This window comes from Bacillus rossius, chromosome 7 (assembly GCF_032445375.1).
Source record: "Bacillus rossius redtenbacheri isolate Brsri chromosome 7, Brsri_v3, whole genome shotgun sequence".
Classification (NCBI taxonomy): Eukaryota; Metazoa; Arthropoda; class Insecta; order Phasmatodea; family Bacillidae; genus Bacillus; species Bacillus rossius.
Window position 1 is genome coordinate 34,053,447 of NC_086335.1, and position 72,089 is coordinate 34,125,535.

The following is a 72,089-nucleotide window of genomic DNA, read 5'->3' on the forward strand; positions in this document are numbered from 1 at the left end:
ATACACTTTAAAGAACGTGCCACTTTAAATTAACAACACCGTGCAACACAAGTGCGACGTAGGAGTGCCCGGGTCACTCACGTGTAGTTTTTTAATAAAACAGCTGTGAGTGCTCCCCTTGCGGCCTTCAGCCTGATTTCAATAGTGTAATATGTGACTTAATTAAAACCGCCCCAAATTAGCATTTATCATTCGCCACTGGATCAGTCATCAAGCGACGAACAGTCTCCAGTGTGACTCTGATAATTCAAACTTATTTTATATAAACATGTTACATCTAACTTCCAAAACATATATCTATATTGAGTTAATTACTAAGTTTTACTGTGTGAACTTAGAGCCACTTACATTTTGTTACTAATATAATTTTTTACTAATAACGGAACTTTAGAAACTCTGGCGCGACAGGATGCTCACCCCTCCCCTCGCGCCAGGGCCATACGCCAGTACAGCGCGACTCGCGGACCAGAATGGACGCACGTCCCACGGGGAGACATCATCCTTGGTCTTCACTGAACTTCCATCTGCTAACTATAGTCAAACTTCGAAACCTTTTTTAAATACTCCCCGTGTGCGCCCGGTCCTTTTCCGGTGTAGGGCCTATCCCAGCCGCGTAAACATAACACGCCCCGCACAACGCATTACGCGGGGCAGTGCGGCACGGGCCGACTCCCGCCACACCAGACTTTCAATTAACTGCCGAGTGCACAGGCACTGGCTACATCTAATCGAAGACTTTACTTAATTTATGCCGTCACCCGACCTCTGTGAAAGGCCCGGGGGGTACCTGATGGACGCTACGGGCGTCGCGATGCTCTTGTTGTCCGGAGGGGCGCCAGGCTAGCGGGCTGCTAGGCTGTTGGTGTTGGGTCGTGGGTACTCTGCCCCCGCGTGCCCCGCCAGGTACACGGCTTGACTCTACCCTGAATGGCTCTCCCTTTACTGTGAAGGCAGCTCGGCTGTGTGGAGGACGGGAGACTACGGAAAATTAGTGTACACGAGTTGGTGAGAATTACCTTTAATTTAGTCCCGCTACAAAACACTCTCACCAACACTTGGCGACGTCTAGCCGTTACACAATTAACACAAAAAAAAAAACATAACACTACGCGACACTTATGGTTACCGCGGCTGTCTCGCGGGGCGTGGGTCGATGCTCGCTGGAGACGGCCAGCGCCGAAAGTTAATGGGTGCAGGGGGGGCTCTATGAGCGGGCTCCTAAATTCGGCGAAACACTTACGTGTGTGCAGCCGGCAGGCATATGCACGGCGTCCTTAAGTAAAAACACTTTCGCTGGAGTCGGCCAGTACCGTACGTTCTGTGATACGATAGGTAGCGCGGTATCACACTGAAGACGGTCGGGATAGGCCCGGTTCCGCAAAATACGCGCCGAGTCGACGTGGGCAGCAGTGAATTAACAAAAGGTTTTAAATTTAAAGATTTAGTACAGAATAAAAATAATCAATGAAAGAAACTTGGATGCTGCCCACGGACACACGTCTGTTCCCGGCGCGGAGTGGTTGGAGACTGCCGAACATGGCCGCCTTGCAAGGAAGAGAATCTTTCTCTTCTTTGTGAGTCGGCATCAAAAAACTTATATTAATTGAATTTACTCTATTACCAGTTAAAACATGTTCAGGTGCCCAATTAAAATGTAGCACCTGGTAATTGGGTGCTTAAGGCTTAACAATGGTGTTAATGTATTTAATTATTTAAATTGTGACATCAAGTTGGCGACTGTAAATTTACTAACCTATTGTCCCACTGCGAATTATTTTAGAGGGATTTCTCCTATTCTGACTTGATCATAGTCACGGGCATTTTAATTAAGGCCAGTGGCCGCGGTGACTGTTAATGAGGTTTGTTGTCTGCTCCGTGCGTGGTGTACTCCCCCGGAGTGGCTACGACGCACTTATTACATGTCGGGTAATTAGTAATTTCGTACTAATGGCTTTTCCCTTAATTGAATTATGGGTTCGAGCCTCCGGGGTTCCGTACCTTTAAATTTCATTATGTCTATTGGGGTCACGCCCGAGGCGCTCGCCTGACTTAATCCGGCTGGGCAAGGGGCGCGCTCCGAAAACGGGATACGGTACCGGCGGTGCGGAGCACGGGCTTAACGGCCATGGTCGGTACGACGTCATTTAATAGTGAGCCGCGGTCCACACAGGTGGGCCCGCGCGTCGCCGTTCACAAGTCACGGGATTGGCCGACTCCAATCAAACTCTCTCCCTCAACCTCGACTGGCGTGAGGACGTAATTTTAGTGATGGTGCGTCAGAGCGCCCAGTGTATAATGATAGTGTACTTTATGTAGGGAAATCGTGTGACTGTATTTGCAAGTGTAATTTGCCAGCGTAATTAAACGTCCTGTGCTGTGCTTTTCCCCACCCAGCTACTTTCTAATATTATTATGCTAGATAGGTTTGACTGTTGGTTACTATTACTTTCTGCCGATATTGATATCTATATACATATATAATTTGTAATAGTGTATAAGGGTAGGTCAAACAACACAGATATTATTCAGGTTCTGGTAATTATGTGTAATATTTAATTACATGTGTGGCAATTTATTACATCGGCGCCTAATGCTGCACAAGGGCCTAACCCACTTAACACAAATGAGAATTAGACACAACACAAAACATAGGTTAATATGACAGGTTCATTCATATCTCGGTAAATTGGTAAGGAAAATTAACATACTTTGAAACTTTATTAATTGCAAAAATTTTAAATAAAATAATTAAATAAAATTTATTATCAATAAATTACTGAACTGGGTTGTGGAATGACTATCATGTTCGTTATTCATCTGGATATTTACGTCGCACACATGATTACGATACAACAGTTCATTTAGGTCCATTCAAAAATACGTAATATTATGTTGCACTTTTGCGTGATCAACGAGTTAGCAATCCACAAAATCAAGTATTTAAATAACAATTTCAGTTCGTTGTAGAGTTCGTGTACCTAGGCTTTAGCTCAGTTTTACGATCGGTAGAACACAAGACTATCTCTCTCGTTTCACCTCTGGGTTAAAATTGATAAATTAGATAGTTTACAATTACAATAATCTTTACTGTTTTTGGTTATTTAAAGTCTTTTAAAATGTTGATAATATAATTTAAACTCAATGTTCTTTCAATTAGTACGTCGCTATAACAACTTTAGTATGGCGCTGTTTCACATGGTATGGAGGGTTTTTACTTACATAAACTAATCACTCCTGGGTACATATTCGTCAGAATATGCCCTAACAAACTAGTAAACATTTAACAACACGACGAAAAAAACTCATCCTTTGTTGCGGATGGTCTGAAACAGTGGCGTAGCCAGGATTTGTGTATGGGGGGTGTTAAGAAGCATGCCCCCCCCCCCCATCTCCACCGTATTGAAGCGGGGGGTCCGGGGGTCCTCCCCCGGGGAAATTTGGATTTTAAGGTGTAAAATAGTGCTATTTTAGCAGTTTTCGGTACTTAAATTTAAATATTGTAATGGTAAAAATTTTATTAATTTGAATATGAAATTTGTTTGAGTGATGAATAAGAAATTAATTAAAGGTTTGGTGCTAAGGGGGGGGTTTGAACCCCTAAAACCCCCCCCTGGCTACGCCACTGGTCTGAAATAGCTAATATCTTTTTTTCTTTTGAATTTTTGACAGACTCCGCGCCCTTGCATCTCACTGGGACGCCATCTCTTACATAACTCTCTCTCAAATAGAAACGTTCCAGACGCCTTCTACTTGAAACATGGCCTCTGATTGGCCGGGGCGGAATGCTGTTAACGAAATTTACAAAATCACATCTTGTAAACAAAAGGTATTAACAAAGTTGCAAACACAAAACTGAATTAAATTTAAAAACAGAATTTCCAACAATGCCACATCCTTCGTATATGACACGTATAATAACACAGTTTATACGTTTTGTTCAATTGGTCCTTAGAGGGGTATATCTAATTGCCGGTCCATATATGTCTTCCCCACTACATAGATATACCTAATTAATAGGAATATATATTTAATAACTTTTGCGGGCGAACAATATACAAATTAAATAATAAAATTTCATAATAATAATAACAGTTAATATAATAAGTTTTTATAAATAATAGTATCATTAAAAATAAGTCATAACTTTCTGTGCATTCTGAAAATAGTAACAGCACAGTCCACTCCGCACACTCCGTGCGCGACGTGTAAACTACAGTGCAAAACCGTGTACGTTATTTCTGAACCTCACCAATCCAGTTAGGGATCAGCATCCTATGCTGTGAAGGGCCAGTGGTACAGCAGGCATTAGGGACCCCTACCATCATCACCACCGCCACCGTTCCTAGTGGGCCACTCAGGGGCCTTCGTACCTCACGACCCACCTCGTGGCTAACCACCGAGTTAGCCTGGCGCCCTCCCGGACACGTCTCTTCTCAAGAAAACAGGTTTCCGCTAGGAACCCCGCCGAGTCTCGAACACGAGAACCCGGGCGACGGCACATTTACAAACTATTTACTACGAACGCAAAAAATTTAAAGGTAGGAATGACATCTAGCGGAAATTTTTAAATTCAGTAATTTGGAATTGTTTTAATCCTACGCACATGAGTGTATATAAATAATTTTTTTCTCCTTTAGGAATAAATTAAATTCCATAGAACTATAAACTTTGACTTTGCGGAAGGGCTACCTAAAGTTTCATGTTGCATATTTTTATTTGATTATAAACAATATAATATACCGAACGATGTGAACAATGTAATGCTTGCTTTAAATGTAGCTACCCAGAACTTCAATTCACACAATTTTAGAAAATTATAATATAGCTAACCTAACTTCGCCAACTATTCACAGGAATTTAAAGTATTTCAGAACCCAATGAAGGACCCATTTTCTACAAATAGAAGTACCGAAAAATATACAAATTCTTTAATTTCTAGAGGATTTTCGATTTTACCGGCAAAGGAGGTGGTAGAAGAGTTCCGACAATTCTTGAGGGGTTTCAGGGCGCGGTTACACGGGACCCTGAACTACTTCAGGTGAACATGTTTAAGTAAACACGTTTACAAACGCGAAAGTGTGCGGTTACACGGTAGTTGCTGAAAAGTGTGTTTAGCTCTAAAACCGATTGTCTACTGTCAACGAATGACTGTGTTGTTGATCTCTATTTTTTAATTGCATCCAGAAAACGCGGGATTTTCTCACTTGTTTATACAGCATTATCAGCAGAAATGAAATGTGTTTACATATTGCTCAATATTTTTTTACGAATCGGGAATTCAAACATGCACAGTAAAATTTGTAAACTTATTTTTTATTATTTTTTGAGCGAGAGTACCTATCTCAGTTTTAAGAAAATTAAGGTCAGGATAAATTAAAAAATATGTATAATTATCTGTTGGTTTTTTTGTTGCATTCGGTAAAATATTACTCGAACTTGTGCCAGAAACACTTTCCATCTAGAATTTCTGCAAAAGACTGTTTATATTCTAACCAGCCAATCAGAGGCTAATGTAGAAGATATGTCGATCTGAACTACTTTGCCAACCTGTTTAAGTTAAATGAGAAATGGCCTCGAACGAAACATGTTCAGACTGTGTGTAACCGCACTCAACAGCTGAACATGTTCACCTGAAGTAGTTCAGACTCCCGTGTAACCGCGCCCTTAGATACCTAATTACTATAGTAAGTGTTCAAGAATCATGAGACATAAAAAAAATTAAATGTAATGACATATAAAAGACACAAAAGTGAAAATTCAAATATATTAGATTTAAATACCTTTGATTTTTTTCAGATATCCTACGAAATGTATTAGGATTTGCATATCCTATTCAAAATATAATGCATGGAATCCTAAACAGTCTGTTACCCTGCCATAATAGATGATTAATTATTATGGCTTTTTGATACATTGAAGGCCAGGTGACTGTGAAATAAAAATTTTATTATATTGTTTATATGGAGTTTTTTATGGGACTGGTTTCGTGAGACATTGTTTAGTTTGTATGTAAATAAACATAAAGGACTTTTGAGTAGTAGCTATTTATCTTTGTGGGTATTCCTACAATGGATGCATCAGAGACTAATTATCCTCCAGGTGATCCGAGGTTAATAGATAAAATAGTATATCAACTGAAGTCTCAAGGCATTTTTGATCAGTTCCGAAAAGAATGCATGGCCGATGTGGATACAAAGGTAAATTATGCATTTATATTATTTTTATTAAATACTTTGCAGTAAACTGTTTTGAATAATTCAATACAATATTTATATATACTTATTTAGAGAGTATACAGGTTCATTGTCATTGTTTCAAGTCCAGGCATCTTAGCAGCACAGTACATCACCTACAAGCAACATCGCCTGTTGTATTTGGGCTTTATGTGTGTGTTATTTTAGTGCAGTGTTTCGTTTGTATAATATAAATTTTATAAATTCCAAAATATTATTTTCATACTTTTTGAGAGGTTTTAATATTTTTTAAGGGTACGTTACTATATTTACAGTAGTTTACTGTTTTGACGGTTTGTTCGATAGGTTATGTATATTACATGAGGTGTATAATTTTTGAGAATGGTCGGTTAAGTTGGTTATCACATAAAAATGTAGTGTGAAATTGTGTTAATGGTTGGTTAGGCTAGGAACATTAAAAACACTTTAAAATTTGAGTGGACTATTGGTTTGGCTTAGTTATAGTACATGTAATTTCTAACCAACTGTTCATAAACATCTTGTATTAAAAAAAAGCATTGCATTACTCCAAGTAGTTTAGCATAATTGAATTGAATTGACTATTAGGCTTACAATTGGGCTTTCACCTAGTGGGAAGGAGCCCTATATCTTCACTCACTTCCCTCCTCCCCTTAGCATGCTCCTCAGATCCTTTGCATCTTTCAATCTTACCATCTCTTCATCCAACCCATTCCACTCCCTTCCTGTCCTGTCGAGAATAGCGTTCCTACCCCTTTCTGTTCCCCTCCAGTTTGGTAAATATGTAGTTAAACTGTATTTGCGAAAAAAAATGTTAAAAATCTGAAAAGACTTTTATTATATGCTCTTTAAATTCCTCTTTTCATTAAAGCCGGCGGAGACAAGAAATTCCAAATACTTTAGGAGATATCACATTTTTTAATTTTCATAGTTGGGCGAGATTTGTTAAATAAAATTTAAAAATTCCGAAAATACCTTTATTCTATGCTCTTTAACTTCCTCTTTTCATTTAACCTGGCGGAGATAAGAAATTCCAAATACTTTAGGAGATATCAAATTTTTTAAATTTCATCACAATACCTGTGCATTCATGCGGCTTTTACCATTGTTTCTTGTTTACGAGTATGAATTTTTTTTTATTTTTCGCGATGTAGGTGAACCACTACATCATTTTCTACTATTGCCAAAGGAATTGTAGCCTCTAACTTTGGTGACTTTTTAACGTTTCAAATTTTGATGTTTTCTTTGTTATTTGAATATTGTTCCGCAAGTAATAATTAAAAAAAATTATGTGAGTTCCTACTGTCCATCCTTTGTCCCGGTTGGTTAGGTCAGGTCAGTTACATTATAAATAATTTAAAACTAAAGAATAATTAAAATTAATTCACATTATTTTTAATGTCACCTTAGTTTCAAAGTATTTATAATGTAACTGACCTCACCTAATCGACCATTTAAATTAATTAGGCATTCACGAACACACGGCAAAATAACAAAAATGGGGGTGGTCGAATGATTACACACACCTATAGCAAAATTAAGAACGGCGATATCTCCTAAAGTATTTGGAATTTCTTATCTCCGCCGGCTTTAATGAAAAGAGGAATTTAAAGAGCATATAATAAAAGTACTTTCAGATTTTTAACATTTTTTCTCGCAAATACCGCTCAACTACATATTTACCTCCAGTTCCTCTGGAGCTTTCATCCGTGATCTCTCTGCCCTTTGTACCCACCTCTGTATACTTGCATGTTCATGCAGTCGCTGACATTCATTGTTTACCCGTATGGGTTTTTTAAAAAATTTTTTTGGAGACTTTTAGTCAAGGTAGCTGTTGTAATAATGAAATTTGTTAAAATATCAACTGTATTGCAATTGTAAGGAATTTTTAATGCTTTTATTTCATGTTTGTTGTTTAATTGGAATAAGTAGTTATATTACAAAGTGTTTGTTTTGTTACATTGCATTTAAAGTACATGAGTCACGTAATAGATGAGTCTAATGGGAGGCAAACATTTGAATAGAATTGTTAACGTCGTTCATTTTCTGTGAGGAATGCGTACTGTGCACTGAAGTAGCTGACACATTGTATTTTGCAATATTTCCAAGGAATTCTTTGATTACAGGCATCATATATTTTGTGTTTGGCATGGCTGGTGTTTAATGTATCCCAGTTTATTCCTGTATCCTGAAAGCTTGATCTTGATTTCATGATCCTGTTGGTTTGTTACTGTTGGCTTGATCCTGTGGTACATGATGCTTGCTGTTTTAATTCAGTACGTCGAAAAATCAGATGACATAATCCTGTTGGCTTGTCGGAGGATCCTGCACATAAAAGAAATTGCGAAATAAAGAATTATGATTGTAGGTTAAAAAAAAAAATCATTTTTATTTGACTTATAATTATAATTCACTATTATATGACAATTATTTTTGTAAGTACAGTATCTTCAAACGCACTGAATTAAAACTGCAAGCATCATGTACTGCAGGATCAAGCCATTCAGGATCATGGCATCAGTATGAAACCTTCAGGATCTAGGTATAAATTTCAATATATGAAATGGAAAAATTAGTGTATTTTTAATTCTTCATAGTTGACCACAGTTGTGCTAAACAAAAAAGAGATACACACAATAGCAGGTAAACAATGAATGGCGGCGACAGTGTGAAAACATGGGTATTGTACTGTAACCTTGAAACTGGTATTTTTCACGAACCAATAGGAATTAAGAAACCATCCCTCAGGGTAAATTAAGGGACATGTGTAGTGTGTGAAAACCATGTTTTCCGATTTTTTTCTTTCTTTTATAAAAATCCCCTATATTTGAGTATTACCAACATTATTTATTAAGTTAGCAGCTTGATAGTTATTTACAGTTTTTCCTTTTATGTCTATAAAGATTTTGTCTGTTAGTTTTTTTTTATTTTCCCATTTGCATTGTTATTGGTGCTATAACTAATTTTGTAATACATAAATTTCAATTTTAAAGTGTAATGAGATAGTTTGTACCATGTGATCAGACAATCCTAGATTTATATTTTTAGCATCTTCCAGAATGATTGGAAAACAGGTCAGGGAGCAAATAAATGCATTTTGGAATTTTTTAAATTCTAACACAATTATTGTCAAATATCAAATAACTTTCTGTGAAGGAGTTGGGGTTCCACCAAAAGAAAAGTCAATCATAGGGTTCATTGGCCGAAAAAAATTGGGAACCGCTGACAAAAAGTCTATACAGAGTCAGTGACCACCGAATTTGTGTCGACAGTCACCACAATGACTGGTTTAGAGTAAAGTGAGTCTACGTACAATATTGGTCATTCAACTGACAATAGCATGTGCCAAGCACAATTTTTTTTTTTTTTTGGTTCAACATATTAAGTTATTTTAAATGTGCATTTATATAATTGGTTAAAATTATACACTTTCTCTTTATGGTGCATTATTGAAGCATGGTTTTGAGTTTGAAATGTTTAAAGAAAATAGCAATTAGCCTTGTATCTAATTTGCTATTACCAATTATGCATTATGTGAACTTTTGTGTTCCTAGTGGTTGCATTAAATCATATGTGTGATTTCAGCCAGCCTACCAGAATCTTCATCAGAGAGTGGAGGCATCCGTATCCACTTTCTTGGCTGGCGTAGAATGGAAGCCAGATCTCAGCAAAAATCAGCTGAGAGAAAACCTCCGTAAACATATCAATGAGTGAGTGTTTTCAATAATATTGAGCTGTAAATCCTTTAGCTAATTACTGCATGACTGGTAATGTTCAAAAAAAAAATTCTAGGTTCTTTAAATCTCCATATCTTATATTCTTGTAAAAGTAAAAATGTGCTTCTTTTTCTGACATTGTGATGTTATAGGCCTACATACATTATTTCTTTTTGAAATTATTTAGTGTTTGTTATTAATTGTGTTCCCTTATTCATGCAGTCAGTAACCAGGTATTTCCATACACAACTTTATTTTCAAGAATGATACAAAGACTTTCTGAATGTGGAAGACAGGGTAGATGTAGCAGTTAGTATGTACAGTTGTCAATTATCATTGCTTGAGAGGCTTGATGGTTAAACAACCCTATGTTTGTCTCAAGTTGTAGGCAGAACCCAAGTAGTTTTGGGTTGTCAGTAAACTCTCGGGTTTAATCACCTTGCACCTCTGCGTGAGAGTGTGATGTAAAATTGTATTTTTACCTCTTGGTCTTATGTTCACGGTCTGGGAAATGTGTGGGATGCTTCTGTGAGCTGATGGGTTTTCTTGAGCCGCTCCCATTATCCACTGCTGCTCCGACTTGCAGTTTGACCCCTTGTCCACATCCAATGACCTAAATGTTGATGAGCAGTAACTGTAATTCATTCAACTATTCATTTCTTCATTCTTTCCTTCCTTTCAAGGCAGTTTTGGATATGAGGTTGTCGTTTATTTGAGCTCGTCGGGTATCCAGGATTGTTGTTTCAGAATTCCCAGGAAGGAATTCGGGGAGCACCCAGATATTTGATAATATGTCTTCAAGAAACTGTTTCTTTTTTTTTTAAAAAAAAAAAAAGGGGGGGAAATGTTTATCCTGAAACAATGTTGTAATTTAACTTGAATTTTGAATTTAAATTAATTCCTCTTTTTAACTTTAAACTTTATAAAAACTAATGTAACATTTCTTAAGAAATTTTTATTTATTATTTGTCAATTGTTACATTTTTTAAAGTTTTTACATTAATCAAAATACCGCACGTAGATTTAAAGTGACTAGATGCACTCACACTCAAGCATGCTTTTGTGAGTGCTAAATTTTCATGTTTAATTTAGTGAAAAAGTGTTTAAAAAAAAGGAAATCAATATTATTATTATTAAATTGACAATATCTTAGTAAACAACAGTATCACTTATTACTAATTATTCGTTCTATGTTGTATCTTAATGTCTTAAAACCACCATGAATTTATTTCAGTCATAAATTTGTATGCTGGTAATAATCTATAATCAATTTCTGATTTTTTACTACCATTAATTGAATGTAAGGGATTCAAACCCCTGTGTATTAATTTGAAGCATAATCAAATATCTACAGTCTCTAGCCTGACCTTAGTCAATAATGTATTGCTTTAAAGTTTGGTTGTTTTGGTTTTTTGTAGTCTTGGAAGGAAATGGTAACAATGCAAACTGTAAATTGTGCACAAAACAATATGTAGTCAATTCTGTATGTAATATTGGTCACACGAGTTACAAAACAATATGTAGTCAATTCTGTATGTAATATTGGTGACACGAGTTACAAAACACATAAATGGTTACTAAAGTCTTGAAAAAGTTATAAAATTCACAAACATGGATTTTTTGGTTGGGGTCACAAAAATGTTTTTTTTTGACGTTTTGATATCCTGTATGTGCATTTTTCTCATATACATATTATGATATTGATATTTTAACTTGTTCAATGTAAAATGGGTTATTATATGCTTTTGTATTGTATGAGAATTATGTATGATGAATGCAATCACCTTTAGGTTTGCTAGTTTCAGTCAAACTCTTAATTTTGTGGTTTCAAAGTGATTTTGCTGCAAGTAGGAACTAGTGTGTAGGTTTTGGTGGTGTTCTTTAACAACTGTGTTTTCTACTTTTAAATACCAAATGCTCTGTTTTGTGATACATGTTGTTTGTGATTACGAATATTTGAAAGTGTAGAAAATGGTGAGTTCTTCATTAGCAATTCTAAGAATAATCAGTTAACCAGTTTAGCAAAACCATAAATTTTCCAAACAGATTCTGGTGTCTGGAAACTTACATTATATAAATAGAATGTATTTCTCTTCCAATAGATTAATTGCCTTAGGTGAAATAAATATGTGGAATGCTCTCCGTAAATTTACTACACTACTCATTTTAATTCTTGTACAGCATGGTTTAACAGTTATTTTATAGACACCCACATTGTCTAAGTGCTTTTTAGGTACAGTAGAACCCCTCATATCCGACCTTCCCACAACCGACTCCTCCGGATATCCGACCTAGTCTCCGTGGTTGGCGAGCCTGTTCAGACTTGAAAAATTGACGCAACTACATGTTTTCATGTCGCAAACTGTCAGTTCAGCCGTGAATGTTGGTTTAGAATGTGCTCGTACTACAATCTTGTACTGTTCTATGTTTTTTAACGTAACGTAATGTATCGTGGGCAAAAAAAGTGGAGTGACACTTCCGCAAAATCAAGATTGGCAAAACTGAAACAAAAATCCATTACTGAATTCTTTAAATAAGGTATGCTTACATTGTATTCATCTTCTCATTTATAATTTAACAAAAGTAAATGTTTTAAATGTATACAGCAACATTTTTACAAATAAAGTTGTATTACTGTACATAATGTATAGCTGGGAAAGACGTTTTTTTGCTCCTACGGATATCCAACCTTTTGGCCGTTCCGACCATGACCCGGTCCCGTCATGGTCGGATATGAGAGGCTCTACGGTATTTAATTTCTTTGCAAAGGACCGAAAAAAAATTTCAATTCATTTATAAATTTTAAGTAAACTGATTTGGACTTAACCACCAAAAGGTTGGTCTTTGAGCTATAAATTGTGCAGTTTTAAATCACATGCATGGGCAGAAATACTGCCAAGGCCGTCGAGAGAAACTGAGGGTTGACCTGCATGTATATTCCATGTCTTATAAGGTTTTCAATGGTTCTTATTAGCAATAAACTTTTAGTTTTTCCCCCCCCCCCTCTTATTAGGGTAAACACATGCGTGTAATTAATATTTTGAAACTGAATTGGGCTCCCCGTATTGCTCGGGCCTCCGAGAAATAGGCCCTCCCTACCCACCCTTTTCTCGACGGCCTTGCGTTCGGCGCAGTAAAATACATGAGCTGGAAAAGAAGAAAAATTGTTTTTGCGTTAGCTAAAGAGTTTTTGGGTTGCGTGCTACCGTGCACTCGACTGGCCTGCGCGCAGGTCCGGATTCCTGGAGATTGGCGTGGAGAGGATCGTGGACCAGGTGGTGAACCCCAAGATCAGGACGGTGTTCCTGCCGCACGTGGAGGAAGTGGTGTACAGCTTCCTGGGCTTGGAGCGGCCGAGGCAGACCAAGCCCGTCACCAACACCAGCATGTTCAAGTCTCAAAGTGAGTGGTCGGGTTTACCATTTTTAATTCCTGTTCTGATCCTTTACAGAATCCCTTGAATTGTGTGATGCGAGCCAAACTCAACAAATGATTGGAACGTGATACTTAATATGGAGAACGTGAAACTCAAGATGAAGAACCTGGCTGGACATAGAATTTAAAAGGGATAACTTTTAACTTTTCACACATAGAAGGAATTTCGAAGCCAACATGAAAAAAAATATATTAAATAAATTCTGTACTCAAATTTTTTTTATTGTAAATGAAATATCAGTTATTTACAAAAAATAACAAAAAAATTGATTGTTATTTTGAAAATGCAATTTTTTTTAAGTGAGTTTAAAAACATTTCAAAGAAATTTGTTTAAACATATAATATTTCATCATAAAAAGTATTCAACAGGACTGTTATAGATTTTATAATTTTTTTCATATCATACTTTTCAGAACATACTTACACATTAAAAAAATTGGGAGTTGATACAGATCCCAGAGAGTTGGCCACAACTTAAAGCAAGTCTGGCGTTGGTTCTTGCAGTACATCCATCACCATCCTTCATTCTGGTCAAATCTCCTTCACTATCTCAAACATCTCAAATCCCTGCTGTTTTACCTGGGGTTCACAATTTTGGCTTGTTTGACTATAAAAATAACTTTGACATTTTTGTTTTAGATCAAAATCAGATATTTTTTCTTGAATACTGTGCTGTGCATGTTATTTATAGTGAATTTTGAAAGATGCTGTGTTAGAGGTTGAGATGTGAAGTGATTTTTGCAAAAATAAAAATGGTCTGTTTTCTTTATACTGGTTTAATGATGTTTTTGAATTAGTTGTAACAGTGAGTGGGTTCTCAGTGTAATGTCTGCACTTATGTTCCAGTGAATGATCCACCATCTTATGAAGAGAGCAAACAGTCAGAAACAAAGATGTCGCCTCTGTCAGCTTTGCTGCCCCAGGACCTAAAATCTGTGTCCCCTGAGAGTGATACGTGTGAGCTAACACTGAAGCACCAAGAAACTGTTGAAATGGAGTTTTCAGATGGAGGAACTTTTGCAAAGGACAGGAAGGTGGAAGAAGATACGTCACCTGCTTTTGAGCCCCTTTTGGACGAGAACTCGAACGGCAGTCACATATCAGGTATGTCCGGGTTCAGCAGCCATGACGAAGGTCAGCTGAGTCCCACACAGCAAAGCGTTTCTCAAGCTGCCACCACGCCGGACAAGACTTCTCAACTGGACCGGGTAGAGAAGATGGAGGTGGAGACGAGCTGTAAGGGTGAGTCAGAGACAGGGGCGGATAAAGTGAGCTCTACCGTGGAGGAAAATGTGCTCAGTCCAGCGCAAGTCTTGACCCACAACATGAGTGCTCTCGAGATACAGGAGCCAGTGCTCCCTGGGGACAGGCTGGCTGTGGCAAAGGACGAGAAGTGTGACAGCAGTATGGACATTGTGAGGAATGAAAAAAACAAGGAAAGTGATAAAGAAAAGGATTCCAGAAAGAGAGAGAAGACTGATGGAAAGTCGAGCAAGTCTAGAAGCGACAGCAAAGACAAGTACAAGAGTTCCGATAGATCGAAACATGACTCAAAGGAGAAGAAAATTGAAAAGGAGAAAGCAAAACATGAAGAGAGCAAATCTCGGTCAAAAAGTGAACCCAGAAAAGACAAAGAAAGTGGAAGCAAGAAAGAGAAAGTTAGTGATGGGAAGAAGGATAAAGTTCCTGAAGTTAAAAAAGATAAGAAAATGGAGAACAGCAAAAGTGAACATAAAGATGGTGGAAGTAAAAAGGAAAAGGACTCAGTAAGTAGTAGAAAAGAGAAAGAACATGAAAGTAGGCGAGATAAAGACAGTGACAAGAAACATGACAAGGATGGTGATAAAAAGAAAGACTCTGACAGAGACAAATCAAAATCTGATGATAGAAGTAAGTCTAAACATGATGACAAAACTAAGGATCGTAATAAAAGTGACACCAAACATGGCAGAGATGGTAAAGATAAAAGTCAAAGCAATAAAGATGACAAACACACAAAGTCTGCTGAGAAGAAATCTAAAAGTTCCAGTGACCAGAAATCTAGGGATGGTGAAAAAAAAGACAGTAAGGAGAAGAGTTCTGTGACTCATAGGTACAACAGTGATGAAACCGAAAGAAAAGACTCAGATAAAAAAGGAAGAACTTCCATGGATCACACAGTTAGTGGAGATGACAAGCTCTTGACTGATGGGGACAGCATTCATAAGGGTAAAGATAAAAGTAAGAAAGGACGAAGTCAAATTAAAACACCCGATGACTTGCAATCTACAGATGGTGAAAGCGATACGCGAAGCAGGGACAGCTACAGGAAAACTAGTAAAAGACATGATGACCAAGCATCAACGGATGGCGAAAGTGATGGTGAGAAACAGGTTAGGAAGAGTGGATCGAAGGGTTCAACCAGGCAGCAAAGCAACGAAGATGGGTCGGAGAACGGCGAAGGCGAGGATGGCAGCAAGAAGAGGAAGCAGAGGCCGAAGGGCGTGCCGGACGACCACCACGCGCACCGCAGCCGGCGGGATCACGACAGGCGGTCGGCAGATCGCGACAGCAGCGGCGCCGGCCCTCAGCCGGGCGGTGGCCAGGCCCAGCGCCAGGGCAGGGCCAGCCGGCAGGAGTCCTCGTCGCCCCGGAAGGGTGGCAAGACTGGCGACACCAGCAGCAGTGCCACAGACGCCATCGCAGAGAACCAGGACACTGAGGCGTCCCCATCGTCTCTGCCGTTCAAGAAGAGGCCCCTCCAGCAGGATGCAGAGAGCGAGGAAGGAGAGAATGACAACTCTCGCTTGCATGAAGGAACTGTGCTGCCTCCTTCAGGTCCGAGGGAGATTATGGTTGTGGACTTGGCAGAGGAGGAGGAGGAGGAGGAGGAAGAAGAAGTAATTTCCATAACAGCGCCAAAGCAAATAGAGAAACAGAAACTTGGGGAAATCGAAAAATCACTACGCAGTGAAGTGGGTGCATCACTGGCCAGTGACTTACCAAACTGTGACAGTAAGCGGAATGGAATACTGCAGGCTATAGATGAGGATGAAGACAGTGATGTTCAGTATTTTATGTCTTGTGATGACAGTATTTTTGATGACAGAGACAGGCAGTACATAAATGCTCTCAGAAAGCTTAGTCATGAAGATTTGGTGCCAACAAAATCTAATGAGGATGACATAACTATCTGTGCAGTGTCTCAGTGTTTCGATGAGTTCGCTAAGACGGCAGATGAACTTGGGATTAAGGTAGTGAAAACGTTGCAGGACATTCAAGTTTATAGCACACAAGTGGAGGCACAGGAGCCGGAAAATTCTTTGCAAGAAATGTTGCGTAATAGAAGATACGTTGTCAGGTTGAGTGATGATGTCAAGGGATTTAAGAATAGTCCTAAACAAGATAAAACTGAAGTTGAAGTTGTACAGCCATCAGTCGAGGCACCTTCCTCTGCAGAACTGAATAGCAAAGGTGACTCTACAAGGTAAGACTCAGTAGGGTTTCATTAACTACTTAGTTTTTACACTCAAGCTTATGAAAATGTTGAAATTTTAGTAAACAATGACATACGTAACTGCATTAGTGCATGCATTTAATGTTTTTTTTTTTAAAAAAAGTTATCAGTAATTTAAGTGATTTTTTATTGCTTGTAACACTCCAGACCTCTGGCTAGCTAAATCTGGGTCTATAGTAAACATACATAAACACTTACATATTTTTTCAACAATCAAAAAAAACTTTCAAGTTCCCAAAATAAATGTTTCTGTTGATGATTGATTGCTGAAATAACCTTGTACACACAATGATTTTAACAATTTTTTAAATTAATATTTTATGAAAACAAATACACGTTGAAAACAGAAACTGTTCGCACAAAATACAACTTAACAGACTCAAAACACGAATATCCTGTTCGTAGGTACCCAAAATTGAATATTAAATACTGTTCGCAAGTAAATACAATGGTTGCTATAACTTGCAGTACAAGCCAAAAGCACTACGTCCTCGAAAATGATGAAATTACTCGATCATTGTTTTGGGCTGTTACTGATGACTGTGATTTAAAAATTCTAAGTAAAATGTCCAAAAAGGTTAAAGTTAGGCGTAGTCTTCATTAATATGTTAATTCTGAGCCACCGCCTGACACGCATCCTATCAGACTTGTACAGATGCTGATTCCAGTGATTCCCTCCAACAACGCCCTTCTCTTCCGAGAAAGACAAGGGTGCCCATGTGACATATTTTCTGACCAATCACAAAAATTTACAGAAAAATTTTCAGCCAATGCTGGCGCATGGTGACAGCATTCCAACCAAATTATGAGTCTTTCCATTGCACAAGCAATGTCTGTCTTAATGCTTACGTAACTGGCGAACCATTGCATCAGCCAGCTTTCAGACGAAGAACCATAGCAAAAAATTCAAAAGAAAATTACGTCACACAAATTCCAATCCAACCAGTAAAAAATAGTTAAAATTTCCAATGACTTATTCGTTATTCACAATAAGTAAGCAAATAATCAGAACTACCTGCAAACATGAAATAATGTAAATTATGAATGAAACAAATTTTGCAAATGCACAAAATACTTCTTAAAAGAATAAACAGCTGTTATTTACATAATACCAGAAACCTATCCCAGATTCATCAGAAGTTGCAGGTAGTCTGTGGTAAAGTTCTCTCTATGATTGTTAAATGAATAAAAACTATTAATGATAATTTTCGAATAAAAGAATTGAGATGAATTCAGGTAATTTATTCTTTGCACGTGGCAAAAGTTACATGTCCTTTACAAGATAGCTCCTAAAACACTCACTTCTGACGATGGCTACTCACAGTCCCGTGCCTTCACAAAAAAAGTCCCTAGCGACTCCGTCATTTGGGTATGAAGATATACTGGAAATAAATCTCGGTGGATCAGCGGACCACCTGAGCCTACGCTGCATGTCTGGGGCCTGAATTCTAGCTAAAAGCCCTAAAAATGATGAAAAAACAAAGGTCAATATTAGTTGTGGCAGGGCTCTGTCACCCAGATGTGTGAGCATAGAGCAGTCTCCCTCCCCTCCCCTCCCCTTCCCTTCCTTCAACCCCCTTGTGCTAGCTGCTCAGATGGATGTGTTGGAACATAAACAAAGGAGTTCCTTCTTTGTGCTGAAATCCCGGCCTTTTTTTTGCCCCTCTTTTTTGCTAGGAGGCAGGGATGATCATTTTAATTTAAAGTTAAACCTATGGAAAATCCAACCTCTTAACAGTATCTTTAATTGAAAACAAACTACCATGATTTAAAGGTGTCTACAAATCATGAACTGTAGGTGTTTGCTACCACTTTTGCAGCCCTACATCACTTTTCACTCAAACAACATATCGTGTATTAATATATTCATTTAACAGACCTTTGTTATTGCTACATCTGTACCTTAACCACGTATATAGTGCATATTACCGTTCCAAAATCCTTAGATAACTGATGTGCATGTGCATAGCTTACTTTTTCGGTGACTTTATCCAGATGGTGGATCCGTGTATGGCACCATTAACATATATATTCACTTTGGTGAACATTGGAGGACGTGTGCCAAATGAACCTTTATGTTAGCAGCACTATCCCGGAATAATTTAATGGTCATGACAAGAAATTGAGAAAATTAGAATAACAGTCCTGAATACACAAGTTTCTTCAATGGTCTTGTTGTGTCTCGTAGCAGAGTGGTTAAGTGAGAAAATGGTAGTATCAAGTTCAAAACCCAACAGAGGGGAATTTTTTTAAAAATTTTTATTATACCTATGTATTATATTATAGTGCCTTAAAAGCATTATCATTGGTGTAAAATAAATATTATTTGTTTACGTAATTGCTATGAAAACTTCTAATACATATCATCGCTTAGCTAACAATACCGTCTAATTAACATTTCATTAACTTTGCAAGAGGATCAAAAAATTGTTTATTTTCAAGTCCGTATAGTGTGTGTTTAATGTAATGCAATTTGTTCATATTAAAACAATATTATGAATATTTTTTTTATTTTAAAGCAGGGGTAACCAACTACATTCCTCCTATTACCTCAGCATGGAGCCTACTGGAGTGTCTGCTTTGTGTATTTATGTATGATATTTTTTGTAATTTTTAAATTTTACTCATTTAATGCACAATACAGTAGAACCTCACATATCCGACCATGACGGGACCGGGCCAAGATTGGAACAGCCAAAAGATCGGATATCCGTAGGAGCAAAAAAAAAACGCCTTTCCCAGCTATACAGTGTGTACAGTAATACAACTTTATTTGTAAAAATGTTGCTGTATACATTTCAAACATTTACTTTTGTTAAATTATAAATGAGACGATAAATACAATGTAAGCATACCTTATTTAAAGAATTCAGTAATGTATTTTTGTTTCAGTTTTGCCAAATCTTGATTTTGCAGAAGTGTCCCTCCACTTTTTCTACCCACAATACATTACGTTACGTTTAAAAAAAAAAAACACAGAACAGTACAAGATTATAGTAGTAGAACATTCTGCACCAACAATCACGGCTGAACTGAACAGTTTGCGACACGAAGACATATTGTAGATGCGTCACTTTTTCAAGTCTGAACAGGCTCGCCAACCACGGAGACTAGGTCAGATATCCGGAGGAGTCGGTTGTGGGAAGGTCGGATATGAGGGGTTCAACTGTATATTTATTTGCTGAAATCTTGCAGCACAACTTTGGCATACTAATATACTGTGTGGTACATTGGTTGATGAACCCTGCTGTGGGCCAAATATGGTGGCCCATTGTTTTATCACTGTCCTGACACTGTGTGGGGCCTGGCGCAGGACAGACACGCCCCCGGACCACCAGGGGGTGTACCGGTCGGCGTCGGACGAGGACGTGAGCTGCGACGCGCCCCTCAGCAGCGACATGATCCTGCCGTCCTTGCAGGACCTGATGAGGGAGAGCGGCATGGTGCCGAGCCCCAACGCGGGCGCCCGCCCCAGCTCCTGCCGGCGGGTCGGGCTGCCTCGTCCCAGCACCAGGAAGTCAGACTCCAGTAAGCCTAAACTTTGTCCGTTCGCGCATGGGTAGGGCCTGGAAAATTTCAGTGTTTTCAGTATGCAAAAAGCGGTACTTTCAAATTAGAAAAGCGGTGGTTTAAAGTCGGTATTTTCGTTATGCAATGAAAATTTTACCGGTATTTTAAATTTTGACAAAATTGTGCAGTTATTGAATATAATAGTTTACATATTTAATAAACAATCCATGTATACTAGGAATAGACTAATATGCATAATAACAGCCAATTAAATCCAAAACAGTTACACAAAACAGACACATTGCTATAGATGTTTGCAACTACAAATTTTCTTTTTTTTTCGGCTGCCGATGCCACATGCTTAGCCGAATTTAGGTGTTTGTCAATGGAATTTTTTGGGTTAAATGATACTTTAACCTTACGTGAGTATAAGTGATCCGCAAATACGTAGAATCCCGCTGATGCGACCCCTCACGGTTCCCGGAAAAACGGACTTATAAACGGGATGGCAGCAATAGAGAATTCGGACCAATTCCCCCCCCCCCCCCCCAAAAAAAAAAATCTAAATACATAAAAAATCGCCTTTGTTCGCATAGATTTCATATTCAAATAGTTTATGAAGTAAAAAAGACAACTTTTTAAAATTCATTTTACACCTCGGACTCGCATACCCTGAACAATGGGTTCCGATAAATACTCGCGCTAAGTGAATTCGCGTCACGCGAGTTCGGCTATGCTAGCCGGCTGGTGGTTATTTTTGTTAAAAACGTGGCGAAGGAACTTGTGTGGATCAGGTAGAAAACATTCGGCTATAAACGAAAGATATAAGAACAATGCTATCCTGAAATGCTGTGACATGTTTTTGGAGTAGATAATCACAGCAACAGGCGGACAGGATGCGCTCGCGCCCTTGCCGTCAGCGATGTTTATTTTGACAGCTCAAGCAATTATCTTGTCCACGTCCCTTCACAGCGTAAAAAAAATGATAAAAACACGTTGGAATGCAGATGGAAAAGTAACTATGCAGTAAAATAAATATATTTACGGCCCTGCTAAATTTTTCTATTCAATAAAATTCGAGGTATTAGTGATTTTTCAGCAGAAACTGCTGTGTGACTAATAAACAAATTGTTTCATAATAACTTAAAATTATAAAGTATTTATTAATGGCGAAGGACAGTTGTATAAGCCCATAAAAATATTTATTTTACCGAGAATGGACTATACAACCTGGCTTTTGGCGCACGCGGTGTGGGAGGGGAGGAGGATGCTGACAGTTTCTCACGCAGAAGGTTGAAATAAGGTTGAAATGTAAGATGGAAAAGGGGAAGGGGGGGTGTTTTTACATGGTTTGTGGCTCTGGGAGGGATGAGCCTTGAAGAATTAGCAGGGGATGGGAGAGGTAAGCGTCGCGTCACGTCACGTATGACGTCAAGCCGCCGCTACTGCAAGCCTGGCCGGACGAGTTTCTTACGCTCTCGCAGAAGCTACCTCAGCGGCTTTTCGTGCGGGCGGGTAAGATAACATCTAACATGACAGCTGAGACGGCTTTTCGTGCGTACGGGTAAGATAACATCTAACATGACAGCTGAGACGGCTTTTCGTGCGATAGTGGACGCGCCGAGCTCGGCTAGACACTGCCGCGTGGACAGTCTAGAGGGGTGGTATATATTTTTAGCCGTCTTTTGTATGCCTGCCTGCTTACAGTACAGCTCTCGCCAAGATAAACGTGAACACATAGCGCCCAACAAAGTGTAACAGACTTGTTTTTCAGCCGATTTTACTCAAATTTTCGACTTTCTCTGCTCAAATTTTTCATGGTTTCTCAAAAAACGGTCGTATAAACGGAATGGACGCATCAGAGGGGCATCGCATCGGCGGGATTCTACTGTAATGGTACTTTTCGGGCATATATTCGCAGTGTAATATAGAAATGTTGGAAAATGTCGCAAAATTCGCGATCGCGAAAAATTCCAGGCCCTACGCATGGGTGATTTGTAGCTGAACACGGTCGGGCCTGAATACTCCTGCAACAACTGATCGTGGCAAAAGACGTTACCATGACAGTGAGTACTTGTATGTCCTCAAGTACAAAGTTAGATGTAGATTTTTCATACCTTCCGAAAATGTTTAAATTTGGGGTCATATCTCGAAACCAGTGCATCGTAGGGAAACATATTTTTTGATTCTCACTTGGATCAGAATCGTTGATCCTTTTCTTTTCCTTCAAGATATGGGCTGTCATCAGGTGTATTTTTTTACTAATTAAATAAATAAAAACATTATTAAATTTACAGGCTTGCTATTCTCACAAACTACTGATTCATTTTCGTGGATATATTAAAAAATCTAACAAATTGAAATATATTTGACAAACATTTTGTATCAGTTCATAACTGCGATTTGCTATTTTTTCTGTACTTGCATGGAAAACTTTGTAACTTAACATAATATAACAATTTTATAAACACTATATCAACATTAGTTTACAATTTTTTTATGTTCATTTTGATGTTTCATTTTCAATTACTGCAACAACTTGCATGATTATTAAATCTGTTATGAATTTAAATCAAAGTAAATGGAATTTATCTCGTGATCTAGTAGAGTACTGATGCAATTATAATTTTTTTGGCTGTAAATCAGGTGAAACACAACTGGGATTGTCAAAGCTCATGGCAGGAGAGAGACAAATTCCACAAAAACATGTAATTGAGATTATGATGAGTTTTCATGAGATATTTATTCATATTAAACTGTGTGGCTCCATGGATGCTAAAATAATTTATCATTTACATGCTGAACGTGTTTATTTCATTATTGATTGTTGGTATAGCAGAAAAGGGTAGGGGTAAATACTTGCCATCTTTCAAATGTAGATTTAATAATTTTGTTGAATTTTTGTGCTCTTATCTCTATGCCTAAAGACAAAATTTAAGATGTAAGTTAGGTTAATTATCCAATTCATTGTTACATGACAAATCATATTTGGGCTCACATTATTTCAGAAAAAATATATTGGTTTCTTAAGCCTTCTTTAGGTTTGACGTAATTTAGGTAATGAGGTGTATTTAGAGAGAAAAATGTATATCAGAAAACTGGAGTAAAGAAATAATAGATCTAATGTTTAAGAAAGTAGACAGGAAAAGATTTAAGGGGATCACTCTGATACGCCACTGTGCAAAAGTGTATGATAAGATCTTGGAAAAGAAGACAAGGAAGGGCTTCACAGGAAATTGGCATTAGGAGCATGGGTTTAGAGAAGGGAGGACTACCATGGACCTGATCTTTGCCATACAACAGATGGAGAGAAGATACAAAATTTGGGAATTATGTGGAATGATACTCCTGCATGTGGAGAAGGCATATGACAGTGTAGGATGACAATGTATTTGCCAAGATATGGAAGAAGCTGGGATTAAAGAAGAGTTAATAAGTAGAGTGAGGAGTATGTATAAGGGAAACAGAAGCAGTGAGAACTGGAAGAAGGATGACAAAGTGGCTTAAACAGGCCAATGAAGTGAAACAAGGTAGTGCATTGTCCCACTACTATCCTCTGCTATCATTCAATTTTATTGTTACATCATAGCTCTGAAACATTGGTTGGAAAATTGTTTTCCTTGTACATGGCTTGATGTACAGGCCATGGTCGATTTCAAAAGTTGATTTATTTGCAGGTGTTAACCCTGGTGGTGCCTGCGTGGACAAGAAGAATGGCATGTCAAGTGACAGACGGATGCTCAGGTACAGATATTTAATTTGCCATCTTTTCTTTAAATTCTTCAGAATCTGCATTCCTTATTGTGTGCATTTAGATATTATGTAGTTTTTAATGGCTACGCCGTGATATGAGCGTGTGATAGTTGATGATAGGTGTAACCGGAGGGTTTTGTCATAGGAGCAGCGTGGGCGACAGCCAGAGGTACAGCAGCGAGGACCTCTACAAACCTCGACCATTGTTCAGCCACGGTTCGCGGAGGAACAGACATAACAGCGAGGAACAAGGTAAATGACATGTCTCTTCTATCTGTGTTGGTTCATGGTTCTCGTGCAGTTCTGGTTATCAAAACTTTAAGGTATTTATTTGTCTGTTATCACAATAAATAGTCGTGCATCCAAAATTAGTATTGCAGATATTTTACTGAGAGTCAAATAAATATTTTTTTAAAATTACAAGAATGCATTATTAGTAGAGCTGGGTGGGCTCTAATCTTCTTTCCTGATAAGTCTGGTGAGTATTTACTTTACATTTTTTTTCATAATGATTAGTGATGGGATTTTCGATACTTCGATGCCTCGATACCTTCGATACTTGACAGTATCGCAAAGTATGGAGTATTGAAACTGTAAGTTCGATACATTTTTTCGATACCGGAGTGCTTGTTCATTTGTATTGAATTAAGTTTTGAGTTGCCATCGTACAAAATACAACTACAGTAGAACCTCGATGATACGTTCCCATTTCATACATTTTCCCGTGTCATACTCCGATTAATTTTGATCCCGCCGAAAGTACTATATTTACAATGGTTTACTTTCCCGGAACATACACTTATAAAACCATTAATTACCCGTTTCTTACGTTACGGAAAAGTCCTAAAATTCACAATTTTTTTTGTTATATTCCTCCTGATAAACTACGTTTTAATGCTTTTATTTCGAAAAAACGTTCATTGTTTACCTTTGCAAACGTAAGAAAATAACTTTATCGCACCATAGATATGGATAGTATCAGGAAGACTGTACACTTCGCTAATAGCATCAATGGCCAGCACCAATCGAGACTAGTGGCTCAAACTAACATGAAAATGGTGCACGCGCTTTACCAAGGCACGGATCTCATATTTTGTGCATTCATTAATCTTTGAACTGAATACACCCGTTTGTTATTGTTTTATTACGATCGGATTGTTTTGTATTTTACGTTTCTCAAGTTAAAATTTTATTGGAAATTGTTCTGTTGCTTAAAGTTGTTTGTAAAATGAAACAAACAAGCAAAAATTTCTGATTTTCTTTTTACAATAGCCTAATTTTTTAATTTCTAATTTAGGCTTGGTGACTTTTCCCCCCTTCCAAGAAAGGACTTCATAACATTTTGTAAGGCCACTTTTTTTCATGTCAGCTTTACTTGATTATGGACTGTATTTTACATTTCTGGTGGTTTTATTATATAGTAAATTCCCTTTATTAAGTACTTGAGGGGACCAAATATTACTCACTACTTAATGGAGGTGTACTTTATATTGGGTTCATCCAGAAGAAATGTTCCAGTTTGTCACTTCGCGCCAATTTCAACAACCTGATGGCTTTTTTATTGTAGGCCTAATTACTACATTATTAATATTATTTCTAGTAGTGAACTAATGACATAAAATAAAAAAAAAGTTAAATTTCAAAACTAAACAGCACAATTAAAAAAAAATTGAAATCATGCACGACCTTTTGTTACAGTTGAATTAGACATGCCAAATGCACTGACATGCAATGGAACAGTACCAGTCCATGAGAAATAATTGGCAGAATTTGCATTTTGTGTGTACTTTTCCCCAAATAGCTGGACATATTCAAACCCAATTATAAAATAATGTTGAACTATACAACATACAGTACCTACAGTTTTTTCATATAGTCAAGCATGTTTGTTTGAACTTTCCTTTGAAAAATGTCTTTCATAACTTTTTGCAATGCTGATACCCACACGCTTTTGGGTACTAACTTCTACGGGTAGGCCTACCTACATATGCTGCCGTAATACACTAAATATAAAAATATAAACTAGTTATCCACGTTGTCACGTCGCCATTAAACAAACTTCACGAAACGTCACAAAATGTTCACTAGCGTCGGAAACTGTGTGCCACTAGATATGTTAAATAAATGTTGTATACGTATTACATTTGTGTACGATTGCGAAAGATGTCAATCTGAAATGATGTTTACAAACAAATTATAGGTTAGGTCATCGTAACAGAAAACAAACGGTAACAAAAAACGCATTAGTAGTCGTTGGCCATCGTATAATCCACGTATTATGTACCTAGCCAGATTTGGCCGCCATCTGCCAATGTCCATTGCTACAAATTCAAACGTGAAAATATGCATTTTGTAGGATAAATATTATAGTCGAATCGTTTTTTTTCTTAATTGAAAAAGTTAAGCGTGTTTTATTTATAACTCTTGATTATTCCGCATAAATCACCAATCACACAAAAAACGGTCATTTCTTTTATACGAATGAAATTTCTATCCGCACGGTTACCAGCACTGCAACTGCTATTTTACTCAACGAAATAAAGAAAATGTCTGTAAACAATTTCCACAAGACCTGTCGTTACACAAAGCTATAGAATTGTGAATGAAATGAGAAAATTTTTAATATTTTGTGTATTAATATCGGCAAAACGTTACGTATTAACGAGAAATTACAGTCCAGGGCTTTGAAATACGTACGTACGTTATATATTTATTATGCCTATTAATTTGCATGGCATTTCAAGGGACCGGCGGCTTTATACGTTATACTGGATTGTACGTTAACAAGAGGGACGTACTAGAGAGAATTTACTGTATAATGATGAATACAGTAGAACCCTGTTATAATGTTTTTCAAGGGAGCACAAGAAAAAAACATTATAAGCAGGAAAACGTTATAAGCAGGAAATCTCAATTTAACTCTTAACAATGTTCGAGCTTTGTACCAATGGACTCACCAAGCTTCGTAAACAACTTTAATGTTAAAACCAAAGATAGTATACTTGATACATGAATTTTCTGAAACAAGCCAACAATTTTTCAACTTCGTCTTGTTCCCTGGTTAAATTTTGTTTGTCTTTAAAGATACACTGCTACATTTTTTTGTAAAATTGTCTCACGATTCATGATGACAACATTAAGAGTGAGAACGTCTACTCCTTCGCCACCTGAAAATGTTCAATTTTGGGATTCCTACATATGAATGAAAAAAAAAAAATTATTTGTAAGCAATAGAAAACACTTTTAGTTATGCCCTCGCTCAATGGTTGGCAACTTAAATATCGTAGGACTATGTACGTGCATCTGAATAGCCACTGGAATGGCAAGGAAGAGAAGAGTTGACTAAGGGTGCCAACTGACACGTAACTATGAACATTGTGTACCTTTAGTATATTGCATAAAATTGTATTTTAACAAACTTCATGTATTGTATGGCAGTGATTGTAAACATAAACATACATAAAGGAAACTTTATATCGTAAGTGTTGGAATAATTTGGTTTTAAAACATTTTTTCCCCACTTATTGAATGTTAGAAAGCAAACATTATAAGCAGGAAATTACAATATTTATGAACGTTATATGCAGGAAATAAATACATTGTCCTTATGGGGGAAATATTGGGACTTTAAAAATATGACATTATAAGCAGGAAAACATTATAAGCAGGGTTCTACTGTACATATCTTTCATTAATATAATGCAATTATTTACACATTAATTATTTAAGTTTAATCTGACATTGTGCTGGTATGCTAGATTGAATTGATATAGTTTAAAACTAATTTATGTTATTTGTAATAATTGTTACTTAATGGGAAAATATTTTTCCCTGGAGTATCGAAAGTATGGAAGTGAAAAAACAATACAGAATCGAGTATCGAAAGTGTGGTATCGTCCCACCTCTAATAATGATTTTATTTCAGCACACTTAATGTCAATATTTTTGGGAACACACTATTTTCAAAGAAAACTCTGCAATTTTACCATATTCAATTCTTGTATGTGTTAGTTATATTCACCTTTTTTTTTTAGCTATTAACAATGACCTATAACATTTAAAAGCTTGATTAATAACCAGTACTTATACAGCATTTTAAACATACAAGTAATCAAAAATATTGCACTGCTATCACAAAATAGTACCAGAATGAATCATATGCACAATTGAAAACACTTTTTGACCTATTAATGTGTGATAAACAATTATTTATTTTTTATTGTTGTTATTGTTTCCTATAACATACTGGTATCAGGCAAAAAATATGTAAAATTTTCTATGACCATTGACTACACCAACAAAGAACACGGAAATTGTTATGCTATAGACAAAATTTGAATACTGTAGTTGAAACAATGTACCCCATTTACCCGTGTATGGGTCATACATTTTTTGTTGATATTTTTATTTAAAAACATGTATGATTCATATGCAAGTTTTTCACTTTGGGTAAAAATTAAAGTGCTTAAATAACTAGAGTGTGTTGGTTTTTAATAAATATGTCCCGAATACAAGTATGAATGGTTTAATTGAAATATCTCAGCAGTGCATGTAAGGCACCATGAACTGTGCCGTTATTCTACATCTGCTGTCCACCGGCTGGCCAGTCCGACCGGTGCTGGTAAGTGATGTGGCTAGCTGCTGTATTGGCTTTCAGCTCTAGAAGGGGAAAGATCTAAATATAAAAATAAACCAGCCAGAGTTTGTATGTGTGCATTCTATGAATGTGTGTGGTCATGTAGCAACGTTAATAGTTCTGACTACCCTCTCTGTACATTGTAAATGTCTGTGAACTGGCACCCTGCACAATCTTCACATGTCCATCTCAACATGTTTTTATGGTTCAACTACGCCCCAAAAGTATTGTTTTTGCATGATATTTTCCACCCTTTCAACTACAACATTCCGTGACAAAACTGCAGGCATCATTGGTGTTTTGAAGTGCTGCTTTTATATTCCTCCAGCCCTGGCACATGTTTCTCGATTTGCATGATAGTTTTCATTGAAGGAATTGATAAGAAAGAGTATGTAGCTTGCGGCCTTTCCTCTCTTGTGGAAGAGGACTGGTAAAAATATACATATGTATTATACATTAGACGGTAAAGGAAACACAGATATAAAAAAATTGTATTTTTTCCTTTTGTCATTTCTCCTTAGGTAGTGCAGGGAAAGGAGTGGCAATAAAGGGGAGAGGGGAGAGAGAAATGGGTGTAAGAATGCCACCTCATTCCCAGAAAGCTGACAAAAAAGGACCAAGGGTTGGCACCAGTGCAGTATTTCGTACATGACAATGAGCTAAGAAACAGATGAAGACAAATATATGGTGTGACCCATATTCGAGAGTGACCTTTACAGTGGAAATGTTAGATATTTATACCCAAAATTATAGGTGCGACCTTTCTGCGGAATCCAAATTAGGAAGGAATTTCAAAATGCTAAAATTAGGCTTGAATAATACGTGGCAGTTCTAACGGAAAAATTAATGGTTACAAATATGCTTTCAGTTTCATTACTTTCACCATACAAATTTTCAAACATATATTGAAAATACATAAAAATCAATGTTTGTTTATTCGTATTCTATGCGTTGCCATACCGGTCATCTGAGCTCGATGAAATTTGTACACTTGACCTTTGAAACACGAGGAAGGTCACTGTCTAGGTGAGATTTCGATAAAACCAACCCTTAAAGCCGAATTTAATTATTCTTGATATTTTGCCTTTCATTGTTAACAATTTGTTCATCCTATCTCTATTCAATTTTGCACACTTTGTCTTTGAAACATGAGGAAGATGAGATAACATACAGTAGGTGACACGTGAGTCACATTAGTCAATTACGGGTAAGTATAGTTTCTGACACAGTTCCATCAACATACATTAGGTGGTGCAAGTCATATTGAATATTTACCAGTAATAATTCTACAACAGTTCCTCTTTTCTATGGTCTGAATAATAATGGTGGCGCGCGAGTCGAGAGAGAGATACACAGAGATGTACTGCTTTTTTTGCTGCCTGCAAGAATTTGTTACTGGAAGTCTGTTCATAGCATTTCTTCTTCAGAAACCTATTCACTTGATTACAGATATATTTTCAAAACAGTATTGGACATTTTGGAATGTAACTGGGTTCTTTTCCTTTTTGACAAGACTGAACACTCACATTCAGCAATGCTGTGTGGTATAGACAAAATGCTGCATAATCCTTACTACATAATATTATAAATGCGAAAGTAACTCTGTCTGTCTGTCTGTCTGTCTGTTGCGCTTTCACGCCAAAACTACTTAACTAAACCGATTTAAATGAAATTTGGTACACAGATAGCTTAGAGCCTGAGAAAGGACATAGGCTACTTTTTAATGCGAAAAAAGGGTTGTAAGGGGTTGAAAGGGGGGGATGAAAAGTTATATGGTAGTATCGTCATTTTTAGAGCTAGAAGCTTGAAACTTATTTTTTAGGCTGTTGATTCAATATAAATAAATATGACATTCAAAGTTTGTAAAAGTTTTACCCTTAAGGGTGTAAAATAACAATAGGGAATAGGGGATGAAAGTTTGTATGGAAATATGTAAGGTTTATGTCAATGTTTTATAAGTTTGCGACAAGAGACAAAATATTAGAGCTATTCTGATGTAACATTTACGGAGTCATTACAAAATGTGAAACTGAAGTTAACGCGAGTAAGAAACTTGCCAAGCACCACACCGTACACAATGAGTGCTGTGCAGCCGCACAAAGAGGGAGGGGGGGGGGATGGAGCGGTGTAGGTGGGGAAATATGCCTAAGTGTGCTTACCCGAACTGGCAGACACGTGAGGGCAGACGACTGTGCCACACACATGCAAATATAAATAACAAAAAAAAAAAAATAATAATAAAAAATTAAGCAGCATTTGCAATAACAATTAATAAAGCTCAAGGACAGACGCTTAAAGTTGTAGGAGTTCATTTAGAAAAAAAATGTTTTTCCCATGGGCAACTCTATGTGGCATGCTCACGTGTATCAAATCTGCAAACTCTTAATGTTTTGGCAAAAGATGGGAAAACAAAAAACGTAGTTTATAAAAATGTACTTAAATAAACTCATATTAATACTTTATACCTTATGTACTTATATACTTAAATAATTTAATAAGCTCTTTGCAGTGAAACACTGCAAATAGCTCATTAAAGTATTTATACGTGTGTGTCTTATTTGTAGAATAATTAGCCTAAATAATTAAAAATGCTATCCAAAGACACTTCCTCGCGGACAAAGTTGCGGGCACAACTAGTCTTATCATATTTAGGTTTACTTTTAATGCATGGCAGATGTGATATTTTGGCCCATTTATCTATTTCTGAATTTTTTTTCCATCGTAGGCAGGGATATTAAATCTTCCATTTGAAGAAGTAAGAATTGACTGTGAAGCACATCTGTTACCTCATCTCTGGTCTCATTGTTGTTTACAAAAAAAAAGTAGAAACACGTCTACAAAAAACTTAACATCACAGAACCAGGCCTGTATGGCGTGGTGAGCGAAAATTTCCAAGGTCAATATGTACAGTAGTAGCCTTTGAGAAATAAGGCAATAATAACTGAAGTGAATAAGTTAGGTTATTTGCTCATATTACATTTTTTTAGATAATTTAAATATTGTAACAGATATTGTACATATTACTATTAAAGCTGGCTTAACCTAACCAAACTGTCATTTCAGTTATTAGTTGTCTAATTTCTCAGAAGCTGCTACTCTAAATATTTACTTTTTCCTTTCCTTAATTAAGTTATGTGATTTAGTAATTTTTTTAAAATTTAGATTCCAATTATTTTTATTCTTACTATGTATTTAAATTCAATTCAAACTGATATTCAAAAAGGCCTAATAGTAAGCCTGGGACATATGAATAGGTTACATTTTTGGTTTTGTCAAACCATTTGAACCCTTTAATGTGAAAATTTCATAAAGATTTTTAATTTTACCAGTTAGGTTTCCAGCAAGAACTTTCAATTAAATATTATTATAACTAACAGGTTGATAAGTTCTCATTGAAATATTTGTAAACATCTATGCAGCATGTTGTGTGAGCTAAAAACCAGTTTACAACTAGCTCTAACATTGCCACCTTATGAGGCATTGTTTTTGCTGTTGAAAGAAATTTATATTTTGTTCGATAATATACCATACATTTTTGCAATATGTATTGTCACATTTAAAATGATTTTCTACAAATGCAGATGTATAAGTTTTAATGAATATATACATAAATGTAAACATGAACATGATTCGACAAAACATGCAGCTTTTAACAAGAAAGTATTATAGTTATAAGCAATGTAATTGAACAGTCAGGCATTTTATCGTTAAAATACACAAGATGCACAGATACAATAAAGATTTTTATCAATATCAGCAGTAATCCAAGCTTCAACTCTGCACATATACCTGATGTCCTATGGCTAAAGCAGTACAGATCCTATTTGTCCTTTAAATAATATAATCGTAATACTTTAACATTTAAAGTGTTAAAATGGTACCGAGGAAGTGCAGATGAAGAAATTATTAATGATACAAAACATGATCGTTAACTGACTTACGTGTCATATGACAGAACAGTATGTGTGAGTTAAAGTTCACTGTGCGACACATGACAAATACACAGCCGATCGAAGTCAGCACACATGCTGACAACTGAGGTGGCAGAGCTTGTATTGGCATGCCTGGTTAAGAACATTAATAACTTCGGTTTTTCGTAAATTAAATGTTTTGTGCATATATTTATATATTTATAGCTCTATACTTGCTTGACTTCAGTGACTTCAAAATTAAGTCTGTGCTTAGAAAAGATTTTTTTTCTTTCCAAAATGGTCATGTCAAATATATCAGATATTCTGTAAGTAAAAAAAAAGGGACAGCATTAGTTTTGTTATTTCTGTGTTGACATTCTGCCCTGTTCACCTGCTCATTATCAACCTGCACTGCCATTTCCACATCATCTACAGCAATCTTCAATTGCACAGATAGTTTTTAGGTCCATTTTGTGGGTGACGCATGTTTTCTAATCACGATGGTGACACCTCTTCTGTCGCAGCCTCCGATCCCGTCGCAGTCATCACCTCCCACCCCTCGTCACATAACTCGGTTGTCGGTGTGCGTGATAGACCACCGTGTTCGGACTGCGATGCGCGCGGCGTGGGCAGGCCTGGTCGGCCAACGCCCCCGGTGGGATCCGGCCGCGCTCCTCGGCTGTCCACACCCGTCGCCCCCTCCGCGCAGCGTCCGCACCAGGACCCGCCACCGGGAGCCGTCGTTAGCTCCCCCAGCTCACCGCCTCTTGTCCACCGCACCACGCCCCTCACGGTCTTCTTGTCTCTCCCGCGCATCCAGCCTCGCCTCCTCGCCTGCCGCTCCGCCCAGACAAGCAGAACTCGTGCTGCACGATGATTTCTTCCTTGTCTTCTCATGTTTTTTTGTAGACTGTTAAGGTGTTAGGTGAGTGTAAGTCTCCGATCTGTGCCGTGCACATAAATATATGTCTATTTTGATAATGCTGTATGAGTGATTTAATAGTTGATCTAAACTTGATTTTGTATCTTGGTAATGAAGCATTTAATTGGAAACATGGATTGTATTTGATTTTATAATTCTTATATTTCTGTGAATCCTTGTGCCACTTCTTCACTCATTAAACAATATATTAACTGCCCAATTAAAGGCTTCCCAAGCGAGTGCCGGTAAACTGTGTCCTTCACTCACACTCTCGTACACTTTTACCGTCCATCCCTCAATGGCAAGCAGTGCAGGCTTTCCTTCGTTCTTCCTTTTGGAGGGCAGTTTGTCAGGTTGCTGTTCAGCCTTGCAAAGTAATTGAAGGTTTCATTGTGGAAACAGACTAAGCTGGTTGTAACCAGTCACGTTTACCGTGGTTATTGAAGGAAGTCAAGCAAGCTTCTATTCCTAGCAGAAACAAACCTTCTCAGTGTTCACACCTTGGCCATGCAATACGGATTGATTGTAGATTTAAAAAAAAAATAGGCTACTCCAACTCATAAAAAATGCAGTGATATACTTGCAACTAAAAACAAGTCATAGATTTGACAATACATTTTTTTCAAGACTACCCCCAATAAATAAATCCACAGTAACAAAAGACAAATGTACTAACTGCAAAAAGTTTTTACTATTTTTTTAATGGTTATTATAGTTATTTTTTTTTAAATTTCTGAACAATATTGAGAACACTTAGTGAAGTGCATTATACAGTAGTGTGAATATGACTAAAATATTTTTTTTTTTTTGTTGTGAAAGGTGCTTTGGTAGTTTTTATCACTAGATCATGATGCGTATGGATGTGTGTGTGTGTGTGTGAGTGTGTGAGAAAGAGTTGAATGATGAGTAGGACAGACACAGATGCACAAGGCTTCCATGCCATACTGGGTAAACTAGAATGCTGTGCAAGTTAGAATAGTACTGTTTGGGTTGCACAACAAACATTGAGCATAAATTTTAACAATTGAAAGTTTAGGACTGAATAAAGCATAAATATCAGTAGAACACAATAATATTTGAAGATAAAATAAACATTTTAATAGTATGCAAGTAAAATCAGAATTATTGCTTAAGGCATTAAAAAAAGTGTGATTCCTAATTCCATTACTAATTTTGGGGATAAAATATGATGTGAACATATGACAATTTTTTTTGTTTGGTATATTCCATATTTTATCAAGCATAAATGTTCCATCACCAATTCATTGCTGTTTATCCTTGTCTTAAGGGTTTTGAGTGTTAAAAAACAATCTCTGTCAACCATTTTTGAAAATACTTTTACATTCTCTTTGGCCCGGTGGGAATGGACAATGTAACGTTCATGATTTACAGCCAGAATGGCATATCGGTGTGGGTTCAACCATTTTGTACAGTATTGTACATCAGAAAGATGTAGACTGACATGGCTATCACCATTCCTCAACTGTACAGAAAAGTAAATTTTTGTTGTTGCAGACCACCACAACTATTGAGTTTTGTGTTATTTTTGTCATCTGAGATCATTGGTATCACAGTTGCTATTATGTACTGTCAAAAGCTTTTGTTACTATATTAATAATTAAAATAATTATTTCATAAAACTGACACCCTTCAGTAAAGTGTGTAAAAATGAGAAAATATGAGTACATTATGTGAATTATGTTGTGATTGGGGTGCATCAGCATTGTTACAAGTCTAATGTGTAACATTTTTGTATCATTGTGAATGTTGTGCAAGTGAGCTTAACCTCCAGAACCATTAAAATAATTTTGTTTTTCTAAATATGTATTAGTATTTCTGAGATTTTTTTTATATTTTGTACAGTCAAGCAATTAAAGTTGGTGCATCTAGAGTTATGTGAGCATTTTTTTTTGTTTTTAACTTTGTATGTAGAAAACCTTAATGGGACTTGTATATACAGTAAATCATTGTTATAAGTTTCTCAAGGCACTTAGAAATCTAGACTTACAACAGGAAGATTTTATTAAAAGGGTAAAATGTATTTATTTATAGGTCTAGTGCTAATTTTTTTAAACTAATGATGAAAATTTTTAGTAAGCAGGATTTTCTTAAGAGAGCTTTGCTGTATATAGTAACCTGATAGTAGGATGCTGATGTGGAGCGTTCTTATTGTTCTTAGCTGTAGTCTGAATTTCACACATCTGTGCTTAAAGCAACCAGCTGCTCTCAAAACCTCTCCCTCATTTTATTTTTTAGTTTTGCAAGCTACCTAATGCCATGCTTGTATCGTGAGAAGACGGGACTGATGGGGGCTGAGTCCGATACTTCAGTATTATAAAATTAATAAGCACCTCATTTAGTAAGAAAGTGGTGCTCATAGCCCATTCTAGTGTGTGAGGTACTGTTACATTTCACCTATCTCAACTCAACCAAAGAACATAAAAGCATCACTGTGCAATTTTTTAATTCTCATTATATCGTATTTACCCACAGAAGGGTTGTCCCTGTGTATGGGTCGCACCTTTAATTTTGGGCACACAAATGTAAAATTTTCACCGTAAGGGTGACCCTCAAACATGGGTTGCACCATATATGTCTTCACTAGAGTTCCAAGTGTTCGTGTTCAGTGACTCAGCTTATTGGCGCGTAAGAAATAAAGCACTGGTGTTGACCCTTTGTTCTTATTTGTTTACTGCAGGAGGGTGTGGGGTGCCTCACTTCTCTCCTGCCCCTCTTATCTCATATTTATGACCCCTCCATTTCCCGCAGGAGAAGACGGCTATTTATTAATAACCTTGTTTCCCTTTCGCGTATTGTATTTTTTTATTATTATTATTATATATATGCCCATTCCTTTGCTGTAGATAGAGAAGAGGTGGCAAGATAGATATTCTTTGTGAGATCCTTCTGTAAAAAACTAGCAATCACGTTACTGCAAGGCTGGAGGAATATAAAAGATGCACTTATAAACACCAATAATGGCTGTAGTTTTGTCTTGGGATGTTCAGTTGAAAGCATGAGAAATCCCATGCAAACACAATAATAATTGGGCACAGTTGCATCATAAACACCTGCCAAGATAGACAGGTTAATTGTGCGGGGGCCAGTTCACGGAACATTTACAATGAGAGGGAAGGAGAACCGTCAATGCTGCCCCATGGCCTCACGCATGTGCTCACACACACACACACTCTTGCACTCTCTCTCTCTGGCTCGTTTATTTTTAGATTTTCTCCCCTCTCCGTGATCTCGCAGCGCAGCCGACACAACACTTGCCCTTGCCGGCATCACAACCGGGCGGGTGGCAGACATAGCATGTGTACAATAACTGTGCTGTTCATGGAGCTTCACACGACTGCCGAGATATTCTGATTAAATTTTACTTACTTATGGAGTTATATTTATTAAAAACCAATATAGGTTAGTTATACACATATTTAACCCCTCAGTGCAAAAATCTATTTTTTTTAAACAAAAAAGTTGCATGTGGGTAGCACTAAATTTTTTACACTAAAAATCAGCATAAAATGTGATACCCATACATGGGTAAATTCAACAGTCAATCAATTAATAACAAAATAATTTTTACACATCTTTTTTATTCCAGATTATATTAAAGATCACTTTTTTCTTTCTCACACTCTTTGTAGGCATGTGTGTGTATAAGCATTTCTATTAAGGTTTCTCTTGCTTAATTAGTAGCTCTGATATTTTATTTGGTTAAAACAGTTTCACCTTATATAGTCCAAGATAATTATAGTAATATCTGTCACTTCAAAATTAATTGTACCTCAAAAGTTTCTAAGTGCGATTGAATATAACACAATATTCAAAGAGGTTCGAACCATTCATCTTGTTTTGATGAAACTTTAACGTAACTCGACATAGACCAAAGATAATCTAGGCAGGAGTTGGCCATTTTCCAGGAATGATTTTGAGAGACCATGGAAGACCAAAATATTGATTGCCGGAATAAGATTCAAGCCCAGGTCATTTAAAGCCATTGCATAACTATGAATGTAACATACAACCCTTTCTAAATCTTATTTTTTATTACACATTTGGTAACTTATTTGTTTGCAGCTGCTGGTGAGGTGCAAAGTTGCGGTGTCAAGCGTAGCATTTCCGAGGACTCAAACACCACAGTACCGCCTGCCAAGAAGAGAAGATGATTTTTGTGTTGTGCATTTATTTGTTCTTCAGCTATTTCTACTGTACATTGTTACTGCTATTTTTCCTGTGTGTGATGATAGAAGTTTGCATTGCAATTTAGTTGCATGAATTAGATTATGAAGTTTGTTTGAAAAGATATCTCTGAATTTGAATGTTTTGCTGCCATAATTTTGTTAATACAGTAAAAGCCAGATAGAATATGGATGTTCAGTGATGTGTAACTAACACCATAATTGGCTAATTGCAATTACCAAGATGAGAATTGCTAGAGTCGTTAAAAACTCTCTGTCAGCACACTGATAAGGCTAAGTATTTACTTGTAAAACAGTGCTGGTGTGAAAATTGACAGTTTTCACGATTTTGACCCGAATTGTTAAAAAATAAAAAGTTTTACGAGAGACATTTTTGGTATCAAAAATCTTAAAATTTAATATATTTCAGTTGCTCTTTGGCATTTATTAAATGGTTTAGAGAGTAGCACCATGATGTGCAAACTTATTTGTAAGCAGCACTTTCCTGGTCATTAGTTTATATCAAAATGTGGCAAAAAGAATTAAGTATAGATATGGTGGAAAATATTTGGTCACAAATGTACAGCATTAGGACTCTGCAACCCTAACAGGCTATGACACGTTGTACTTGTATATACTACGCAGTTATCGACCGATCCAAATGCCCATCCTCACCCTCACCCATGGAACTAGTGACACAGTGGAAAGAACACAGGTAACCTGTGTTCCAATCTGAGTCCACCCACCTTATTTTGATTATCTATGGTTTTCAAAATCACTCCAGGCAAATCCTAACATGTATCTTTGGGTGTTAACATCTTCAAGGACCTTATCGATGATCTTTTCTTTTTATAATTTGATCCCCTACAGAACAAGAGAAAGAACTGATGAAAATGAACTGCTTACCTTTGCTCCTGTAAACAGACACAACTGTTCCTCCCAACCAGAGATGGCTATTTTTTCCGCTTTCTACAAACTTCTGTGATGTGTTAAAGAGAGGGGAGCCTTTGCACTGTGACTACCAGTGCTAGCAAACATTGGGAGAAAATATCATTCATTGTATAACTAACCATATTATATATCAAGCTCCTATTAAATTTTACTCTTAATATGTTTTCAAATATTCATTCTTGGGGGTGTCCCACATAGAATGCACTTAAGCACTGTTGTCTATTAGATTGACCGCAGTAACAATTACATACTCATCATCTGTGTTGTGATTATTTTTCACAAAGTGCAATTTTTTGGTTATGATAAGAAATGCCAGTTCTAAAGCAGCTGCCATTGTGTATGATTTTTTTTGTACGGTGCAGAAACGTTTTTTTTTTTTTTTTGTGGAGAATACCACCTTAGATATTGATTTGTAAAATTTTGTTTGGTGACGTTATATTGTAGAGTAAAATTAATAATTGAATTAATAAAATCATTGTGAAAAATAAGTAAGAATTGATAAACCAAATTCATCTTGAAAGACAGTATCAAAACCTAGGGGAATTTGGGGCTTCCTAGGTGAGATTGCTTAAATCAAATACGAATAGTTTATTATTCATATTCAAAAATTTGAAATGTTTCTCTTCATTAAATACATGACAAAAACAGTTTTATTACTGCACTTGAATTTGTGACTGGTTTTAAGACATTAAATGAAAACACTTGTATTAAAAATTACTTATTGGTTTTATAACTAAAATTTTGTTAATTTCCTTGTTTTTCGATTCCCTGAGTTTTCCTTGTTTCCAGATTTTTCCAGTCTGCAGGAACCCTGGTCAATATAGTTATAACTGGAATATTGAAGAAAAATTAATATACTACAATAATGTTTAAAACAAGTTGTAATAAGCTGCTCTATTGTAAGAAATATATTGGGTGGGGCTGTGTCGGGACACATGGCCATTGGTTTAATGTAAAAAGTCTATCAGCTGCATGCCAATGGTCTTGCATCACTTCACTTTGACTGATGTTCATATCCCTCAGTTCGGAGACGTTTTCGAATGTGTGGGTGCTTTCTTCACTCGACATGCTCATTGGTAAAGGTACAACGGTTGTAGAGGTGCTCGCAGAGTCAGCATTGTTCACGGAGCGTGATGTGGCAGCTTTGAGACACTCCTAAAACAGTCTCGCTTCCTCGACATCAGATATTGGGGTACCTGTGCATGGCTCATAGCATCCTCTTTCCAACAATAGGCATGATTTATATTTTCAGCTGGTCTTGCACGGGCTGAGGCTATCATATTGTATTTTAAAATACCTGTAATAGACTTACTTTACATTTTTACATATAAATATTTTCCAAAATACACTATTTTTGGCTTAAATCAATCAATCTAAATAAACTCTATACACAAACACATGAATCACCGTGCTATCACATCTGAGTTGTAAGCTACACTGAATCGAGAGCGCCAGGTTTGACCAATCTGCATGGTTCCCTTTCCCTGCCCACCCGCCTGTCATGCAAACTCAAGGTTGTATCAACGAGCCAACTATTAAGGTTAAATAATGACACCACACTTACGTCTACTAAACTGATAGTTACAGAATTATTAAGGCAAGATGATACAGATATTTTCACTACGGTACAAATTTCTGTTCTGGTACCTGTATTTCTGTGTGATTTTAAAGACATTTCATGTCAAAAATGACATGAGTGTTGCTGTTCAGAAAATCTCTTGCCATGTTGCGTCTGTGATCCAGACCTCTTCTTCAAAAAAATGATTACGGATCATACACAACATTTAAAAGTTCTTTAGACGTATAGCTTTTGCTCAATTATTGCAGGAATTAAGAGTTCCAACTGTATTTTCATTACCAAAAGTGGGCCACTATTCACATGCAGGTTTTGAGCTGTCATTTTCCCCTCCAAACTGAGCCATAAATGCAGCAACAGTAATTGGTTGTTATGGATATGGAAGACATTACAAATAAATGATGTACTAAACAAATTTTGTTATAAAAAAAAAACTTTATCCCTGCTTTAGCTCATCTTGCACAATAGCATAGTGCATACCTGCCAACTTGTACGGATTGTCCGTAAGTTTTACGGATTTTAATACTATCTTATGGTTTTACGGACGTCTTTAATATCTTACGGATTTATTTTTGCGTGGTGGTTTATTACCATTCACTGTACCGGCCATGTATACCTGCCAACTTTTACTGTACCGGCCATGTTACCGACGCACCGACGGAAGGCAGAATGAAAACAAAACAAGAGATAGTTATTTGTATATGGTTTGGACTGGTCTACGTTTGTTTTCCACTTAACGCAACGAAAAAGTGCTTCCTTAAACGGAGGAACGGACCACAATTATTGTGACGTCAGCCCTACCTCCTTGGTCTGTTCCTTGTTCCTTATATTATGTCAAAAATGGCTGACTATTGTTCGTAGTTCCAATGTAGTGCTGCACAACCATTTTTTTTTGTTTGTATTTACGTGATAGGAACCATGAGTAAGCTAGCCAACAAGAAATATATTCAGACTTACCGTGCTGCGTATAACAACGAATTCTTTTGTATTCTGAAATCGCAAAAAGGAGAAACTTTTGTGTTTTGCACAGTGTGCCGGTGTGATTTTAGTATTGCTCATGGAGGTAGGTCCGACATAACTACACACGTTAAGTGTCCTAAGCATAGGAAAAACGTGCTTTCTGAGGAAGAAAATAAGAAGATTGATAGCTTTTTCACCAGTACTGCACACACGGGGTTGGAAGTGACGAAAGCAGGCACTGTTGATGTCAAGTGGGCATAATTATCAAGAGTTCATGGAGTAGATGGCTTCCTGAAGTATAACAGACTGTCAAATGCTATCAATTCTGTCAATCCCCCACAGTAATTCAGAATGTGAGCGCATTTTCAGTATGGTAAAATAAACAGAACCCAATTTAGGTCCTCCATGTCATCTAAAACTTTGCAGTCTATTTCTGTGTTAAAATCAAGGAATTGTGTTTGTTATGAACAAAGATTTACCTCAGATTTATTAGGTAAAGCAAAGAAGGCAACTGCTGCACATTCTAAGTCTTAAAATTGCATCAAGGATGATAATCAGGAGATGACTGAAATATGTAACAAACATGTGATATAGCAAGGTATGTCTTTAAGCAATCTTGTTTAGTGAATACTATTGCTTTTGTTTTGTACTTGATCATTTTGCTTTTCATATGCATGCTGTGTAAATTGGCACATTCTGGATAGGTTTAGTTTCCCAGTACATTTACAATACTGACTGTATAAGGTTTTCATTCTAGGCCATCGATATGCCCTTCATGTCATTAGTAAATTAGCAGAAACCAAATGGAATAGAAAAATAGAAAATAATTGCACATAAACATGTAAAAATTTGCCACATTTGATTTACGATACATTTTCCCAATTTAAAAGTTTTCTTGATGACCAAACTAAAAAGTTGGCAGGTACAGGGTGGCCAGCCAACCGGGAAATCGGGAAATACGGGAAATAGCCAGGATTTCTTAAAAAAACCAGGAATACCTGGAATCAACCAGGTATTTTTATTAGAACCGGGATTTTTTTTTATGAAGTAACGATCACAATAACATACGGCTGTTAAATGAGCACGTTCACCACCCGTCGAAGCACGACAGTGTGCTCGTGTGCTCTATTTTGTGAAAGTTAATTTGTTCATATTGCATTTAAAAACTTTTGTAGTACGTAAGAAACCGTTAACAATTCAGACTTCCATACTTATTATGTTTCTGTATTCAAAAGCAACAGCATTTTGGCTGAAAATGTTGTTGTAGGATGGTAGTAATTTCTCGCACGGCATGTTGGTAGCACTAGTTTTGTATGTATATTTGTTTTTACTTTGCGCTCATGTTGTTGCGTCACGGTATCACGGATACTTTTCTCGAGTTTTTTTTAAAGTTTAGTTGTGCGGGACGTTGTTTAGAATCTTTTAATCTAACATGTAATTGGAGCAGACTATCAAAATGTCAACGAGTTCGGTCACCACATACAATGACAAATGTACGGAAGAGTTTGAATGGGTGGAGAAAGATCCAAAGTGCGGGACGAACGCTATTTGCAATTTCTGTAATGTTAAAATCTATATCGGTAGCATGGATGGGAAGAACAGCATTAGCCAGCCACGCAAGAGGGGCAAAACACGTGCGTTTGGTGTCAAGTAATTTTTGTGACGTGAGATTATAAATTTTTTGTTGGTGGTAGGTTTTGTTTTAAGCAAGTTCATTGATTTAATTTTTAAGCCTATAGTTAAGTTGTCTATTGTTTAACGGCAATAAAACATCATATTGTGTGTGCTTTGTGTAACAAAAATGCAAATTGTATGCAAATATTGATAAAAACCACCCTTGAAAAAACCAGGAATTTTATTATCCCAGAAGAGTGGCCACCCTGAGGTATGACTAGTGCAAGAGCCTCACCAGTTCTTGTGATATGACTGAAATTTTTTTTTTAATCGTGTCTATGTGAAATGCATAAAATTTTGTTGAGAAAATAGAGAATTAAGTTTCTTATTGATGAGAAGGAATTTTTTGATTTCAAAACTAAAATAATTACTTAAATGCATAAGAATAAAAAAAGCTGCAACTTTTATTCCTGGCTAGCTTCTCCTAGCCAGCCAGCTTCATCGTAACGCACAATATCATGCACTTTCAACATAAATAATTACTGAAACACATATTTCCTAGAAAAAACTTCAGGTAAGTCTAAGAGAGATTAACACTGCAATCTTGGTGTGTAATTGGCTACAGTATGGCTAAACAAACCAGAAGGCATATAGCACCTCTTCCTTACTTTGCAGCATCCAGTGTAATTAACTTTCACTATCTCCTTCCAATATATGATTTCTGCCATTAGCGCAGTCCTTGTTTCAGCATGCACTGTTGCCAGGTATAGGCCATTGCACAATGATTTGAGACACAACTTTGTAATGCTTCAGAAAGTTGTTTTTCTCTACAGTCATTACAAATTTTTGGGGGAAAAAAAAAACACAAACACAAATTGTGTGCTGTGAAGGGAAATTTTAACTGAGAATTTGGGAAATAAAGCATCATTTGTAGCTTGTCAAAAGCATAATGTCATTTTTACTTCTAAGCAGACTGAGACAAAAGTTGCCATAAGTTGCCATCTTGGTTTCAAATGCCTTTGAAACAAACTTAATTTATTTTTCAATTTATTGTCGCTCTGTTAAAGCATAGGCACATGTTTTAATGGAATGCTGCTAAAACAGCCATTTACACTACTGTACTGAAAAGTAAGAGAGAGATGCTCTAGTGCTTTGGACACTTGTTAAAATCAACATTTGCATGTTAGTGCATCTACTATGCCATCTGCATTTGCCTTTGTGACACACACAGTTATTTTATCCTGGCATTTTCATGCTGTTTGTACTAGGCCATAACAGACTGGGAAAGATATAATTTTTGCATTGTAGAGTAAATCATTTCTGTGCCCCAGAGATAAAGGACAACATATCTCAAAATTACAATTTTTCAGGAGAGTAAGTTTTTGATGGTGCAACTTTATTTTCAGATTTCTTTACTAGATATTGGAAATATTATTTTCAATATAATAGTTTGATGTTTTAATTGTTTCATAAAGAAATGGACAGATTTAATTTATACCTCCGGGGTACAGAAAGTCAGCAACTCAAAAAACTACGTTACCTAATCGTTCAACAATTATTAGGTACTGCAACTGGAGATGCTGGAAGTTGACAAGTCTGATCATTAAATCCATTATCACCGTTTTTTGTAGCGGCATGGTTTCAAAGTAACTGGAGGCAGGGTATTTCTCTTTGCTGGTTTGCTGTCTTTCTTAAAGTCCAGGAAGTAGAACATGTTGTTTGAGAAATCCTTCCGTTTACTGCTGAACCCGTATTTCTTCAGACATTGTATGAATTTATTTACATCTTCGAATCGACTTTCTACTTCAGCAATTTTCATCAGGCCACTAAAAGAAAAGAAATACATACCAATAGTGATACATTTCATTTATAAGTTTCACTAACACAAAGAGCTCCAACCAATTATAGGGGAAAAAAACATTGTTAAAATTTGTTTGACCACAATAATTATGGTATGTGTAATGTTAATGCACAAATGAGGATAGTTTAATAGGTTTTTAACAATTCCAATCTTTGTTTTTCCCTATCCCCGTTTCAGTATTAGTGCATAAATCTGACAAATGTTTGTCTACTCTGAATTAGTGTTTCCATTACACAATTTATGCCACTAGCATTGTTGTTTTTGGTATGCACTGTTGCCATATTATATGAGTATCATGCAGGGGTGTAAATAGAGATTTTAATTTTCCAGAAAAGTACTTTTGGGAAAAGATTTTGCAAAACAGATAATTTTTCCAACGTGTCATACTCTATACTCTTACAGAAACCGACAAATTTTAACAACTTTTTTATCAAACAGAAACAAATAAAATATACAGTTGGTCTTTCTTTACAACGCATAATGGTTTACTTAACATTTAAGAGTTGTGTAGTATCCCAAGTACTCTCTACCAACTGATAGTAACAAAAAATTTTGGTTTCTACAGTACCTACCAGTTAGAAGAAAATAAATTACTGTATAATGTTTATATAAAACTATATTAAATTATATTAATCTATGTTAGCAATGGAAGAAAGGATAATTTTCCAAGAAAATATGCGGTGTTATCTTATCTAGAAAGTTCTCCCACTCGCATCTGAAAATAGAACAGGGTGGTTAGCAACAGGAAAAACTGAAATAGGGGATTTTCAGCAATATGTACGAAAAAAAGTGTTAGCACAGATGTTAATTAATTATTTTTATTTCCTGCATTTATTAATTATGACTTTATAAACAGTATTTTTCTTTGAAATGTAATTCATATCTACAAAACCGATAACTCTATGACTGTTGTTTTTCGAATGTCAACGCAATGTAATGTAACACTTTAATTATGCTTTTATTTTAAATATGTGTTATTTTACACTTATCATCTTTTTTGACATTTTCTATTGTTATACTGATTTGGGAAAACGTTTAAACTCACAGCTTTCCAGCCAATGAAGAAGTAGCATTTTGTTAGTTTAAGAACATTTTAAATTATCTACATTTTAAATTATCAAGAATAAATATTTTAGCATCCGATATGGAGTAGTGCTATGGTATTGTGTGGTGTTGAATCCATTGAATTTTATGTGCAAATAAGGATTTCGACTATTAGAAATGATAGTGAAGCATTTTAGTGAAGTTAAGTTTTTTTGATTTATACAACATGGTGATTATCTGCGATACTGTGAAGTAAGCGGCAATTTACATGGGTACACTGTTCTGCACATTTCGCCTAACTTATCCACATACGTTGCACTAATTAAATAAACAATATTGCTTGTGTACGAGTCTCTCATGATCATAAAACGCTGTTAAAACATGACTATCAGCAATAAGACTTATCTGACACGTAAATTTTATGAGTGAAACAACCAATTTTGAAAATGAACATTATCTGTAATTTTTGGTTCATACACACACTCATTGGTCCTACTGAGCCTCAGCTAGCCGAAACGAACCCCATTATTTAAAAATATCATTAAACTATTAACAGTGTGTTATTATTTTCTAAGACTTATAAACTGACCTAAATTGAATGAACTATTGCTATTTTTAGTGTGTACAACCTATTTTATATATAAAAGTAGTAATTTGGCTATTTAGCCATCAAATAATTATTGTTTTATGTGTATAAAGGTTATATTGTAAATTTATTACACTGAAAATAACTTATGTTTAAAAGAGATCTTTTTAGTCATACACTTTTACAGTAAATGATGTGTATGTTCATTATTACTAAAACTATCTAATTTATTGTATGTTTTCAACAAGGACCTAAGTATAAATAATTTCATGATATTGGTTTTGTTTTGTTTACCTTATTTGCACATATATGTTGCTTTTCCCCTCAAAGAACTACAGTACTTTGACCTATTACAACAAACATAATTTTGCTGATTAATGTGATGCTGTTAATATTCTTGTTTAATCATTGCTCTCGAGTCTAAGATAGTCAAGTTATATGAGAAATAATAAATTGTGTTATGGTACAAATAGGAAAAAGGCACGGAATTTCTGAGGTAGTCAGGGAGTTTGTTTTAATGATAAGGTTACAGTTAGAGCAGAGATTTATTTTGATTTGTACCAGTTCCCCCTTTTCAATCTGTATCTGTGTTGCAATGAGTTTCCTCCCATTCATTTTTGGTTGTAAGAATATTAGCACTTTGACCACACACACTGACTTCAGTTCTATCAAATGTATTGTGATAAAATAATCGACAGATGCCTGTAAAGTGTGGTATGCCCATGAGTCGCGATACTGAATTTGAATTTTTGATAGTTATTAGCAACTAGCTAATATCAGTTGCCTTTCCAAGTCTCGAAAAATTAGAAAAAAAATTGGTTGTCTGTGAAGTCGGTTTACGGACGATAGTTTAACGTGACAACGTCATAACAAAACATTGATGAAATGATTGCATACTTTTATGAATAAAATTGAATAATTTTTATTGAATTATCACTATTTTGCATGGATACAAAGAAGGAGTGAAATGAAATCTACAATTTAATTGATAAATTTACTTTTATTTGCACTCATTAATTCAAATATGTATGTTTATTACTTTAACGAAGAGATTATTTTAACTATAACTTTTATACATGTTTGCTATTTAACTTCTTCCAATCTGTGTTATTCGGTTAAGGATAGGGCGATGATAGGAAAAGTAGGAAATTAATGGGAGTGTTTCAAGTTTAATGTGCCTCGAAAACGTCAAATCGATGGTTGTTCCAATTGAGTGGAAGCGTACAATGAGCGTAACGGGACACAGCATAACGGGACAACGTGCCTAACGGGACACTTTTTCGTGCGTGCAGCCAGCGTTCATCGATTTATTAGACGTTGTCAAGTCAAAAGTTGGGACATTTTTGATCACAGTTTTGCCAGCCATCCTGCACGTGTTGCCGGACTACGAGAGTGGATAGTCACCCGACTTTCAGGATGCGGTTGGCCTCCAGAAGGTAGTCGGAGAGGTTGGTGCTCATCAGCGACAAGCAGAAGACCACCACGTCCACGCTGTCGCCCTTCAGCGGGGTGTGGGCCATGTCGCACACCGTCACTTCCTCAGACAGAGCCGCAACGTCGAAGGAGTGCACCACATTCGAGAGAGAGCGGGCTAGGCGCGCATCGCCACAACCCAAGTCTGCAATCACTAAAGTCTCTGGCCTGTTACACACACATACACATGTACGTTACAAAACTCAGAACACTGCTATTTTATCAGTGGGGACTGGAAAAATTCACACATTCATTTGGCAACATGCAAGTCTGCAAAATCTTTAGGGTTAGTAATGATTTTGAAACTGGCCGTAGCATAATTAGACATGCCTTGAATTATTCTACACCAAATAGCAAACTATCAAAACAAAGAATAAATCTGGCAGGACCCAGACTTATTAAAAGAAGTTTTCCTTGAAGCAAAAGGTCAACAAAAATTTATCATATTCTTTAATATTCAGCAGGCGGATATACCTCATCCCCCCACCCAAAAAAAAATATATCATTCCCTTCAAAAAAAAGAATTTGAAAGCAAAAAGTGAATTACATTGAAATTAAATTCTGCGTACGTTCCCTGGACTGTACAGTTTATGCTGCAATGTTTTCCATCTGTAACTATCTGACAAGTCTATGGAATCTGATAACTTTTGAGTCTACTTTTTACAAAACAGACTTATGCAAAATTGTTGAAAGTTAACAATAATTGTTTATTTATATTGAAAAGGTTTTTTTTTTTTCAGTTCAAAAGCAGTAGAGAATTAATTTATTAAATTTTAAATAAATAATTTTTTGAAATTTTTACATGGTAATAATTTTATGTTATAATTATATTATTATATTAATATTTTATAATTAAAGTACAATAAAACATACTTTTAATAGCCATATAAATTATGTCCACTAGAATATAGTTATACCTTAACCCACACATTCAAGTAGACTGAAGGGGTTAAGGTAACACTAATTTGAAGATGAAATACAATCTATCAACCTCATGCACAATGAATGGTGTACTACTTACTTTTTTTTCAATGCATTGATGATTCTGTCGAGAGGATTTAAGGGCCACTGAGTAACCTGATTCTGGAAGGCTTCATGGTATGCTTTAAATGCATTTTTGTCATTTGCAAAATACTTGTGAATCTCAGTACTTTCAGACGTATATATCTGTTCATTCAGATACCTAAAATAAATATACATATCACCAAACACAGTTGTATTCTGATCAGTATGATTGAGTTAACTTGAGCATATTTTTAGCATATGTGACTAATACTTAAAAAATTAAAAAACTTAAAACATGTAATATCATTATTTTGTTTTGGACATTCTTTTAGAAAGTAATTACATACAATTCAAAACAAGAATTTAAATGACTAAAAATAATGATGTATTTTCAGTAATTTTAAAGAAAAACGTTTACTCGAAAACTACAAATCATTACATCTCTCTTCACACTGCAAAACAAAGCACAAATAGCCTGTCCTTTATCTGCCTAGACTCTCACTGATGATGAGAGAGTAACCCCGGAACTTAGATCTTGGTTATTGGCTGGGACAGTTACTTACTATTTGAATGGCCAGTTAGTTTGATAGGGGAGTGATTCAATTAGAACTAGTGGTTACTAAGCAAGAAAAACAACTGGCATGTAGAGTAGGTATTGCATTTTGTTTTGTTTTTACAAATCAGTTTTTAAGGCAGTGAAAACAGGTACGTTTCGATTTATTTTTACTGACGATGGAACGAAGAAGGTGTAATGTATGCATTTAGGGTGAGATGTTGTTTGTGTGTGCAAAAAACAAATGTTCCCATTTATCTCCAAAACAGTTTGACCAGTTTAGATACTGTTTTCTGTAAAAGGTTTGTGATTCTTCTGTGATGGTTCTTAGATAGGTTTTATGGTGTTAACTCGCCAGAGGGTGCTGTAATAACATTTTTCTTCTTGCTTCTGTATATGAACTGCTGAGGGTCTGATTATATAGCAGAAGAAAATCTTCAGAAACCACTCCATCAGTAAATTCATGTTTAAATAAGCAACTAACAGTCGTGAACAAACAAAGGAAAACAAGCTAAAAACGAGTTAAAAAAAAAGAAGAGGTTATGTCCCATTTATAAACTAAAATACATGTGCATTTGCATTATATGCTTTTCTTAGAATGAGTTATTTTGGGTAACCTAGTAAAATTATGAAAATTTTAAAACAAAATGTGTTTTCTACTGTATCGGTTCAGAATCAGTGAATTGGCATATCAGTTGTTCATTAAATTATTTATTCTTACATGAAAATATAAAACAGTTACAGTTTGCATTATCTTAAAAGATATTGCTATTCAAAACATCACTCTCAACAAAACAGTGTTGGTCGCATAGGGGTACAATAAAAAAATCCCCATAAAATGCAGCAGTATGGGGGTAAAATGTAGAGGTAGGCTATAGTATTTTGTAAGACACCCAACATACAGAAGGACAGATATCTAGACAGTAACTTAGGAATTCTCTAAAAAGTTTAAAATAAAAAAGCAAAATTAAAAGTTTTTAAAAACCCACGACAGATGTAAACATAATAGAAAAGGGATTAAAAAAAATATCTGAAAAATCTCGACTAAAAGGAAGTTTTAAAAAAAGATAATAATAAAATTTTTTTTTTAAAAGGGTTGATTTGTCGGTAAGTCTGCCATATAAACAACTAATTATGACTTTTCTTAGTGCTTCCTACCTTTATGTACCTATTTGTTTCTTGTAGAGATAGACCCAGCAATAATATCAAATACTAGCTAAACCCGGCCACGCTTTGCTGTGGCACAGTTTAATATTAATTCATTGTTTAATTTAATATTTTACTGTGCATGGCTGTGGAATGTAATAGAAGAAATAAAAATGTGTTTAGCTTAAATATTTTTATTGTAAAGCTAATGGAAGGACTACATTCCTTGTTTTCCCATTTTTTGCATAAACATATAGATCAGATGGTTTACCGACTCTGGAGCACCCGACATATAACTTTCCATGAGAGAAGCATTCATTTTCTAAATTCAAACCGCACACTTGCAAAGATTGTCCTTGTGCTTTATTGATGGTCATAGCGAACGCAAGGCGTATTGGAAATTGAAGTCGTTTGAACTCGAATGCCATATCTGTCGGAATAAGTGGCATTCGTGGAAGTAATACGTCTTCACCTTTATGAAGTCCAATCAAAATTGTTGCTTCAATAAGATTATCCATTAATTTTTTAACTACTAATCGTGTACCATTACATAATTTAGGCTGACAGATATTTCGAAGCAATATAATTGGCACACCAATTTTCAAATTCAAAATATGTGGTGGTAATCCTGGAACATCGAGTGAATTGAGAAATTCCGTTGGAAAGTTCACTGCTTCATTTTGGTGCACTACTGAATCAATAGATTTGTATGTCATTGTTTCACCTTCGATTCTGTTTATAATACTATTGTTCATATCGTGTACGTCAACATTTTTAGCCGCTAGAATGGCTCTTTCGCTCAACCATGCATGATTTTTGAATTTTGTTTCGATGTTTTGGAATACCTTGTCTACTAATTCCTCTTTTGAATCTACGATGTTGCATAAATCAGATGATAAGCTGATTTTTCCTTTTCTGGATTTGTAGGTACAGTGCCGTTACCAACTTCAATTAATTGTCTTGAAAATATGACTGCTGTTGGATCGTTCTGAAGTTTAACTCGCATATTCGTGGTTAAATGCATTTTTTTTACTGTGCTCCAAAAATTTGAATATTTTTTAATTTAAACGTATTTTTATCAATAGAGTCGAAAGAATATACTTTCAAATTAAATAAAGTTTTTTATTCTTTCTTGAAATATATATATATACATATTTGTGTAAATTATAGTCGTCAAGGCACAATGGTCGAGTAGCCTGATGTGCTTGAACTTCGACAATATGGTACAGCATCGTCGAGCGTGGTCACAACTAAGTTGGGTGACCATGATATTTAGTTATAGAAACTTTTTTTTCCGACTTTTCCGGTGGATTTTCCCAAACTTTTATTTCATATAAACACTCTTCTGTTAAGATGCAATGTTCTGTAAAAATTTCAATCCAAACCATCGTATACTTTCCGAGTTTTGCGGCCAAATACATACGGAAGCTAAATTTTTATATATATAGATAGGTACTACACATACTCACCTACCTATTAATATAATGACAAATCCAAGAAAATCTGTCGAAGCTGCCATTCCCTGCCCCGAATGGACTAACATTTTGCAGTTTTATGAGTTTGTGACTAATTGAAATTGCATTGAGTACGTAAATAAATGTAGTCTTTAATTGATATAAATTGCTGCAGCTCTATGAGACACATAATAGCTTTTCTATACTGCTATATCTTAATTGAAATTGTGAACAGAGATGGCAGTGGCAGAGAATATTTAAGATTGAAAGTTAGAAATTATATATTATACCACTTACTAGCATATGCAAGTCACATTTAATGTCCAGTACAAGTATAAAAAAAATAGTGCGTGGAGTCCCTCCGCGCGGAAGAAGTGAACCTTCGTAATGTGGAAATGAAAATAGGAAGGGGTAGAAATTGATTTTTAGTGAAATCATATTGTATCAAATCAAACTAAAAAAACAAGTAAATGAAATAATGAATATTATAAATTAAAATTGAACAATAAAATAGAACAAGTACATATTTCAGCTAATTTCACGAAGCTCACACTGTTTACTTCGCTGCATAGCAAGAATACCACGCGCATGTGCTTGGAATATTGGACGCTACTCGTTGCTATGCTCGCGCTGGCCTGTAACAGGTATACAACACGCATGCGTTCAAGTGCCATGCATTCACTCTCTTTCTTTCTATTCCCTCTCCCCAGGAACGTTGAATGTTTAACGCAACAGTGCTTTCATACCCCCTCCATGGTAGCGTTAAACGTTTAACGCAACCTTGTTGGAAGTCGCATTAGAAGTTTCACTTAAAAAAGTCATTTAAAGAGAGACACACAAATACAATTCAAAAAATGTAGTACACTTACATATTTCTTTGATGTTAGTCAATATTTTTATATCACTTGCAAAAATAATAAGGTAGCAAATCAACAAACCTAAGTATCCTTTCATATTTAGCATTTTGTTTTTCCAAATCTTTATCAACATCTTTACAGAATTAATGTACTTAAACGTGCAAAAGACTTTATTTGAAGACAATAATAAAATGTGTCAACAAAGTAGAGCTGAAATAAACCAAATTATAAAGGAATTTAAAATCAACAATTTTTAGTAATGAATTAAGCATGAAAATTTTAGTTTTTATTTACAAAAAATTAACCCTAAAGTTAACTACCCCACATGTTTCTACCCAAATCTCTTATTTTCTTAAACATTATTTTCATTTAGCCATAGGATACAGAAAACATACTGAAGGAATACTTCTCAGTAATTGATGATGCAAATTTTTGCTGGCATCAGCACATCTGTAGAAAATGTTGTCTCTGCACTTTCATACAGATACATGAACATGGACTTCCCATATCCCTTCCACCATTATGTACATAAATGAAAACATTACTGCACGTACCCTTCTTTGTCCCAAAAAAAAATCCCAACCAACGGTACGAGCTGTGTGCCTCCTCATTTCAGCTTATGTACAAACAGCATAAGAACTACCGGCATGCAAACACAGAAATACTGACCTGAATCTAGACGCCTTCAGTTTTGCCATCATCCGTTCTCTTAGTGAAGCCACACGTAGCCTCTTTTTTGACTTTGGATTATCTACAATACAATTCACGGGTTTCGATTCCTCTTGTGAAAGCTGGTGTTCTCTGAATTCTTCATTCGTTTTCCCCTTGGATTTTTCAATCTGAAGGTCTCGCTTGGCTTTCGATTGTTCGAGGATTTGATGAGTGCGAGAAGTTGTGTCATCTTGTAAACTTGATTCAGCACTGAATACATCATTTGCAATGCCTTTGGAATTCTTCTGTTCCTCTAGATTTCGAGTGGGTTTCTTTTTCTTGGGCACTCGGCCATCAAATGAATCATCACGTATACTTGAGTTTGCACTAAATGCTTCATTCACAATTCCCCCAGAGTTCTGCTTTTGTTGATATTTCTTGCCTTTCTCTTGCTTAGGCATTTGAAGGCTATACTGAAATGTATTATCACTTTGAAAACTTGATTCAGCACTAAATGCTTCATTCACAATTCCTATTGAGTTTTTTTTCTGTGGATATTTCTTGGCTTTAATTTCACTAGGTACATCATGGTTAGGATCAAATGAATCTTCTTGTAAACTTGACTCTACACTAAATGCTTCATTTACAATTCCCTTGGAATCCTTCTGATTCCATGAATCCCGCTTGCACTTCTTTTTTTTAGACACATGGTCATTATAATTCACTGAATCAGCATGCACACTTAAATTTGCACTAAATCCTTCATTCACAATTCCCTTCAAATCCTTCTGTTTCCGTGAATCCCGCTTGTGCTTCTTTTTTTTAGACACTTGGTCATTACAATTAACTGAATCACCATGCATACTTGAATTTGCACTAAATGCTTTATTCACAATTCCCTTCAAATCCTTTTGTGAAAGTCCTAGTTTAACTTTTTGCGAAGAATTAGTGTGTGTGGTCGCTGTCACATTTCTTTTAAATGTTTTCTGAAATTTATTTTTTCTTTTTTTACTTCTCAAATCAAATTCATCTGATTTTCCAACCATTTGTTTTTTAGCTGGCACTAGGTCACTTTCGAATTCAGCTGAAACAGCACACATTTTTCTTTTTAAAGCATTCAGACTATTTGTTTTCGGAAATATTTCACTTGCACTGATGTTAATTTTTTTTCCAGATCTTTGCACTATGTTTTTCGGAAGCTGAAGCTGATTTTTTGACGTTTCTTTTACATTTTCAGAATTAATATGTACATAACTATCACCAACTTTTCGCTTTTTCCTCAATTTTTTCTTTCTTTTGTTGCTTTGCTGCTTTATGTCAATAACCTGATCAGTTTGTTTTTCTGGTTTATTTTTCACGAGTCCAAATGTTTTATGCTTGACTTTATCATTTATGTTTTTAGATGCAGAGTATGAGGTTTGAAACTGCTCTGCACTGTGTGGAAATACTTTGTTGATATTTTGTGATATACCTCCCTTCTTTTTTCTTTTTTCTCTATTTTTTGAAAGCTTCCTTGAATCCTGAAATAAAAAAAAAATTTTTTTTTTTAAAATTGTACTCAATATGCATACCACAACCACACTACTTGTGTTCAAAAATGTAAGAACATATATAACATAAAAATAACTGAATTTACAGATCAGTCGGCTAACTCAAAACTTGCCTAAAATTAGTTTAGAAGAGTAATGGTCTTTCAATAAATAAAAAAAATGTAGATGGGTGTTCAAAACAATGGCTTGGATACTTAATTCTGATGTACGTGTGTGTAGCACATGAGTACCAAAGCAATTCATAGCAATGAACTTTTACATATTTTTACTAAAAAAAAGTAAAGATTTAATAGGTGACTGCCACAAAGTTAGAGAACCAATGGATGCCAACTGAGAAATTTTTAATTTTCAAAGGCAAAACAGAAAAAGATGTACTAAGTTGTTGCAAGAAAGACCATTAAAGAAAAAAATATATTTTGAATGTAGCTTGTAATACTAATGGAAATTTCAAAAGATTGACACTGTCCATGCTTTTCCTTAGGACCGATGCGCAGTGTCCGAGGATTAGTGTGTGAGCACTACACACATGTGTGAGCATGAGTTGCCGTTTGGACAGTGTACCGGTAACCCCCAAGGGTTAGCAGCAGTGTAAGAGCCCCGCAACCTTTAAGGCATAAGAACCATTTGTAGTATTGTTTTAAGCTATTTATTTTCAGCAAACATGTAAATCTTTAAATTATACTGAATCTAATTCATATTTACGCCACTTTCAAAACCTGAATGCCTTCGAGAGTGCTGAAAATTTCTAAGGCGTTTAAACTTTTAAAAACCCAACATAGCTCAATTTAATGGTGTATTTTTTTTTATTAAATTTACACTTAAATAATTTTTGTAATTAATTTCATAATGTACTGCTTTTCTGTAATATGTAGCACAGTTTAAAAGAACTCTTTTAACTGTCTTCTTGCAGGGCACGAACATGCTGACCTGGTACCTCCCAGTGCAGCCTATCCCGACTTCCACACGTAACGACAGAGATAGGACAGATGGCCCGACCACGTTGCCTCACTTTAAACGAATACCGAGCAGACAGGCTCTTGACCAGTTTGGATGCTCTGTAAATGTGTACTTTAAATGTGTAATCTAACATAGTGTCTACAAATCTCTGATGAATCAATTTCATGACTTTTTCAGTAACTTATAAAACTTTTTTTTTATTAATAAAAGGTTTTATTTTTAAAAAACTTAAATTATAAGTAAAATTAAACATTATGAATTATAATACAAAATTGATCTACTATTCGTAAGAAGGTAACAATTTGTAAATTAAAAACCTAAAATATTATTGAGACAATTTCCACATGATACAAGTGGACACTAACTATTTACATTTACAGTGCCATTATAAACTTAAGCAAGGCATCAAAAAACAAAACGCAAGTTAGTGAAAAGCTTCTGAAAATTAAATTTTCTAGACTTACAAAAAATGTAATGTTATTTAGGACTTTTTTTTTTTGTGAATTTTATGACCAGTCCTTCAGTTTCCTTACTTTTTCAGGACTTTCGTGACCTAAGACAATCTGTCTATGATCCGTAAAGACACTGCAATAAATACTGAAATACAGTATATTACTCAACCATGAAGGGGCGTGTGACACCTGAGAGCCCACAATGCCATGTTTCAGTGCTCGTAACATCACATTACGGAGACTGCGACAAGCGGCCACATGGGCGACGTCAAGCCCTGAGCGGGAGTCTCCCGTTGGGTCAGTGTGTCCTCTCATACTTCAGATGCTACTCCCTCACTAGACCCCTCATTAGTAACAAGTGAAAATTTAAATTTTATTAATATGGAAACTCAAGAGTTAATATGTTAATTATTATTACTTATGATGTTTAATGTAGTTACATTAATTTAATTAACACAGTAAAAATATTCTAGCGGCCAACAGCGACTTTCAGACAGGTGCAGAGAAATTGGTCCGCGAGTTTCTTCTATGTGAAAATTTTTGAATTTCATGAATGAGAATGATATCTAAGTCCATTTAATGCTTATTTATTAACAGGTTCCTATATTACCATAATGTCATAGGGAGTAATGCTACAAAGGTTGATTTCGAGAATTTTAGGGAGGAAAGGATTGATCAGTTGTTTTCCTGAAAGGGTCACGGAATTGGATTAATATTAGTTGTGACTATGAGTCATGTGTTTTGTCTACTTCTGACTTATATCATAAAATGGTTCTATTGAAGTAGAAAATATTTTAATAACATCATTTAGCTATATCATACCTTAGAAACTTATGTGTAGTTGACCCAATAAAGAGGCAATACACATGATTCAATGGACTGGCTAACAAAGTCAAACAGGTTTAAAGAAAAATTACTAAAAAGTCAAGTGATGTTTCAATGCTGTGCTGAGAGTTATTCTCATAACAACAGCAAATAACATGACATAAAAATCTGTAAAAACAAACGCCTCACAGATACACCCTTGCCCTTGTAGTGTAAGTGTTCTTTAAGATAAGATACCCACTAAGAAATTAAGACGTCTTCAAAATTTTATCCATATTCTGGAATATATTGACATGCCTGAAGACCTTAGCCAGCACTAAATGACACATAGGAATGTCAGTAATAACAATAGCCATTAAGTAACCCTAGCGGAATATCCTAGAGCAGCTATGGTGGGTCATTGGACAGGTACATGTCTGGTATCATCAATTGCTAGGAAATCCTGTCAATGTCTGCACCAAATCCATGGTCGCACCCTCTCGTGCAATCAAAAATTAAGGAATTTTTAAGGACCCCTTTACTTCATTGCCTTGAGGTAGAAAATATATTTGTCATACCACAAAATACCTCAACAAAGTAACAATGTTAAATAGTAAATAAAAAAAAAAAAAATGTGTTGGTTAGTTTCATTCTTACAGATACGCCTCTATTGTCCAGTATTATCTCTGGAACACATATCTAGGTAACCCAAGCATAGTTTCCAACTTACATTTTTGTAGCCCCAACATTTAATTTGATCACTAATCACATTTACTTTAAAAGTACAAAGTAAGACAGTAATATACACATTTTCAATTTAAAGGTGATATACAAAGAACGAAAAAGGAATTCAAAACATTTTACGTATGTAAAAATCTAATCAAGTGGCCCAAAATTTGGTAACTGTAATGTGCATGCACAAAGCATTATTTATTGTCAAGTCAGAAAAAAAATAACATTAAAATACCAGCATTTATCAATTTATTTCATGCTAACAATATTTATTTGGGAGTTTTTTTAAGAATTTTTAGTTGAATCTAAGCACTTAAAAGGGCACTTATTCAATTACAGACAAATTAAGGACTTCTTAAGAACATTAAGGAAGCATACGAACCCAGTAACTACACTGCCCACACTTTGAAGCAGTGACAGATACACAATATTTTATTCGCAGGAAGGGGAGAAGGAAATCGTAATAATAATAAAAAAAACTAATGAGACTAACGCACAGACACGGGCATACATGAGTAGCCATTGGCAACACAGCTTATCACATCTAGTTGAAATTGTACGTATGTAACCACTCACCTTGCATCACCCACATATCATATTGCCTTAACTGATATTTTGCAAATTTTTTCCTAACAATGGATGGGAAGGAGGGGGGAGTATACTGCTGCTTTGAAGGATTTGTCTAAAATACAACTGGGACTGTGACACTAATACCAACGGCTGAGCTTACACAATCAGATAAACTAACACCATGGTTATACTACCACCAGCAGTCTCATTTTAGAGCACCATCAAGTCAAACAACACAGCCTGAATGTTAGCTTTTAAGGACAGTAAGTGCATAAAGTGTATCATAGCAAGCAACTTCAAACTCTTTGGTGCTCAGCAGTGAAGCCATTATGTACTAGGCACCTTGGAACTATGTAAGACATATCAGAATGTAAGTACTGTGTGACAATTTAATTAAATATAACTGTTACACATTAGTTTTATCTGAGCATTACATGTGGTTTTAATATACGATACTACTTACTGTGTGTTGATACTTTTATAACATATCTACTTCGAACACATTTTCTTAGCGTAATAAAGCCAACCATACCCCTTCAATTTGCCCCTGGCTTGAGCACTAACACTGCATGCATGACAACTGAACATCTTTTCTCATGTTTTTATTTGCAAGAAACATGACACTTAAGGAACATAAATGTTAATTATTTTGGACCAATTATGGGGAGGGCAATTTGAGTCCACGGATATTGTGTGGTATAAATAATTTAAAATTATTAAAACAGATGTAAGAACTGATTGACAACAATATTAATAATTTTACATCAATATTTACTAGTTTTTCATTCAATAGATAACACAATATTCCTTGACTTCAAAGACCTCACAACTACCAAGTTTTACAAAATTCAGTGGGGATAAAAAAAACTCAATTTTGTAACATAAAGAAGTAACAAATTTAAACATACATTGTTTTAAATGTAGCTGACCTAGCCGAATCCACCTTCCGCTTAAGTCATTATTCACTTTATTTCCCAGAAGCTGCTACTCTTCAGAATTACCTAAACCAGTAAACAACTTAAACCATAATTTTTGGGATTTTAGTTCATTTTACAAAAAGGTCTTAAAATCAAAAATCACCTCCTAGTTTTAGGCCAGATTTATAAACTAAGCAAGAAACCCAAAGCACAAATAGTTGAAGAACAACGTTTTAAAACATCCGCAAAAATGCAACGCAAGCACCTGCCAACTTTCGACTTCTTTCATTTCAGCTGGCATTTATGCCTCCCAAATTTTAAGTGAAGTATTCGGAAAACTTTTCAAGCAGCTACCACTATGTGCATAGATGGCTAATACTGATGTTCTTTAACTTGTTCTTTGCTTGTTAAACATTTGCAGTTTGAAAAATATTTTTTAAATAAAATATTTGACAGTTTAATGTTTTTCATGATAAACATACATCAAAAGATGCCTGTGGAATAAATTCTTTGTACTGTTTTACATTTCAAGTTCGAGGGACTGCAACTTGCAAGCTTTATAATGTCTGTGATTTTCTTGCGTTGATTACATGTTGCGTTGTGTCATCATTACGTTACACTGCGTAGTTTATAAACCCAGCCTTAGGGCTGTTTCACGTTGCTTGGTTTCTGTACCACCAGTGTTTTTTTTTTTTCAGTTAATGCCTATTTATAATTATATTAAGAGTTTTTCAAAAACATTTTAGCAAGTTTGGTTTAATCTTTCAATTGTATATTCACTCTATGATGGTTCTTACATAAAGCCACTATAAATATGCACTTAACCTACTGGATTCGTGAAAGTTTATTAACAATTCTGTCTATAAACAAACAAGAATAGAGAACAAAAAAAAAATAATATGGGGTTTCAATACAAATTGAATATATAAACGTAAAGGAAATATAAAACAACTACCGCAGCGTACCTGTCCAAACACTTTTCTGTTTAAATTTTCACTAGAAGCGTCAACATCCCACTTAGGTGCTTCAAAAATACCAGCCATTTTAATGCTGACTAAAATTTATTTTATTTAAATAAAATTACGTCCATATCACTCTTACAATTACGCATACATTTCAATTTCAAACACGTGCTTATTGTCTGCTTTGTTTTAGTTTTCAAATTTAACCATTCATTTGTTAGAAATTATTATTTTTTTTATTGAAATTAATCAGAGATAAGTAAATGGACCAGATGGAACATACTTCTTGAAGCTGGCATTCACTAAGCAGTATGGCGCCTATGTAGCTGAGAAATTGTTTACATGAACAGCTGTTTTAAACAACAAACAAACACACACGTGTTGTTGTACTTCTAAAACAATTAAAATCATTAAAATAATTATTTTGGGCGGTTAATTAGGTTAGTATAGCTACAGTAAAAAAATTGGGAGATAATCCGAATGGTTTGTTAGGTTAGAAATTCCTTAACAACCATTAAAATGATTTACAGTATTTTTAATGTAGCTATACTAACCTAACATAACCAACCATCCACAATTTTGTAAAGTAGGTATTTATAATGTAGCTTTCTTAACCTAATCGACTATTAGTTATCTGAATGCTTTCTATTCGTTTACGTATCCATAAATTCAAACTATGCCTTCAACCTTGAATCCTCCTCCCCAGCCAACAATTAGGGGAGCCATCGCCCACACTAATATCTCGTTCTTTAACAATGAATCCATCCAACAGTTATTAACATTTGATACGTAACACTGCTTTTTCAATACAGTCTGATTACATTTGGTCCTACGGAATTGCGACATTGTCTATTGCATCTTAAATATCATATAGATAGCAATTAATAGAGCCGATAAAAATAGTATTTCATTAAAATTTATTCAAACACAATTTACCTGTGAAAGGTTATCTTCTTATGCTTTTCCTTCAGTAACTGGCCCTCAGTTTCCCTATAACTTCTGTTCACACAACCATACGCAACACACGATGCCATAATATATTAATATATCATGCTTTATAGATTGTCACACTGGTTCAAAATCACACATTCTACTTCTAAAACAACCAAACTTTCATCCCCGCTGCCTGTTTTAAAATTAGTGAATTTAAGTTATGAAAACTAGAATTTTTGACTCGAGGGCGGGGTTCTTTGCCTCATGGCTGCAGGCAGGGATGCGTCGATAAGGACTCCCCGGGCTGTTTAGGCCACCCAGGATGCCATACGATTAAAATAACACGTAAATAGAACTTGATTTATTAACATGTCACACGGTACATTACGTCACTTGATTCAGGGCACTCTCACGTAACTGGCCGTATCATCGTCTACCTTTTCATATCTGCACTCACAGCCCTCGAATGGCAGTATTGTTTCACGGATTGCGGAATTCCCTAGAAGTACCCCACCGAGGGTTGCAGGCTACCCTGAGAGCAGTCGTAGAGGCGATGAAGGCACGTGGCGCATCTGGAGGTTGCGGCTAATTATACTCGGGACGGTGAAACAAAGGAATACTCCAATTAATTAATGTATAAATGACTTAGATGAACCACTGGGGTTATCCGCACGTGATTGACTGAGGGCTGAAAACTAATACTAACATCGCTACCGGAGAAAAGAGTCTGACCTGGAATTGTCCCGTAGGTGGGAAGAATCTAATACAGGAACACTACTCAGATTAAATTAACATAGTTACCGAGGGTCCTTCCTCGTGGTGGCATGGAGCCACGTAATGCTGGGCGCGGATGCGACAGTACCGGGACACGGAAACTCACTCGCGACCGCGGCACGTCCCAGGAACTGAATCGTTAGTAAGTTACTGTTCGTGTTTGGCACAACACCACCCCGCGTGGGCAAAGTTCAATTCTCCTTACGGAGGGATTATGGCGTGAAGCGCAGGCACATCGGCGTGCTGCCCAAAACGATAGAAATTACGTAATACGCTAAACGACTCATGGTTGAGCCACACACACTTAATAAAGAACCGCACGACACATCGCACGGTCGATTTAGGACCGGCCATGGAGCGGATGAAAATGGATTACAAGAAATTGCCTGTGGAAGCTACATGCTGGTTTTCGCGCGAAGGTTGAAGGCTCCATGTGCGCGGAGCTGCCGGCCCTGGTGAGTGCTAGATGGTGACTGAGGGCTCTCCTTGGCAAACCGGCCAGGGAGGGCTCGATTTCCCGCGGAAAGTTATGGAGCGCGGGAATATGGTGACGGCCAGTTTTGTGACACAAAAGCATATCAATCAACACGTAATAATTATTCATGAAAATTAAATACATGAAAAGTTTTAGTTAATCCTATTAAGTGTAATTGCATGTGCACTATGTTTAGATTGCGCATTGCCACACCCGGCCGGGCGCTCGCACAACATAGCCGGCCGTGACTAGTGTCACGCCATTCGATGCACTGCCCTACCCTACTCTACTTGGCACGCGCGGGCGTATTTGTTACACTTGTCCTAATTCAGGCGTTGAGGACACATAACGGCATGTGCTCTCAGAGGGAGCACCGACAGGCGGCGTCACAGTAAGCAATATGGCGGACATTCCCCTCACCTTTCCCCTCTTGACTTCAAACCTCTCATCTAAACGATGTGTTTATGTTCCATCCGGTCAATTTACTTATCTCTGAAATTAATGCACTCTTTCAGTAAGTCAACGATTTCGACCAAAATGATCGAAACTGTCATGTGCTTACCATAGAGTCTATTTGCAGGGGTGACCATGTATGCATGAATAAATGTGGTAAGTGTGTGAAGCCTTTTTTCCTTCAGCCATTGTTGCGCTATATTGGTTAGAAGCCCAAAACTTCAGTTGAAGTGTAATGTTTACATTGTGGAAACAATTGTAAATGTTTTTTTTTATGAAAGTGATTCTTTGTAATGACAGAGATTCTAATTAATAGTAACTAATTATTATCTGAAGTCATCAGACACAATTTACATAATATTGTGAGCAATTCTCTTACCCAGCGCAAGTGTTCACAATTTACCACGCCCCACTAGGAGTTGCGTCTAATATATGTGGAAGAAACACGAAGACAAAATTACATTATTCACCAAAGCCAGATACGCTCATTGTTTTTGTGCTCTCATTCTAACAAGGGTGGAGATAAAGATTATAGCAGAGTTGCTAAACATATGCGTCCAGATATGAATAGTAGTGAAACTCTCAAATACCGTACACGTCTGCTACATTTTTAATATTAAAAAAAAAAAAATTACAATAAGAAACCTTTTTTTTCACACATTACTGCAAATTACAGGCTCGTGAGATGAATTATTCGCATATTTAATATGCTAACTAGTAATATCAATATTAAAAATACGCCTAATAATTAACATACAACTTCCTGACACCACAAATGAATACTAAAATACTATAAAATATAAAACTATATAAAGAGAAAATAATTTAAACACATTTAATGGCTATTAAAATTCTACAATATTACTAGCCCGAACTTCACAGTAAACTATTATGCCTACGATATTAGTTTTAAAATTACAATAATTATTCGATTTTGTGTCTTTTGGCATTTTTATTTGGGATAGAATATAGGAAGTAGTTGCTGAAATTAAATTATTAAAAATTATTGTACTTTTTACAAATGTTTCTCCAAAAACAGTTGTGCTAGGTTATTGTATGACACCAGGCTCTGTCTTAACACTGTGCTGTGTGCTCAAACTAAATCAACAACTTGCACGTGAAAGAAGTTTGTGAATGTTCAGAGCATTTCCCAGTAGAATTAGCTATTTTTTTTAGTGTTACTAAATGCATGTCTTCGGGGTCTCGCAAAATTAAAATTTTAAACCAGTATCACACTCAATAATTGTACTTAAATGGCAAGTGATTTTTTTGTCTAGATTTTTTTTTCTTTCAAAATTACTTATGCCTACTGTTATAATGAAAAGTATTCAAAGAAGTTGCTTGACTTCTGGGTTGCAGCCGCATCGAAGGCGAAGATATCACCGATGTTACGGTCGATGTTACAATCGCCAACACCAGAGAGCCGTTACCTACTGTTCAGAGCCTTCCTTTCTTCGGATTGGCCTGTTGGATTGGCCAATCGGATCTGGGCTTTTGTGATTGGCTGAGCATGCTGGTCAATCAGTGGCCTCTTCTTCTCATCTGGTTGGCATTCCTGCCCTAGCATTCGGAGCGAGCGGACCTGTCCCTCTGCTACCATGCCTCGAAGAACTAGTTTTCAAGATCGCTACGAGAGCGGAATCTCCTCCGACTTCAAGGGCCCGATTTTCGCCGCGGAACTTCACGCACCAACTGGATTCCCGGCGGACCTAGGCGCGCAGCTCTCGCAGCATCCATCACTGTGCAAGGCCCACTTCTCGGCCTACTTGGAGGACAGCAATAGGGCGAGAATCTACATGTGGAACTCACAGCAAATGTACAGTCTTCAGATTCTTGTGACGCTCTCGCAACCTCCGCTGCAAATCGACATCGAGGAGCTGGCGGTGCGCGTGTGCTCAGGTCCCACCAAATATGTCTCGTGGATCACATACCAGAGCATGCTGGCGGTCGAGCTGGACACGGCGCCGCGCGGCAAGTACAGCCCCCTAGTAGTAACACCGAAACCAAAGATCGAAGTCTGGACGCAGACTGCGCCCCCGCAGCCTGCCCCAGAGCTGCGCCACAGCAGCTGCCAGACGGACCCAGCTGTGCGGAGTCGGCACCAGTGGTGCCAGACTCCCGCCCCAGCCAAGTGCCAGGAAACTGGCACCCAAGCAGCTGTTGTAACAGCTCAGAAGAGCACCTCTGCAGCTCTTCACGTGGCACAAGATTACTCTCCACTGCTGCCGCCGCCGGTAGCTTCTGCAGCTACACAGACCGCCCCCAAGGCGGCCTCGGCTGCGGGGAAATCGGCGCGGCAGCCAGCACAGGAGCAGCCCAGTCAGCGCCCACAAGATCACCGCGCGCCCTGGCACTTTGTCGTCCTCAGGGGCGGCAGAGGAGCTGGGGCACCTGCCGAAGAAGTCGACGCAGCCTTGCGCTCGGCCGGCCACAAACCGACCAGGTGCTGGCGCGTCTGCAGCAGGGCAACAGGGCGCCTCACTGGCCTCTACAGAGTGGCCTTCGCCACTGTTCAGGAGGCCACTCGCCTGCTGGAGGCCGGCCTCACCATCAGAGGCGCCCACTGCGCAGCTGAACCAGCCCACACCAGACAGCAGCTCCCCAGGGCCTGGGGCCCCACCGAGCTGCAGTCTACTCCGCGCGGCGCAGTGCTGCAGTTGGCAGAAATGTTAACTGCGGTGCTGAGCCGCGCTAGGTACACACCGAGCCAGCCGTGGGCAGAGGGGACTCGTCCCCTCCGCCGGCCTAGCCCCTCTTCCCGTTAAAGGGAGGGGGTCAGCAGCCCACGGTCTAGGAACCTCGCCACACACACAACACACTAGCTAACACAGTAAATCAGTCCAGCCTTTGCCCACACGCAAATAAATAAATCAACAAGCTCTTCAAGCAAGTAAATAAAAATCAAAACAAACTGAGCAGCTAAGGCCAACTGCTCAGCTTAAATTAATATTCACCCCCCTTCCCCCCCTTTGAATTTAAATTTAAACTTAAAGGGAGGGCTGGACAACACACGAGTTTAAAGTAGAGTCACCACACGAAATTAAAGTAGATTATACCAGGTCATTTGCAACAAAACACAGCTTCGCAGCTTATTTAAAAGTCATTCACAAAAAGTCAAAACCGAATTCACATTAGGCAAAACAGGAGGTTATGGGTCGGCAGTAAGCCACCTGGTACTCCTAAAGGGTCGCGGAGTTCGATGCCAAGTTGCGGCATTCGGGCCCCGCGGCCCTCACGGGCGATGATGTTATCCCTTTATCAGTCAGACGAGAGTCTGCTGAGGGGGTGCTTCATTAAGCACAGATACTGAGCCCCCCCCCCCCCCCCTCATCTGGTTGGCTGGGTTGCTTCGCCGACTAGAGGTGATCTGCCTGTGTTGTTGGTTGTAGAGCTAGGTTTTGAGGATTTCTGAAGAGCGAGTCCCATATTTTGCTTAATTTGTATCCATCCTCTCTATTTATGTTCGATGGGTGTTTTAATATTTCAACCGATTCTCGAATGTACCTTTTCTTGTGTAGCCAATATCCCACAATTATCCGGAGATGCGTGAGGACTAAAAAGCAAACTGGCCATGAAGAATATTTACCAGAATGACTGAATCAGTGATACAACGGTGATAGTTCCCTACGGGACGATGCGTCCACCCTGGACCGTGGCCTGCTTGAGGAGGGGTGGCGCGAGAAGGGGGGAAACAGCGCCGTCTCGCGGCAAATCCACAAAAGAAATAGTAAATATTTATACGTATAACTTAAAAACTAATCATACAGCAATACTCTTTATTAAATACTTTGAGTGAAAAAAAAATGCTGAAGGCTTTAACGTTTGATCGTTATATTTTAATGTAAATAAATAGTTGAAAAATTATAAGTCAAAAGGGAGACACTCTGTTTCCTCTCATAACTACTCCATTTATATTTGTAGGCTAATCCAACATTAGGAAACACACTTGGCAATATTAATTATATTAGGAAATTAAAAGGAAAATTAAGGGCAAACAACACACGGCACTGATAGTTACTTGCATGTTGGCTTCATAAAAACTTCCTCCCCCCCCTCCCGGCAGTGTAAAGTAGACTTCTGGGAAGGCTAACTGCCTACTCTGATTGGGTTTACTGTTGGGCTAACTGTGGTGAAGCATTTAGATGGGTTATGCACCTTATCTTCTTCAGGGATTAGAGGGATTTTTACACCCTGCCTCCCCTCCTGACCACCATCATGACCACCCTGCTCTGGAACAGGAGCCTGGTGCGGCAACACTGGTAGGAATATCTGGCAGTGTATGATGCACTATTAGAGTGTCCACCAGCATAAATGCTGGTCAATGGAAACTGTTTGCCATGACAGGATGAACAAAGAAGAGAGAGAGAAGAGTGGTATTCAAGGTGAACTGGTCGCAGACACTTCCTGTATTCCTTGAGTTTGAACAGAGGCTTGTAAATACAGTTGAAATGTTGAACGATACAATTTAATATCGTTAAAACCTCGAACAAACTGGTTCTAGAAATATACTTTTAGGTGACAGTATAAATTTGCTATTTGGTAATTACTTAATATATAACATGTCGTTATCGGCACACTGTTGAAGCAATAAAATCCAATACAACTTGAATGTCCTACTTTAAATGCAGAAAAGGTTTTTGATAAGTTGTGTATAGTTCATTAAAATGTATATTGTATCGAATCGCTACTGAACATTTAATAATTATGCGAGTAAAATCTGTTAATTAGCTCATTGAAATTAGGGGATTTTGATACCAAATGGAACTCGTAGAAACAAGAACTACGAGCACACATCAATCAGATATAAAACTAGGTACTGAAAAAAAAAGGGGAAAATATTGAAAGAGCCTAACCATTAATAATAAAAAATAATAATTTGGAAATATAATAAAGGTATAATTCGAACGACTGGTCACTATACTAATAAGAGAAGGACGCATAAGTTGAGAACATGTAAGTGCGAACAATAAATAAGATTACTTTTTGACCTTTAAAACTGTGAGAAGTACAGATGCTAAGCAGATCACGAATGCCAGGGCAAACAAGTGAAATGAGACTTTGGAAGTCGCCGACGAAAGCTTCAAGGTTAATAAATCGTAAGCAATCTTCAGGGTGACGAGGATCAGAATAAAGGACTACGAGGTGAGGGAACATTTCATGAAAGGATGAGATGGCAAGCTAAAGATATTCGAGCAAGAATACATTTGCGAGGAAATTGCCAGGTACTTCAAAGACTAACTGAATGAAGAAACACCTACAGGATAATGTTTCAATCGAGGAATGCTGAACTGCGACACTGCGACACTATTCGATGACCGTTAGAAACAGCACTGTATGCATAGAAAATGCTGACATTAGGCAAAACAGCTTGTTTAAGGTTGAGAAAGGAAGGATAAATCTTGAGAGATGTATGAGACATAAAAAAAAAACTTATCGAGACTGGAGCTGTATGAGAGAATAGATTTTTTTTTTCCTATTACAGATGATAATTTTGAGTTTCTTTGGAAGCTCGTTGAGTATGGATAACAATATGTTGAATAATAAGATTTGAGATAGAAAATATCTAGAAACAACTGGATGAAAGAAGTTCCATTTTCCAATAACATAATATGTTTTTAATGGTTTGAATATATTTAAACTATAATAAAAACCTAATATTTTATTTGAAAATGGAACAAAGTAATTTTTCTCCTGATAATAAATAAAACGCAGAGTAGATGAATACTTGCTAGAATTTTCGTAAATGTTTATTTAATTCAAAATCTCACCTGATTATTTAATTTAACAATTTGAACATATATAAATTCTGTAATTAATAATCTGATTATGCTAGGAATATTAAAATGAAAATGTAAAAAAAAAAAAGATACTAGCGGGTATAGAACCCGTTCCCGCATATTACCAGCCCATGTATTTTATCAGTTAAATAAAAATATTTGTTAGATTGAAACTTTAACTGACAAATGCGGCAAAGTTACAAGTTATTGCTATGTATTCAAACCCTACAAAACTTCCAAATGAATTAACAACCCTAAACTTTACCCCACGTTCAAAACGAAACAGTTTTTTGAAAATATAGGTACCTACTTTTATATTAAATTCCCATTTAATCCAATGTTAGTGAACGGGACACACACTAGTTACTAGTGCCGTTAGTTCGCAGGCCACCACAAGCTTTACTACCGATGAGACACGCCAAGGCAAAGGTTAGAATGTTGCCAGACCTATCTATATGACCGTGGATGGGACTTTACACAGACACAAGATTCCATAGATGTTTCTCTATGGAAACTTTTTACAGTAGCACAATAATATATTCTTTGCACTTATGCTATCCAATTGCTAACCAGTTGACCAGTTATATTATGGTCGTCGCAGTTATCTACACCTTCAACTTCAGATCATACTACCACTCCATAGAGTAATACAAGTTTCACGGCATTATTATTAAAACGTATCCATCGACAATTATTTATTCTGTGCCATCGAGCTGTTTGGTTTTCACTTGAAATTGCAGTATTGACAGCATACTAAACGAAGAAAGTCAACATAAAAAAAGCTCTCCATCCTTGTTGCAAAAAAGAAGAGATAGTAACAATTCCTAACTCCATGATAGTAACCATACTTATTCTTCAATTGTCTATGGTAATAACCAACAGCTCGTTTTGACACCACGTTTGCAGTTGTATGTAATTTATGTTTCCAAGTAATGGATTGCGAACTGAACTCGCAGCCAAAATCACGTCATATCAAGAGCTTTTACGATTCTCTAGAATTTGGCCTGGACAAAATATCTTTAGATTCCCAAGAAGATGGGTTGGACCAATTATATTCGGATCCTCCCGAAGAATTAAAACCAGCCAACGACCGCACGAAATATGGAAAACATCAAGGTTATGTTTGCGAAACAACCGTGTCCGCATCATCGACGTCTAATCGAAAAGTGTCTCGTGGAAACAACAAGTCTTCAGTTTCTTCTTCGTCGGCCGGACTCGGCAAGGGCGACAAACCTGAGGCGATGCCCTGCGAGCAGCGATCGAAGAAAGATGGCGCACTTCCTGCGGATAAGGAACGACGCAAAACGCGTCCCGTGCAGAGTTTCGCGAGAAGCAAGGGTGGAGCCGCCGTCTCTGGTGGGATGAAGGACGTGCCTGGTGGTGACGGATCTGTCCGAGGGACGACGATGCGCGCGGAGGGGAAAGTGGCAGGGGCGACGGGAGGCGGCTCCAGGATACCGGCGCTGCGCAGGAGCGGCGGCGGTGGCGGCGGCGGCGGCGGGGGCAGCGAGGACAGCGGGCCGGCGACGGCGCCGCTGCTCGGCCGGCGGCGGCGCAGCGTGGACGACCGGGAGTCGCGGCTGACGACGCGCAGCTGCCGCCAGCCCCGGGTGCACCGCGGCGCGCGGCCGGGCCGGTTCAGCAGCCAGCCGCGGCCCCTCCGCCTGCCCGAGGTACTGGTCGCCGTCGCAGGCATAACACGCTGTTCACTCCACTCCACCATCCACTCGACCACAGTTTGGCGCACGACACTAAGATCTACGATATGTCAGCAATTCACGTATTCTGGGTAGAAAATAGTTGAGTTGACGAGTGAGGCAAAATTTAAAATTCTTTGAACTGCTCTCTTGAAAAATATGGTTTTTGTGACATAGTGTCTTATGCCTCCAATGTACAAATACAGCATGAGAAAAAGCCATAAAGAGGTTATAACTGTCAATAATCCTTTTATTTATCCTTAGTTTCCATTAATTTTTCACATACTTAAAGATCAAAGAAGAAAGATTGTTTAAATTTATGTGTGGATTTCAATTCACGATAGTTACTGGAAACTAATTATAAATAAAAAAAACGTTAATTAACCGTTATAACCCATTCGTGAATTTTTTCCCATTATGTATATAGATCAATATTAGCCAATTTCGGTTAAAAGTTAACATCGTGATTCATAGACTGTAAACATATTCAAGAAATACACGTAAATAAGGGCTACAAACATATTATAAATGGATCAACTCATCTATTTAAATTTTTGGCAAATCTTGAAGGTCAAGGTCTAAGGAAAAGGTCCAGGTTATTCAATATGCCCACCCTGACGTAGGAATCCAAGATGGCGGACTGTCTCTCCGCCTTCACACCCAGCTCTCAGGCGCCGGACCGGCCAACATATACTACTTCATGCGTTTATCTAAAACTGAGTTACTCTTTAATTGTGACCTTGAACCAACACTATACAACGCTTACAGTTGACAATTAAAATTTATAGCTGGCCATTCTTTTATGGCCATACTGTATCAACTGAAAGTAAATTCTGACCACAGCTATTAAAGTATCCATTCCAGTTGGAATGTGCCGTATCGAAAGAGGTCACTAGGTATGAGCTGCGGATTGAGGTGTTGCAGTGGAAGACACTGGACTCGCATTGCAGAAGGGCCCGTCTTCGAGTATCAACCCACATACACATCCCGAGAGAGCTAAGGGCGACCCGTGGCTCGCGCATCTAAAGCCTATTCGCCTCTACTGGCGGGCAGTCCTCGCATTTGTAGCGATGACCCTATCATTTCATGGTGGAGTATCGTAGACAAGGGCTGGGGACGCACCACAACACCGAAATACCACAACGCCGAAATGCCAAATTGACCACAACGCCGACAGCTAGAAAACTGCTGTGTACCACAATGCCGAATTACCACATCACCGAAATTCACAAACGCCGAAAAATGGCATTGCAGGACTGCCAAAAAGGTTAGGTTAGGTTAGACTAGGTTAGGTTATACTAGGTTAGGTTAGGTTAGGCTAGACTAGGATGGGTTAAGTTAGGTTAGGTTATATTACGCTAGGTTAGGTTAAGTTAGGTAAGGTTAGGTTTGATTGTGGTATTTCGGCGTTAAGGTACATTTAAGAAAAACACACAAACTCATTCAGTTGTTTTTTCGGCGTTGTGGTACACAGCAGTTTTCTAGCTGTCAGCGTTGTGGTCAATTTTGACATTCGGCGTTATGGTATT

At 36.9% G+C, this 72,089-nt stretch overlaps 2 protein-coding genes across 5 annotated transcripts; one reads left to right on the forward strand and one right to left on the reverse strand.

Annotated features, from left to right (window-relative positions):
• The first annotated feature begins 5,901 nt into the window (after positions 1-5,901).
• Positions 5,902-39,457, forward strand: LOC134533807 (biorientation of chromosomes in cell division protein 1-like 1). 2 transcript variants are annotated; one of them, XM_063371482.1, is made up of 8 exons: positions 5,902-6,197; positions 9,798-9,922; positions 13,161-13,330; positions 14,211-16,830; positions 20,174-20,388; positions 24,048-24,114; positions 24,269-24,375; positions 37,676-39,457. In XM_063371482.1, exons 1-8 carry the CDS (start codon positions 6,069-6,071, stop codon positions 37,762-37,764), a joined length of 3,522 nt encoding a protein of 1,173 aa, XP_063227552.1. In that variant the 5' UTR covers positions 5,902-6,068; the 3' UTR covers positions 37,765-39,457. The 2 variants fall into 2 exon arrangements, with proteins under 2 accessions (XP_063227552.1, XP_063227550.1); XM_063371480.1 differs by lacking the exon at positions 37,676-39,457 and adding an exon at positions 33,195-35,487.
• A 3,860-nt stretch (positions 39,458-43,317) lies between these two features.
• On the reverse strand, positions 43,318-60,670 carry LOC134533808 (ribosomal RNA-processing protein 8). 3 transcript variants are annotated; one of them, XM_063371483.1, is made up of 5 exons: positions 60,455-60,670; positions 53,526-55,027; positions 48,863-49,024; positions 47,773-48,009; positions 43,318-44,703 (listed from the first exon to the last, which is right to left on the reverse strand). In XM_063371483.1, exons 1-5 carry the CDS (start codon positions 60,530-60,532, stop codon positions 44,493-44,495), a joined length of 2,190 nt encoding a protein of 729 aa, XP_063227553.1. In that variant the 5' UTR covers positions 60,533-60,670; the 3' UTR covers positions 43,318-44,492. The 3 variants fall into 3 exon arrangements, with proteins under 3 accessions (XP_063227553.1, XP_063227555.1, XP_063227554.1); XM_063371484.1 differs by lacking the exon at positions 43,318-44,703 and having other exon boundaries at positions 47,810-47,995; positions 60,455-60,658; XM_063371485.1 differs by lacking the exons at positions 53,526-55,027; positions 60,455-60,670 and having other exon boundaries at positions 47,773-47,995; positions 48,863-48,953.
• Positions 60,671-72,089: the final 11,419 nt, after the last annotated feature.

Excerpts from the sequence above, each read along its gene's own strand:
- LOC134533807 (XM_063371480.1), top strand. The coding sequence starts at position 6,069 with ATGGATGCATCAGAGACTAATTATCCTCCAGGTGATCCGAGGTTAATA. Across the intron at positions 16,831-20,173 it reads AGCAAAGGTGACTCTACAAG|GACAGACACGCCCCCGGACC; the intron begins GTAAGACTCAGT and ends GGCCTGGCGCAG. Across the intron at positions 24,115-24,268 it reads AGTGACAGACGGATGCTCAG|GAGCAGCGTGGGCGACAGCC; the intron begins GTACAGATATTT and ends GTTTTGTCATAG.
- LOC134533808 (XM_063371483.1), bottom strand. The coding sequence starts at position 60,532 with ATGGCTGGTATTTTTGAAGCACCTAAGTGGGATGTTGACGCTTCTAGT. Across the intron at positions 55,028-60,454 it reads ACAGAAAAGTGTTTGGACAG|GATTCAAGGAAGCTTTCAAA; the intron begins GTACGCTGCGGT and ends TTTTTATTTCAG. Across the intron at positions 48,010-48,862 it reads ATCAATGCATTGAAAAAAAA|GCCAGAGACTTTAGTGATTG; the intron begins GTAAGTAGTACA and ends TGTGTGTAACAG.